General features: G+C 37.2%; 2 protein-coding genes, 1 non-coding gene and 2 pseudogenes across 4 annotated transcripts; all 5 read right to left on the bottom strand.

Moving 5' to 3' along the window:
- Positions 1-2,827: 2,827 nt before the first annotated feature.
- Positions 2,828-4,857, bottom strand: Tceal1 (transcription elongation factor A like 1). 2 transcript variants are annotated; one of them, XM_026402882.2, is made up of 2 exons: positions 4,747-4,857; positions 2,828-3,914 (listed from the first exon to the last, which is right to left on the bottom strand). In XM_026402882.2, the coding sequence occupies exon 2, from the start codon at positions 3,880-3,882 to the stop codon at positions 3,400-3,402; it is 483 nt and encodes a 160-aa protein (XP_026258667.1). In that variant the 5' UTR covers positions 3,883-3,914; positions 4,747-4,857; the 3' UTR covers positions 2,828-3,399. The 2 variants fall into 2 exon arrangements, with proteins under 2 accessions (XP_026258667.1, XP_026258668.1); XM_026402883.2 differs by having other exon boundaries at positions 4,653-4,857.
- A 6,144-nt stretch (positions 4,858-11,001) lies between these two features.
- Positions 11,002-25,731, bottom strand: LOC113192686 (syncoilin-like; annotated as a pseudogene).
- Positions 25,732-26,930: 1,199 nt separating this feature from the next.
- LOC113192706 (U6 spliceosomal RNA) lies at positions 26,931-27,037 on the bottom strand. Its single transcript, XR_003302051.1, has one exon. It is a non-coding gene; the product is annotated as a U6 spliceosomal RNA (small nuclear RNA).
- Positions 27,038-40,265: 13,228 nt separating this feature from the next.
- LOC113192705 (uncharacterized) lies at positions 40,266-40,821 on the bottom strand. The gene is given in 2 exon segments (XM_026402892.2): positions 40,266-40,298; positions 40,300-40,821. Coding segments are annotated over 2 exon segments (555 nt in total).
- Positions 40,822-51,183: 10,362 nt separating this feature from the next.
- On the bottom strand, positions 51,184-53,092 carry LOC113192687 (small ubiquitin-related modifier 1 pseudogene; annotated as a pseudogene).
- Positions 53,093-67,842: the final 14,750 nt, after the last annotated feature.

Raw genomic sequence — 67,842 nt, forward strand, 5'->3', positions numbered from 1 at the left:
GTGGGGACATATTCATACCACAGCAGGAGCCCAGAGAACTGGGCTCTGGACACTGCTGACCCTCCACCATCAATGCCTTCAGAAGTATCCTTACTCCAGCTCACAGTCTGACTGCCTTCATCCCCAAGTCAAGGAATGGGTACACAGTGCATGTGTGTTTTCAGACAGGACGTGACACCCCTCTTCTCCCAAGTTGCAGGACCACGAGCCTTTGTGAGCTCCCTTTACCTGGGGTCTCCTGTACTCCTGGGTCTGGGCTGACTCAGACATCAGATGCTCTGTGCCAAGCAGACACAGAGCTAAGTCATCACAGAACCAACAAAACAGGCCAGGGCATATCCTAGGCCCTCCTGGGAGTCTGGGCAAGGTGGGTGGGAGAGAGATGGGTGAGGTCTTGTCTGCTGGCTAACCTCATTTTGCCCAATTGTTTTGGAGGCGACTTCACTGGACACTGAGGGAGGGGTCAGCCCCCTCTGCTTCAACCCCAATTTACCTGCTCTTACCTGGTGCAGACACCTGCCTGCTCAAAGACTATCCTAAGCATGTTTCTAACTAGGAAGCTTTGGGGCCTCCTCCCTTACAAAAAGATCCCCCAAGGAGAAAGGGCAAAGGAGGGAAAGGCAGCATGCTCTGACCTGCAGTGTGGACCATCATCGTCCTCCAGGTAAGTCTGTTCCTCTCAGCCCAGCCATTGGCTCCAGAGAGCCTGATTCCTGCTGCAGTCTGGAGCAGAGAACAAAGGCAGACCCAACCTGGTGAGGAGTGTGGCTTGGGGGAGCCCTTCGGCGCCTGCCTGCACCTTGCCTCCCCATAAGTGCCAGGGGTTGGATGTCTTCTGCCTTATAAAACTGGCATGGTGAGCCCCTGGAATCTTACATCATTCTGGCCAGAATTCCAGCCCTTCCAGCATCCATCAGGCTGCCATGACCTTGAAGAATGGTCTGGAGAGATGAAGAGCTCTCAAAATGGCATCATACAGGGGAAAAAAATAAAAGTCAAATTAGAGCCAAAGGATCAGGGTTTACTCAAGCATTTTGTAACTTTTGAGTACCAGAGGAAAACTTTGAATTTATTTATGATGCATTTTACTCACATAAGAAAGGAGCAGAAGACATTACATAAAGTTCATCATGAAAATACATCTAGCTATTAAGTCATGTCTTTGCTTTTTATTTTGTGTATATCTTGCTTTGCTGCAAGAAATCTAAATTTTATGTTGTAAAATTGGTAATGTTGTCTTTAGTTTGTCACTGAAAATATGAACAAGCCTTTCACCTTTTAATTCTGATGCAATTACCTATACTTTTATGTCATAATTTCTTGTTACTAAAATTAGCAGTATATTGTATATGCCAGTGGCTTTCCAATTTTAGTGTGCTAATTTGCAAAAGAGCAGGTCTAGTGGGACTAGAATAAAGCCCAGGTATCTGCATTTTAAAGAGAAACATTGATATATAAAAAATGTAAATAACATTAATGCTGAATTTGAGGAAACAATCTCTCCCCACTATGTTCTTTTTGGAATTGCAAATCATAATTCTAGAAAAGTGCACATACTTACTGATGCCAACATAGTCAAACAAAAACTCTGAGTTCATGACAGGTCATAGTGTTTAAAAAAGTTATTAAGTACTATCTATATTTCTAACATTAACAGGATCAACAAAATAAAAATCTTAAGACTTACCAAGGTAGTTTAATGAAGAATTCATAATATATATACAAATACAGTATTTAATATTTTTCAAAGTATTTTTCATGTTTCTTATGGATATGGAGTAGTATAGATGAATGTCCGAGTTTGAGTCTAAGCTTTGTTTTCCTCTTTTATTCATACAAGTTAGATAAATTAGTAAGGTTAATTTCCCTGAAGCCCCTGATAGAACTTAACAAAAGGCAAGGTAGGCAACTGAAATCATAATTATTTTTGTATTTGGGAGGGGGGTTTAATTCTGAATTCATATAATAGTGTCTTTCTCACAAATTTGTCCTAACCTAGGCCCCAAGGGGACTCTTGTTTGAGTCCAGGGAAGAAAATGGAGTCTTTAAGAGGAAAAAATGGACAGGATTATTTTGTTAAGAATTCCTCCCCCTGGGCACATACTGGGCATTGAACCCAGGGTGCTTTACCACTCAGCTACATCCCCAATCCTTTTTTTTTTTTAATTAGAGATCTTGCTAAATTACTGAGAGTCTCACAAAGTTGGTGAGGTTGCAATTGAACTTGCATCCTCCTGTCTCAGCCTCCTGAGATGCTGGGATTAGAGGCATGCACCAACCTTGCTAAGCATTCTTTTAAAACATCAAGGTCTAAGCAGCATTTGGATGATATACATTGGGTAAGTGTAATATCCCAGCTGGAAGAGGGGAATTCTGCATATACCTATAGGAGTCAAAGTGCAGCTTTGGCTCACCAGGGACTGCAAAGCAATCACTAAGGCGGTGCACTTTAAGGACATTAGCAGCATGGGGGCTGGTGGCAGGAGCAGGACCTACAAGAAGGAGCAGCTTTACCTGGTAAGTATGGCAGTGTCTGAGAGTACAGTAGGATAGGAACAGAATGTGCCACTCACCTGGAATATCACAGGAATTTGTGAGCATGAATTAAACCTCCTTTTAATACTATCCTGTGTTTGAAGAGAATTTATAGTAGTTGGGATCCTGCAGTGTAGGTGATGAAAGAAAAGAACACAGTTCACACAATCTTTATCTCATTTTGTCCCACAGCAGCACTGTTAGGCAGGTCCTATTCTTATTCATATGTGAAAATAAGACTCTTAGCTATAGTAAATACCTGATTTATAATCCTGCCTAAGAGATTCAGAAGAAACATGAATCACTTTTCTTTAAGTTCTGACAAATATTTATTAAGGGTCACATTGTCTTTATAAGCTGATTAACAGGGTTTTGTTTTATTTTTTACAAAATTGCTTTGCATTTTTTCATTACATTGTTTTTTTTGCAACAGTAGAATTTTTACTGGGAAAATGGGAATTTCAGATAAAGCAAAAATTAAAAAGATAAAAATCACCTACTATACTGCTTAGATAGCCATTGTTAAGCCTTTTAAGTATATACTTTTAGTTTTTTCTTTGCATATTAATATATAAATATACGCGTTTTTTTTTTACAAAAACGGGATACTATATATACCTTTTGAAAATTGCTTTTTTTTCCACTTCACAATATATAATGTACATCTTTCCATGCAAATGGGTGGGAGTCAGATTTTAGGAGGCAAAAGAGCCAATTTTATCCCAGTTACAAGCCAGACATGCAAAATAAACTGCACACAAAGATAAAATGAAGACGAGAAAAAAAAAGCCATAAGAGAACGCAAACAGAAAGTCCAGGTGGCAATACTGTTATGAGACAAAACTGCACTAAAGGCCAAACACATTAAATAGGATAAGGACGGCTCCTTTTTGCCTTCCAATGCATTATCATGAGTTTATTTCTTACTCTTTTCATCTCTTCCATTTCATCTGCTGCCTGTATCATCTCCTCATTACTTAAATTTCTGCCATGGATGTCCCCTCTAAACTGCGGGCGAGAACGGGCCAGCCTTTCTTTGAAACTTCCCTCTTCCAGCTTATGTTTGCCCACTCCACAAGGAGGCTGCTCCATGGGAGGGCGCTCCGCCAGCAGGTCCTTCCGGGAGAGGCGCTCCCGCGGAGGGCGCTCCTCACACAGCAGCATCTCAGGCAGGAGCTCAGGCAGGAGTTCCTCGGGAAAGAACTCCTCCTCAGAGGAGCAATCCTCAGAGGACTGCTCGTCCTCGGAACACTGGTTGTCAGGAAGCTGCTCCTCCGGAGGCCGCTCCTCATCGACCTTTGGCGAGTTCTGTGGCTGTTCTTCGTTTTCTCTGCATGATTTTTCCATGTTGAGATTTTTCTTCTTCAAGCACAGTTATTCTTAAGACACAAGAAAAGGCAGTGGAGTCACAATACTTGGCAGCTGGACCAACACCCCGGCCATGGGTACTAATACCTGCTTTGCCCTGATACGTGGCCCAAATCCTTAAACCTGCGTTTATTTAGAGGCTCTTGGGCTCTGGTCACCAAATCGCTTTCTTGGTTGCCCCCTCCTTTCTGAAAGCCCACCATTTTCCCAGCAGGCCTTGCCACAGGCTTCTCCCACTGTGACAGGGGCGGGGCAGTGGGGCCCTGCAGACTCCGTTCCTTTCGGCATCCTCCCTTGCACCCCTATCCTGGGTCGCTGCCCACCCCTTCCCCCACCTGGACCTCTCACATCCGTGTACCCCTAAGTCGTCCCCTCCTCAAGGTGCCCCGCTGAGACTGCAGACAGACGCCGGACAGGGTAGGGGGCGGGGAGAGAGAAGGAGGGCTAATTGACTGACGCACACCCCCAGTTTCAGCTGCCGGCCCCATGCCAAACCCCTTGGGGTTCGCTTCCCTACTCAGACCCTACATCAAGCTTTGTCCTATATGTCCCCACTTCTCCACCCAGCAAAGCTGGTCATTTCTTTTCAGGCGGGAAGTGGAAGCGAGGGTTACTTAGAAATTGTTTCCAAGTGTTTTCACCTCCCTCCCGGGAGGAGGGCTTCACCCACCTCTTCCCCGAAACCCCAAGACCACCATTTTCTGTAACAAAATTGTGGGCGCGGGGTGGAGGGCGGGGCTGGAGCCTACCGAAAGGCCTGGACTCAGCCATCTGGATCTGTTCCCAGGGATTACAAGGCAGCACCAACACTCACACCGATTTCAGAGGATCGAGGGAACTTACTTCCTTCTGCTTTCCCTCTCGACCAAAGGGTAATAGGGAGATGGTGTCTGGACAGGCAAAAAGGACCAGGACGAGAGGGACTTGGGCAGACATAGGCTCCTGGTCACGTGAGGGCCGCGCGTCACTGCCGAGCTCAGATCCCCAGTTACCACTTTGACCGGCGACTGCTCGCAGCAACCTGCCAGAATCTCCTGACCCCAGACACACCAGGCATTGTCACTCACCTTTCTTTGTTTATATTTGTCTGTTCCCTGGTTACCAGAGACGATTAGCATCAGGTCTCGGTGGTTATTGTCTCTTCCTGCCTGCTGCTTACCTCTCTCCCATCACCGTCCCTTCCTCAGCCACTAAAGCCTCTGATTTCCCCTTCTCTTCAGATCCTGCAATGCAATTTGACTTTCACGAATCACTGCAACACTCTCAAGTTTAATCCACATCTATAACGGTGTCATGCCCATTTAGGCTCCATCAGCATGTTTTCATTTCTTCTCACTTTCATGGAAGGCAAACTTTCATATTTCTTTGACATCACTATTTTTTTGTGTGTGTTTTGAGGCCCCAGACCTATATCACAAAGAAAAGCTCCAATATAAATTGATAATCATTCAGTTCTACACTTCTAGAAAGAGTTGTTTGTAAAGTATGCAAATCTAAAAAGATTCAGTACTTTGGTTTTCATAAATCAAAATATACATTTGTCCACCTAAGTACAAATAATCCAGAAAATGTATTTATTAATTATTTGAAATGGGAGGGTTCTTGATAGATAGCATGGCATTTTTCTCTTCTCCCCTCTCTATATACACACATATATACATACACACATGCATATCTATCTAGATACATGTATGTACACATAGGCACAATAAATAGTTTATATGTATATCTAAATTATTACTATTCATAACAGAAAAAATAGATTTTACTGGGACTCTTAAATCCTTAGTCAGCCAGTTATTGGTGCTTCTGGTTGAGAAAGTTTATATTAATTCATTAAATCAACAAATACTTTGATTCCTGGAATTGTTGGACCCCAAAATTTAGATGCAACAGAGAAGACAGTCAATAATAAACCATGCTAGGGCTGGGGTTGTGGCTCAGTGGCAGAGCACTTGCCTAGCATGTGTGAGGCACTGGGTTCAATTCTCAACACTGCATATAAATAAATAAAATGAAAAGGTCCATTGATAGCTAAAAATATTTTTAAAAATAACAAATCATGCAATAATTCAATTTACCACATACTGAGAAGTAGGATTAAAATCACACTAACATACTCAATTGTCATTACAAGTACTATATATTTTTGGATCCGTTTTATGATCTCCAACCTCATGCCTACAACTCACCTATTCAAAAAGCATAGATGGTACTTTCTCATGCAGATGCCCTTTCATCCAGAGAGTAGACTACCTCTCCTCTCCCTGTTTTATACTTTCAGGGTATGCGGTCATCAGATCTGTGAGGATTCTGGAACTGTTTTTTTTTTTTTTCTTTTAAACCAAGGTTGTTTAGTAAGTTTCTGAACAGAAATTCATATGTGAAATTTCCCATTTTGTGAAATTGTTGATTTTCTCCAGCACCTAATTTACTGTGTTGATATAGCAACTAGCAAATATTAGTTTAACTTTTGCTTTATTGTTTTAATTTTCAGCTTTTCTGTAATGTGTGTCTTTAAAGCCAAGTTTTACTATGACTTCATTATTCTTTCACCAAAGATTGGTTTCTTATTTGTTGGTTTCTTTCTTAGAGGAGTCCAACTTCATCCATTCCTTCATTTCTTTTCTTATTTTCCTTTCATCTTGTGATGGACAACTCACTACTTTATATGATTTCTCAATGAAATTTTAGATAGTTCTAATCATTTGGAGTTCATAGGTTAACTAATTTATTTATGCATTTGTTGAGTTGAAATCTGCCTCCCAGTTTTCACACATTGATTGGTCCTGGCTCTGCCCTCTGAACTGGTACAAAACAAGTATAAAATAATTAAACTGCCTTTTACCCTTGATAACTTGAAATGCCAGGGGTTTTGTTCTGGTCCTTTCCCTTTCCCATCAGAGAGACACACTGGACAAACTACTTAACCTTTCTATGACTCATCTTCCTCATCTAAAAAAATTAGAAATGAACTGGGCTTTGTGGCACATGCCTGTAATTCCAGCGGCTTGGGAGGCTGAGGCAGGGGAATCATGAATTTAAAGCTAGGCTCTGCAATTTAGCAAGGTCCTAAGCAGCACAGTGAGACCCTGCCTCAAAATGAAATATATATAAGAAAGGGCTAGGGACAAAAATTGGAAATGATAACAGTTTACCTTTATATCTTTTCCATAATTGTTTTAATTTTCTGTTTTTCTGTGATGTGTGTCTTTAAAACAAAGTTTCACTCTACTTCTTTTTTAAAAAAAGTTTCAGTGCCATAGATTGAACCCAGGGGTACTTAACCACTGAACCACATCCCCAGACCATTTTTAAATATTTTATTTAGAGACAGGGTCTCACTGTGTTGCTAAGGCCTTGCTAAGATTCTGAGGCTGGCTTTGAACTTGTGATTATCCTGTTTCAGACTCCAGAGCCACTGGGATTACACACATGTGCCACTGCATCCAGTTTGTCTTTATTCTTTTGCCAAGGATTGGTTTCTCAATAGTAGTACCTATCCCATTGGATTGGTAAGTAGAGTACGTGAGTCAGTGAGTCAGTATATGTGCAGGATCTGGAATATTGCCTAGCATATAGAAAGTGCTGTATATGGATTAAGTATAATAATGGGAAGAGTAATAATACTGTGAAAAAGCACTAACAATACTATTAATTATTATTCTTTTATTATAAATATTGTAGCCAAAGAAAAACCTCAATAAACCCTCTAGCTTCACTTGTTTCTAGTTGATTTTAAAAATGATTAATTTTTGGAGGTCATGAAGATGAGCAATATATTATTAGCCTCCTACTAGCTTTGCTGTAGATAACACCTCTGACATGTGGGTGATGATGATAATAGTTGCCTAGGTTACTCTTCAGGGACTTAAAGGTCACTTTTGCTGAAAGCACTGACTCTTCACTTGGACCTGCAGGTGTCCAGTGGGTGACTAAAATAGGATGAAAAAGATTGGCATCTTTGCCTTCATATTGCATCTGTCTCCTTTGCTACCCTAACCTTTGAGTCAGATTTCTGCCTAATTCCGCACATAGACATATTAGTCCAGAACTGGCAGTGCAAATTGGTGCCCATGAGGCATTATGACCACCAGTTTTCAGACCACCTGAGTGATGCCACAAAAGACTCCAGTCATCAGTCCTCTCTCCACATAAGCCCTCCTTCCTTTCCCGCTGTCTAGTAGAAGGAGCTTGAAACCTAGACTGAGTTAAGGTTTGTGTTTTGTTTTGTTTTAATAGTACTGTGGGTTGAACCCAGGGGAGTTCTACCACTGAGCTACATCCCCAGCCCTTTTCATTTTTTTTTTTTTCATTTTGAGACAGGGTCTCTTTAACTTGCTGAGGCTGGCCTTGAATTTGTGATCCTCCTGCCTCCCAAGTAGCTGGGAATACATGTGTGCTCCACCATACCCAGCAAGATTTACTTGGGTTTGGTAACAATAGTAATAAAGCTTTTTTTTTTTTTTAAGTACTGGAGATTGAACCCATGACTTCATGCATTCTAGGCATGCAATATACCACTGAGCTATATCCCCAGCCCTAGAGCTATTTTCCATATGCTACCTCATGTAACTCCTTTTTAAAAAGTGGATACAATACCTTTATTTTATTTATTTTTATGTGGTGCTGAGGGTCAAACCCAGTGCTAGGCAAGTGTTCTACCACTGAGCTACAGCTCCAGCCCCTCAAGTAATTCTTAATATATATGCTCCTACCAAGACATTTTTCTCCAGTTACTTAGGCTATTTCAGATATGACAATTTTCAAGCTCACTCACCATTCTACATGTTCCTGAACCTGTAAATTTCTTGAAAAATACCACATATTCTGCCTAAACTGGGCATGGTGGCGCATCATAGGACTATCCTAGCGACTTGGAAGGCTGAGGCAGGAGGATTGCAAGTTCAAAGCCAGCCTCAGCAACTTAGCAAGGCTCTAAGCAAAATAGCAAGACCCTGTCTCGAAATAAAAAATAAAAAGGGGTGGGGATGTGGCTCAGTGGTTAAGCCATCCTGGGTTCAATCCCTGGTACCAAAACAACAAAACATATTCTGCCTAATGTAGAATTCAGTGATTTTTATCACCCATATCATTCTAGAATAGGTACCATACATATATAGATGAATCCTAAATTTGTAGGAGATTTTGTGAATGCCATATCACAAAGTTGAATCTAGTTTAAGTTGCAGTCAATTGATAACCCCTCAATGTGTTTCATGCATCCAGCTACTAATGCTTTTTTGTAAACCATTTTAATCTTAATCCAAGTACAGAAGCTTCTGTTTTTTGGGCTAAATGTTATCTTGTTAGATTCACTACCTCATTGTTTGAATCCAGACTCATTCAGTATATTAGCTACAAAGTAGTAATTTAAGGTATGCCATTAGTACTAAACAGAATGATAAAGTCAGCAAGCTCAGGAAATATCTAGGGAAAATCTCAACAGAATTCTGACTCCAAATTAAAAAAAAAAACCTTTTTCATAATGTGTGTGGCAGCCCTGAATTTGTCCTTTCTGGCTTGTTCACCTCCTATCATCTCAGTGAGACTTCTCAAGGTGGGATCACTTTTTTTCTGGTGCTCCTGATAGAAGACAAAATTGTCCATGAAAACCTTCAAACCATCTTAAATTAACCCTTGATGATGATTTGGTAAATATGGGGATGAGGTATATAAGAAAATTGTGAGAAAGTAGAAGGAAGAAAAGAGGAAAGAAGATAGACTCTCCATATAGGCTCTAAGTCTCTGCACAGCAGTAGCTGATTTGAGGTCCCCTTGAGAGAAAGGGCTCTCAAAAAAGGAATAAGGTGAAGGTGGTTCTGCTGAAGTGACAATCATTTGTAACAAAGGAAAACTCCACCACTTGTTTGTGTAGAGTTTGGGTGCAAGCAGAGGGCTGCAAAACAATTCTTCTGATGAATTTGATTTGATACTGATGACTTGGGGTACTAGGAGGGTATATTGCTTGGTTCACTATCATTAGCAAAGGTTTAAGCTTAAGGAACCCATTTAAAATGTAAGGGAGAATCACAGCCTTTGGGACGGGAGTCCCCTCTGTTTCTCCTTTGCTAACAAAGCAATAAAACTTCTATTTATTTTTCTCAAAAAAACAACAAAACAAAACAAAACAAAACAAAAAAAAAACCAGGAAACTCTAGGAGGTTACAAATTGTTCCCATGGAAATGTAGTAGCAGAGATGGGATTTAAAACCCAAGGCAGGTTGCCTGGCCTGGTGGCACATGCCTGTAATCCCAGCAAATCCACAAGCTGAGGTAGGTGAATCACAATTTCAAGCCCAGTCTGGACAATTTAGCAAGACCCTGTCTCAAAATAAAATTTGAAAGGGGCTGGGGATTTAGTTCAGTGAGTGAATACCCATGGATTCAATCCCCAGTACCAATAGAAAATAAATGAATAAATAAATAAAACCTAGGCAGCAATAGGGGAGTACTGAGTAATAAAATCTTCCAAATTATGCTATGTGTATGTACAAATATACTACAATGAACTCCACATTAATGCAGCAATTAGAATAATAATAATAGAAGGGAAATCAATAGAGTAGAGCAAGTGGATCAGGAGGAGGAAGAGAGAAAGAAAAGGGAAGGTACTTGGGAATGAGAATGATTAAATTGTGTTATGTACATGTATGAATATGGCATAATGGATCCCACTTTTGTTAAGTATAGTGCACCAATGATTTTTTAAAAAAACGACCTGGGCAGGAGCCAATGCAATGGTGCATTCCTGTAATTCCAGGAAGACTGAAAAGTTTGACTCCAGCCTGCACAACTTATTGAGACCCTGTCTCAAAACAAAATTTTCAAAAGGACTGGGGGCGTAGCTCAGTGATAGAGTACTTGCCTAGCCATATGCAGAGGCCCTGGGTTCAATCCTCAGTGTGGAAGAATAAAAAATAAAAATAAAACCTAAGCAGGGCCTGGGAACATAGCCCAAGTGGTAGAGCATTTGCCTAGCATGCATGAAGCCCTGGGTTCCATCCCCAGAACTACTACAACAACAACACAGCACTGTGACATGAGAGGTTGTGCTTTTAACCACTCTGTAAAACTGAGCATTGGTTCCAGCCACATTTATGTACAGCCAGGATGGGCAGCACAGACATTTTCAGGAAGCAGGAGCTGGAAGTATCTGAAGGCAGACAGAGCAGCCATGCAGAAAGGAGGAAGGCAGTCAGCCTGGCCAGCTGCTACCATGACAACAGTCTCCAGGGCTGTGCCCTCCTCTGGGGAATCTGAGGAAGCCCAGGGCGGGTTTCTGGTTCATGAGTTTCTGGCCCAGGGATTCCCATTCCTGGTGGGGCTGCACTTCTGTGGCAGGAACAGAGACTCCCTCCCTCTGAGTCCCTATCATTTCACTTGGCAGGGCCTGTAAGAAGCTCTGCCCTCCCCAGCTCAGGGTGCCCCCTGCTGCTGCCTCCTCTGCATTCTTTCCTAATGGCACTAATGGCAGTCCTTGCTCTCAGACTTGCAGCTGTTGACTGCAGCAGGCCCTATCCAGCCTGTGGCTCTCCTGCTTTCCTCCCCCAGTTCTGCCCCAGGGGAAATCTCCAGGTGGGAAAATGCAATGACAAGAGCCTTCTCTTTTCTGCTTCTGGCCTCATCCTAACAGGGGCCTAGAGACACCAGTGCACTCACAAGCACCCCCTGAGCCCACACATGTACATGCTCAGAGAAGCAAGGAAGGGGCCCTGAGAAAAGGTGGGCTAGCAACTGAGTCTGCTAGAAACACACAGGGACAGAGAAGGCAGGTCCAGACCTGGGCTGAAGACAGACAGTAGCAGCTGGGTGCTGGGTGGGACTCCTGCTGTCTTTCATCCATTGTGGCTCTGGACACTTGGGAATCTTCTAATCTTCTTCTTGCCTCATTTTATGACTTTTTCACCCCCAAAAGATAGGTAGGACTGTACTAGAATCATGAGTGAGGTCCCTTCCAGCTCTAGGGTTCTATGGACTCCACCCTGTCCACAATGCTGAGGAGAGGCTTCTCTTAGTTAGAAACATTATTTGGCCTGTGTGGGGACCTCCTCCAGACTGTAGCTGCTGCTTCTGCCTGTCCTGGAATCCAGACAAGTTCAGAGCACAGAACTTACCCTATGCTGGCCTGCCTGGCTGGGCTCCAATTGACAGTTTACTCATCACCTCAGGTACTCTCACAAACACCCAGAACTACCCCAGCCTGAGACCTGAGAAGAAAACACTGGGACGGAGGCAGGACTGGCTACCTAATTTGTGGGGGCCAATTTAAAATGACAATGAAAGTCCCCTTGTTCGAAAAATATGGGGGAAACTCATTAAAGGTACTTTTTTCCTCTGGTCTGTTTTTTGATATGCATTTATATTTCCTTTTAAAAGAGCCTTCTTGGGCTGGGGATGTGGCTCAAGTGGTAGCGCGCTCGCCTGGCATGCGTGCAGCCGGGGTTCGATCCTCAGCACCACATACAAACAGAGATGTTGTGTCCGCCGAAAACTAAAAAAAAAATAAATATTAAAAAAATAATTCTCTCTCTCTCTCTCTTTAAAAATAAATAAATAAAAATTCATTAAATTCTTTAAAAATATAAAAAAATAAAAGAGCCTTCTTTTTTTTAGAATTATTGTAAATTTATAAATTTTATAATTTATAAATTTTAATTTATAGCCCATTTGGCCTATTATTAGCATCTTACAATATTATGGTGCATTTTTCTATAATTCATGGACCAATATTGATACATTAACACCAACTAAACTCCATACTTTATTTAAATTTTCTGTGCTTTACAAATGTACTTTTTCCTTCCCGAATCCAATCTAGAGTACCATAATTCTTTTTGTTTTAATTTTTTTAATATTTATTTTTTAGTTTTCAACAGACACAACATCTTTGTTTGTATGTGGTGCTGAGGATCGAACCTGGGCCGCACGCATGCCAGGCGAGCGCGCTACCGCTTGAGCCACATCCCCAACCCCACCATAATTCTTTTATTTGCTGTCTCCACAGGCTTCTTTTGGCTGTGACAGTTTCTCAGATTTTGTTTGGGGTGACCTTGAATATTTGAAGTACTACTCAGATATTTTGTAGACTGTCCTTGTATTGGAATTTTTCTGGTATTTATTTTATCATGGTTAGACTGGAGTTATGGATTTTAAGAAATAGATTAATGAGGTAAAACGCTGTTTCATCACAATATATCAAGGCTACCTGCCCTCATTGTAATTGATGACTATTGATTTCTTTTTTTTGGTACCAGTGATTGAACTCAGGGGCACTCAACCACTGAGCCACATCCCCAGTCCTATTTTGTATTTTATTTAGAGACAGGGTCTCACTGAGTTGCTTAGGGCCTTGCCATTGCTGAGGCTGGCTTTGAACTCACGATCCTCCTGTCTCAGCTTCCCAAGACATTGGGATTACAGATGTGTACCACTGTGCCCGGCATGACTATTGATCTCGACCTTAACATTATGTTTTTAACCTATCATATAATGACATTGTAAATAAAGTCAAAAAAGTTTAACTTATCAGCATGAATTATACAGCCCAATATTCTATTGTACAAAAGACAGTTTTGCATATATAGGGGCTGAGGGTGTAGCCCAGTAGTAGAGCACTTGCCTAGCATGTGTGAGACTATAGGTTCATTTGATCTCCAGAAACACATACACACACACTGTTATGGTTTGAATGTGAGGTGTCTCCAAAAAGCTCCCGTGTGAGACAATGCAAGAAGGATCAGAGGAGAAATGATTGGGTTGTAAGAGTCTTAACCCAATCAGTGAGTAAATTCCCTCTCCTGATAGGAGTTAACTTAGTGATAACTAAATTGGTAGGGTGTAGCTGCAGGAGGTGAAAATTGAGGGCATGGCTTTGGGGTATATATTTTGTATCTGGAGAGTGGAGTTTTTCTATCTCTCTGCTTCCTGATTATCATGTGCATTGCTTCTCTCCACCACAGTCTTCTGCCATGATGTTCAGCCTCACTTTGAGCCCCAAGGAATGGAGCAGGCCTTCTATGATCTAAGACCTCTGAAACCATGAGCCCTCAAATAAACTCTTCCTCCTCTACAATTGTGCTGGTCAGGCCTTTTAGTCATAGTGGCAAAAAAAAAAAAAAAAAAAAAGCTGACTAAAACTCACACATACACACTCATACACATAGATAAGAGCCTTTGACTTGCATGCAGAATCACCAGAATAACACATGTCATATTTTGTAGATTGCATATATATTTCTTTTCTTTCTTTTTTTTTTTTTTTGGTGGTACTGGTGATCAAATCCAGGATTTAGCACATGCTAGGCAAGTACTCTACTACTTAACTACACACCTAGTCCATTTTTAGATTTTATTTGGAGACAGGGTCTTACTGAGGTGCTCAGGCTGGCCTTGAACTTGCAAACCTCCTACCTCAGCCTGCAAGAGTAGCTGGAATTATAGTTGAGTATCACCACACTGGCTGTATTTACTTCTTATCAGAACAGTGGAATCACTGCCCAAACCAACTAGCAGTTTTTATTTCACTTCTTGATGTGTGCACATGAACACATTCTGCAAACACTCTCCACTTTCCTCTTGCTCATGAGGAAGGAAGGAATGAAAGGAAAAGACTTATGGATTTCTCCATATTTCCTTTATTTGTCATCATTTTCAATATAGGTGTTTAGTGAATAGAGAGGAAAAACATGTGAAGAAAAGACATCATTGGGTATCATGGTTGTTCCTGTTTCTTAGAATGTAATTTTGTTTGATTTAAGTTCTAAATGGGTACAAAAGGATGGTGTATCTTGGCTTTCAGCACCCAAACCCTGATCCTTTGTCATAGATGTAGCCTGCTTACCTTTTATTTGATTTGATTCTTGCTGAACTCTCATGCATCACAGGATCACTGGAATTCTATGCTCAAGGGGCATCAGAAATACCATAAGCAAATTGGGCAGCAGGAATAGCGGACACACAATATGTGCATGCCTTTATAAATTTTATAACCAGATTGTAGATTTACACATGTTCACACACACATATACACACACAAGCCTGCTGGGATCTTAATTGGAATTACTCTAATATATACAGATCAGTCTGGGGGAAATTGCCAATTTGGCAATATTGAGTATTCTGATACACGAACATGGTATACTTCTTCATTTATTTTGGCCTTCCATAATTACTTTCAATTATGTATTATATATTTCAGCATACACATTTTCACTTATTTCATAAAATTTAATCCTAATTATTTCATGCTTTGGGTGCCTTTGCTTAAGCATTTCAAGTTTTTCATCTTCAAATTTATTTATAGTATGTAAAAGATAGAGTTGGTTTTTGTATATTGCCCCTTTAGCCTGAGCTAATGCTAAATTCACTTAGTAGTTCTAATAAGTTTTTAATAGATCTGTAGGGAATTCTATGTACATGCTCAGGATTCTCTTGCAAATAGTATTACATCTTCCATTCCCATCTACATGACTTTTTATCTTTGTCTTATTACACTCACTAGAATTTCCAGTATGTTTTTCTTTTCTCTTTTTTTTGTGTGTGGGGTGGGGTGATATGGATTGAATATAGGGGCTCATGCATGCTAGGGAAGTGGTCTAACTCTGAACTACATCCCCACCCCTTTTTAAATTTTATTCTGGTACAGGGTCTCACTAAGTTGCCAAGGCTGGCCTCGAACTTACAATCCTCCTGCCTCAACCTCCTGAGTAGCTGGAATTATAGGTGTGTGCCACCACACTGAGCTTCATTTTTGAATAGCAGTAGTGAGAGTAGACATTCTTGCATGACCCTCAGTCATAAAAAGAAAATATTCTTTCACTATTAAATATGATATCAGCTTCAGTTTTTCATAGATGCCCTTTTTCAGATTAAGGAAATTCCTTTCTATTCATAATTTCCTGAGAGTTTTTTTTTTCAATGCTGTGTATAAAACCTTTTATAACCCAGCCTCCTGAAAGATTGATAATAAATGAGTATTGACTTTTATCAAGTTTTTTAATGTATCTGTTGTGATACTTACATTTTTCTCCTTTATTATGTTAATATGTTGAATTATATTGACTTTCAAATACTCAACCAATTTTGCATTCCTGGAGTAATTCTTTACTAGGTCATAATAAATTTATATACTTTTAATATATTGCTGGATTACATTTCCCAAAATTTTGTTAAGGATTTTTGCCTCTGAGAGACTGGGGATATAGCTCATTGGTAGAGCACATACATGAGGCTCTGAGTTCAATCCCTAGTACAACACACATGATGAATAATAAAAATAATAATTATTGAATCTGTATTCATGAAGTCTGTAGTTTTCTTGTTATGTTTTTGTATTAATATCAGAATAATTCAGCCTTACTATATATAGAGAAGATCTCTTCCTCCACTTTCTCAAAGAATTTGTTTAAAACTTGTATTATTTAAACCTTAAGTATTAGATAAAATTCACTGGTGAAGATATTTATTTAAGCCTGAAGTTTTCATAGAAGTTTTGTTTTTTTTTATAACTCGTTTTCTTTTATAGATATGGTGAGTGGTTGCTGGAGCTGGCATGGATCAGCCAATGAGATCTGATTGTTACCATCTCTTACTAAATCCACATTCAGTGATGACACATTTACAATTTGGAATTGGCTGTGGTTTATATGATGGAAATTAGATAGTTTATGAATGAGGGTTTTAATTTTCTAAATACCATTTTTAAAATTCTTTTTATGGACACAATATCTTTATTTTATTTATTTATTTTTATGTGGTGTTGAGGATTGAATCCAGTGCCTCACACGTGCTAGGCAGGCACTCTACCACTGAGCTACAGCCCCAGCCCTAAACACCACTGTTATGTTTAGGTTTTCCATTTATATTTTGAGTGAGATTGGTAATTTGTGTCTTTCAGGGAATTTGACCATTTTTATCTATGTAATCAAGTTTGTTGGCTTGAAGTTGTTCCTCATATTCCCACTCTATCCTTTATTTTTAATTAAATTTTTTTGTGTGTGTGTGGTGCTGGTGATTCAACCCAGGGCCTTATACATGCTAGGCAAGAGTTCTGCCACTGGGTTGAATTCATAGCCCTCCCATACTATCCTTTAAATGTTAAATGTTGGGGGATCTATAAAAATAATAGCCCTCTTTCTTTCTTCCTTCCTTCTTCCCTCCCTTCCTTCCTTCCTTTCTTCCTTTTTTTTTTTTTTTTTTTTTTTTTGGTGGAAGGGTGGTTCTGGGGATCAAACCCAGGATCATATGCATGCTGGGAAATATATTGATTAATGAATAAAATGTGGTGCATCCAGATAATAAAATATTATTTGGCCATAAAAACTAGATATTTATATATGCTACAACATGGGTGGACCTTGCTAAATTTAAGTGAAAGAAGCTAACCATAAAAGACCATATGTCACATGATTCCATTTATATGAAATGTAGAGAATAACCAATTCCATGGAGGAAGGAAGTAGATTGGTGGCTGGCTAGGGTTTCCATTTCTTATCATCACCAACACATTATATTGTTCATTGAAAAATATAAGAATCACAACAGATACATTAAAAAACTTGATAAAATTCAATATTCATTTATGATCAAATCTACCACTGAGCTTAGTCCTTAGCTCCATTCTTATTTTTTTTAAACAGCTTCTTTTTTTTTCTTTTTTTGCACTGGAGATTGAACTCAGGGGCACTTAACCACTGAACTATATCTCTAGACCTTTTTTTTTTTTTTAAGTTTTTGTTTTGAGACAGGGTCTCGCTAAACATCTGAGGCTGGATTTTAACTTGATATCCTCCTACTGCAGCCTCCTGAGTCACTAGAATTACAGATATGCACCATTACACCCAGCTTAAAAACAGCTTTATTACAATATTGTTCATATAATATTCAGTTCATTCATTGGAGTGCAATTCAGTGGCTTTAATATCTTCACAGATACATGTAATGATATCAAAGTCAATTTTAGAACTTTTTCATCACCCCCAATATATCATACCCTTTATTTATGATTCTCTTTCCCTAATCCTCCTCAATCCTAGCCAGCCACCAATCTACTTCCTGCCTCCATGGAATTGGTTATTCTCTACATTTCATATAAATGGAATCATGTGACATATGGTCTTTTATGATTAGCTTATTTTACTTAGCATAAGTTTAGCAAGGTCCACCCATGTTGTAGCATATATAAGTATCTAGTTTTTATGGCCAAATAATATTCTATTATCTGGATATACCACATTTTATCCATTAATCAATTATTGGACATTTTTTGGGTTGTTTTCACATTTTGGCTTTTATGAATGATGTTGCTATAAACAGTCATGTACACATATTTATGTAGATTTTTTTTTCTCTTGGATATTCAACTAAGGGTAGAATTGCTGGGTCATTTGGTAACTCTGTTGAATATTTTGAGGAACTACCATTTTACATTCCCACCAGTGATGTATAAGGATTTCCATTTCTTATCATTACCAACACATTATTATTTAGCTTGTTCATTGGAAATATAGAGAAATATAATTGATTTTATGTTGTTATGTACCCTAACACCTTCCTGACCACATTTATTAATTTTAATATTTTTTTCATGAATTCCTTAGAATTTTCTATATAAAATTATGTCACCTGAATAGACATTGCTATGGTATGAATGTTTGTGTCACCTCAAAACTTGTAGTTTTAACTTAATCTCCAATCTCATAGAATTAAAAGGTGGGACATTTGGGAACTGACTAGGTCATGAGGGCAGAGCACTATAAAAACTTGGCCTCTTGGGCTAGGGTTGTGGTTCAGTGGTAGTGCACTTGCCTAACATGCATGAGGCACTGGGTTCAATTCTTAGCACCACATAAAAATGAAAATAAATAAAATAATGTTTAATCAACAATTAAAAAAAAGAATTAGGCCTCTTGTAAAGTCTGAGGAAGCTGTTTGCCCTTTCTGCCGTAAGGACAAAAGATGCTGTTTATAAACCAGAGATTGAAACACCAAATCTGTCAGCATATTTATCTTGAATTTCCCATCCTCAAGAACTTGGCATGGTGGCACATGCCTGAAATCCCAAGTGCTTGGGAGACTGAAGCTGAAGGATCACAAGTAAAAGGCTAGCCTGGGCAACTTAGTAAGATCCTGTCTCAAAATAAAATTATAAAAAGGGCTATAGGGGGATGTATCTTAGTGATAAGAGGGCATGAGGCCCTGAGTTCAATCCCTGGTATGACCAAAAACAAACAAACACACACACACACACACACACACACACACACACACAGGAAAAGCAACAATAAAAAAAAAAAGAAAAGAAAATCTGTCAGAGCCAGACGTGGTTGTGCATGCCTGTAATCCCAGTGACTCAGAAGATGGAGGCAGGGGGATCGCAAGTTCAAAGCCAGCCTCAGCAATTTAGCAAGGCCCTAAGCAACTTACTGAGATCCTGTCTCAAAGTAAAAAATAAAAAGTGTTGGGGATGTGGCTCAGGGGTAGATCACCCCTGGGTTTCATCCCCAGAACCAAAACAAAACAAAACAAATAAGAAATAAATTTCTGTAGCTAACAAGCTACCCAGTTTACGATATTTTGGTGTAGCAGCCTGAAATATGACAGAGTTAGTTTTACTTTTTTCTTTCTGACCTGGGTGCCTTTTTTCTTGCCTAACTTTCCATGGCAGAACCTCTAGTGCAATGTTAAATAGAAGTGTAGGGGTTATTTTCTATGTTCATATATAAATACATGACAAGTGAAACTCCACAGCATGTGCGCTCACAAGATTGGATCCTAATTAGAATAAGTTATGCTCCATATATGTACAATATGTCAAAATACACTCTACTGTCATGTATATATAAAAAGAATTAAAAAAACTGATGAAAGTTAAAAAAAATAAAAAAGAAAAACTAGAGAGATTAGACATACTTGTCTTGTTCCTGATCTTGAAATCTTGAAAGTACACAGAAGAATATGTTCTTAGGTGTTTTTTTTTTGTTGTTGTTGTTTTTGGTGTTGTTGTTTTACTGTGAGATGTCATTTTCATTCAGGAATTAGGGGAGATTCAAGTCAAATAGAGTCCTACTCTAAAATCTTCACACCTGCCTTTCTAGGATGTACATTGTCCTGTACAGTCTCTTCTTGGTTTCTTCAGTTAAGTCAAAACTGCATGTTCCTCCTTTCCCCCATGTATTTTTGCTTCCTAGATTATTTCATATATTAATTTCCTTGCTGTGAAATACTATTTTTTTTGTTTTTAAATTTGGAATTACCAAGTTGTAAAGATATATATTTCTACCTGACAGGTATACTACTGGTGGACTTTCAAGTTGAGAAGAGTAAATTGATAATTTATATTTATTTTTAAAATTAAATTAATCCTTTATAAGTGTTTGTTTAAGGAGTTAGTCCTTGACCACTAGTTTGATACCATCTGCATTTTAGGTGACCTGCTTCACCAGCATGCTTGTCACTCTCTATGACTAACTGTTTAAATGCTTATAATGGAAGAAATTGCTTTTCTACATAACTTCATGTTGGTGGGGTTATTTAGTATATAATGTCCATCAAACTCCTGTCTCTGGCTTTTTGAAGAGTTTCTCGGATGACAGTTATTTTCTATCATCTTTGACTGTCAAGAGTAGAATTAAATATAATAGACTCAGATCTATAGAAAAGAGCTTTACTCCTTCACATGGAAAGTGCAAGACATAAAACAACATTGAACCAGAGATGTACATACAAGTCTGTGATAAAATGACATCTTTTTGAAGTCTATCCCTAGAGAACTCTACAGGCTTTCAAGTGTCCAAGTTGGTGTGGGGAAAAGAATTTAAGGCATAATTTAAAATATAAAAGGTGCCTGAGCCTCTTCTCAAAAAGAAGTTGAATCTCTATGTTTTTCATTGAGGCCTGCACTTAGAGGTTAGAAACATTAGGTTCTGAAAGCTTTTATTACCACATGCCATAACCAGATAACATGCCCAGTTATTTCCAGCCATTCAGTTTTTGTTTTGATTGAGTAGATCACTCTAAACCCAAAATACTTAAGATCTTTGGGAAAATCTGAATAATCTTAAACCATTATGTTCAAACCTGTACTGGTTCCTTTTCTCCAAAACTAATTGTTTTAGAGTATAGTGAAATTTATCTTGACACTCTTTTTTTATGGTAAATAGGGGTTGAACCAGGGACACTTTACCACTGAGCTACTCCCCAGTACTTTTTGTTTATTTATTTATTTATTGAGACATGGTCTCATTAAGTTGCCCAGGCTGGACTTGAACATGTAATCCTCCTTCCTCAGCCTCCCGAGTTGCTGGGATTACAGGCCTGTGCCTGGCCTCAACACATTTTTAAGCATGTACTACATTAATTTGCATAGCCTTTAAGAAAAAAAAGAACTCTATGAGGATTCATTTAAAATCTAACAGTTGGTGCAGTGATTCTAATCCCAGCTATTCAGGAGGCCAAGGCAGGAGGATCATGAATTTAAGGCCAGCCTCAGCAACTTAGTGAACACCTGTCTTAAAATAACAAGAGCTGGGGATGTAGCTCTGTGGTAGAGCTCTCAGGGTTCAATTCTCGGTATTGGAAATAATAACAACAATATTTATGGGACAAAAGAATTCATACTTTAAAGGTGTGTAAGGAAAATCAACTGCTATTTTGACCCCAGTTATGTCCCCCAAAATGCTTTTGATTTGAATCATAAGGCAAAATACATTCTTCATAATAATGCAAGATGAGTCCATACATTCATCATTTTCTAAATGTGCAAATGACGATTGCTGCTGGAAGATAAGAGGCATTTTTCCATTCTTCAGTACATTGACATTAGTACCAGCAGCCTAAGAAATAGAATCCAGATGAGAGTTGACTGTTCTGCTTCCAGCCAATCCTACAGTCTTTTAAAACAGGTCAGTCAGTATTTGCAATTTTCACAGGGTGAATTGCTTGCCAAGTTCTGGCATTCACTTGTCTTTTTGAGAAAAAGTATGCCTAAAGGGTACTTAATGATCTTTTGCCAAGAAGTGATTTTTTGTTGTTTCTGGATTACAGACTTGACGATATTTTTTTTCCTCCTTCATACCTTCCTTACTCTCTTTATTTCCCTTTTCTTTTCCCTTCCCTTTCCCTTCCTTTCTTTCCTTCCCCCACCCTCTCTCTGTCTTTCTTTTCTTCATCCTGGGGATCTAACCCAGGTACTCACGCACACTAGGCAAGCACTCAATCACTGATCTACTAACCCAGCCTTTTAATTTTTATTTGTGAGAGAGGGTCTTGCCAAGTTGCCAGGCTGTCAGACATACATTCTAAACAACGCTTATAAGTTGAGAGCTCTTCAGCAAGACTGATCCTTAGCTGCCCCATCTCTTTGTTTTGTTTCTGGGATTGAAGCCCACTTCTTAACTGCCTCTGTCATTCTTCCATTTACTCTAGCTGTTCCCTGTCCTGCCTATGCCCCCAGCCCCTCATCAGGAGTTACACCCAGGGGCACTTAACCACTGAGCTGCATCCTTAGCCCTATTTATTTATTTACTTATTTATTTATTTTAATTTTGAGACAAGATCTCAACTAAATTGCTTAGGGCAAATCTCAAACTTGTGAGCCTCCCACCTCAGCCTCCCAAGTAGCTAGGATTACAGGTAAGTGCCATGCACCCAGTTCTTCATCTCATTTTTGTCTCACAAGTGTGATCTAGTCCTGAAGGTTCCTGTTTTGCAGGTGGAGCTGCCTGGCCTCCGCTTGCAGGAATCTCAGAGCATTCATCTCCTGGATCTTGGCCTGGTTTTTCATGGAACTTTTTTTTCTTTCTTTTCCAGAAGCCACAGCAGCTGAGGCCCATATACTTCTTCCAGGGCCTGGAAGATTTTCAAACCAGTCTCTTTTGGAGAAATTACCTGTCCCTCTGACTTGCAGCTGCTTCTAGTTGTTGCAGCTTCTCCATCTGCTTCTGATAAGCATCCCGGAGCTGGTCCGGGTCCCCCAAGTACTGGACTGCACATGCAGTCAGTGCTTCCCGGAAGTTCACAAACTTCTGATGGCACTACTGCTGGTAGTATTATTAGGACACACATTCCTTGGTAACTTTTAATAGCCCCTGCTTGGGAAATGGATGGCATTAGAGCAGATTATGCTAAGTGAAGCTAGTCAATCCCTAAAAAACAAATGCCAAATGTCTTCTTTGATATAAGGAGAGCAACTAAGAACTGAGCAGGGAGGAAGAGCATGAGAAGAAGATTAACATTTAACAGGGATGAGAGGTGGGAGGGAAAGGGAGAGAGAAGGGAAATTGCATGGAAATGGAAGGAGACCCTCATTGTTATACAAAATTACATATAAGAGGATGTGAGGGGAAAGGGGAAAAAAAACAAGGGAGAGAAATGAATTACAGTAGATGGGGTAGAGAGAGAAGATGGGAGGGGAGGAGAGGGGGTATACTAGAGGATAGGAAAGGTAGCAGAATACAACAGTCACTAGTATGGCAATATGTAAAAACGTGGATGTGTAACCGATGTGATTCTGTAATCTGTATACGGGGTAAAAATGGGAGTTCATAACCCACTTGAATCAAATGTATGAAATATGATATGTCAAGAGCTTTGTAATGTTTTGAACAACCAATAAATAATCAATACTGCTGCAGTCCGGCTGCAGCAAAATAAGGGGGGGGAGGAACAACTTGTGTAGATTGATACAGCAGGAGTGGGAGCCGTTTATTGTAGGACAGGAGGGGTATATATACATTCCACACAGCTTATCTTAATTAGCATAAACTAGATACATCAGTCAACCAATAAGGAATCTCCACACTTAATGGCTCGCTGGCGTTACTTCACAAACCACTCCCTCTGGCAATATGCCAGGCGCCATCCTGACTTGTTTACAGACTCTAACACAATACTAAAAAAAAAAAAAAAAAAAAAAAAAAAAAAAAAAATTAATAGCCCCTGCTTGACCTGCAGGATCTTCTCTTAGCTGACAAAACTGTCCAGTTCTCTCTGGATAGGGCCCATTTGTAGGGGCCAAAATGTCCTGATGTACTTGCTGCACCTCCTGCAGAGCTGGTTCTTGGAACAGCATAAGCTTATGGATGGGCTGATTTCTCTCCTCTTCCAGCTGTATCATACTTGCACATACTGCTGGAAATGGCCCTCTGCCAGTTCCAGGTCCTCCATGCTCAGGTTCTCCTCTGTGCTGGGGCTCAGTACTGCTCTGTGGCTCTCCTTAGGATAAGATTTCTACTCCCTTGCAACAGTCTCCCCCTCAAAAACAATCTGCCCTGGGCTCAGGCTTTTTGCTGGCTCCACAGACTGCTCCACAAATGGTACCTCATCTGGTTTCATGGTCTTCTTCCATACCGCATCTCCCCTGGACTACAGGCCCTTTCATGTACAGTACCTCCTTTGGCTGCCTGGTCTCTTCAATGTACAGTGCCTCCTCTGGCTTCTCAGTCTTTTCCACATAATGTCTCTTCAAAGTCACCAGTGGAACAAGGCAGAGAATGTCTTCTAGATTCATGGTCCCCTCCAAAGATTGAGTAGTTTCAGGTTCAAGGTCTTGGCCTCATTAAGAGATTCAAAGTTCTCCTGGAGAATTGTCCTCTGATCTTGTTTCCTAGGCCTGGGCAACACTGTCCTCACTGTGCTAAGAATCTGGATGGCCATGGTTGCACAATCCCATGCTCAGCAGGTGTGTTATCAATAGCTGGCTTGTCCACTGCTATTCCAGTGCCTACCCTGCCACCCTACTAACTGCATTGAATACCAGGTCCTTCTGTACTATATGTGATTCATGATCCCTTTACTTATTTATTTACTCTGGTTTCAGGTTACCATTGGTAGTCATTTCTTTCATCAAATATTGTTCTTAATATTGTCCCAAATTTCTCCAAGTTTCTGTACATTTTTCTTTAGCTTTTTGTTCTTGGATGTTCAGATTGCATGATCTCTATCAGTCTAGCTTTCAAGTCACTAATTCTTTTGGCAGTTCAAATCTACTATTGAATTTCTCATTTTAGTCATTGTACTGTTCAATTCCATAATTTCTGTTTTTATGATTTTCTGCTTTTACTAATATTCTGTATTTGAACATCCTCCTCCTCTACTTCTTTATCAAGGTTTCCTTTTGTTCTGTGAACATATTATGAAGCTGAAGTTCCCTGAAGAAACCATATGTATATTAAGGTACTTACAGAAAATGTTTGACCCTGGCTGGGTAGAACATCATGTTTCTGGAGAGATGGAACATTGTAGACTGAGAGTCAAAGTTATCTTGGGCTATCCTAAGCCATTTAGAAAAATAGCCATTTACTTTTAACCTTTGTATCTGACCTAATATTCCCATGAGTATAAGTAATCCTCTCAGATTAAGTTTAGCAGACCTCAAACTTCCATCAACCTCAAAGCTAAGAATGCTATAATATCTGAAACCTTTAGCAAAGATTTCCCTGCTTTGCTGTAGCCCTGACATAGGACAGAAGAAAAATAGGTAGAAAGAAGACATGAACTCTCTTCACTCCTCAGGCCTGTTTTCTTCCAAGCCTGAATTCTTAACAGTTCTAATAAGTTTTAGAGCACTGTAAATCCAGATAATTGGTGCCTATATGCCTTGTTAGCTTACAGAATGTATTTTAGACTGATTAAAAGGAAGAGAGAGAGAGAGAGAGAGAGAGAGAGAGAGAGAGAGAGATATCTCATGATATGTTACAGTCTAAGTGCTATTAACTAAATATTGTCAACCTAAAGATTCTGAGAAAAACCAGGTCACTGTGACCCACTCTGCTCCATGATCAAAAGAATGGAACTCATTATGCTGATGTCACCCCACATACCTCTCATGCTCACCATTTACAAAGTATCCTTTAAAAGAACTCTGAGACCCCAAAAGCATGTCTCACTCTCTAGCACCCTCACCCTCTCCCTTTGAGTACATGTCCTGCTCTATTGATTGCTTTCCTGAATAAATATTTATTTGTGCTTCTTTTGACTCATCCTGAAATTCCTTTCTGCCACATCAGTCAAGAACCTGCAAGCACTGAGTTAAGGTTCCTTTTTCCCTTTGGGAAATTCTTCAGACCCCATCCAGTGACACCCCCACCAAGTATTTGATTAATGCATTGACTTATGACTTTCTTTGTTCTTTGGCTATAAAAATTCATGTAACCTCTTTTCATTTAGGAACACATCATTCAGGGAACTTGAATCTACATTCCCAGGCAATGGCCACTCATATTTAGCTCAGAACAAACTGCTTGTTTCAATTAAAACAGAATTGCTATTTTATGTCTTGACATGTATAATATGTACTTTAAAGTTTTTGTTAAATCCATCATCTGGTCACTTTGTCAGGCAATATCTATTGTTTGCTTTTCCTGGTATATGGGTCATAGTTCCCTATTTCTTTGCAAATATCACTGATTTTTTTTTTGGTTGGAAACTGAACATTTTAAATAATATGGAAGTTTTGGGTACTGGTTCTGCCTTACCCATCTGGGTCTTGTTATTGTTACTTCCATGTTTATATGTTTAGTGACTAACTGGATTATTTTAGTAAAATCTATGTCCGCACATAGTGTGAAGTTCTTTGTTACTCTTCAGGATGCACAGCTTTGGCTATGCCCACAGTCACCCTAGGATTAGGGTAGTTTTTGCAGGGCTTTCTTTGATAGTCTCTTTTCCCTGACCACACCCAACTGTTAAACTCCACTAATTGCCTGCTAATTGTTCTGTTGTTTTCAACTATGCCTTGAGGCATACATTGTTCTACCGAATGAGTTTTTTTTTTTTTCCTGATCCCAGGAGGAGTCTTCCCAGCTTTCCCTTTCTGGATTATCACTGGCAGTTAGCAGGTCTATAGTTTAGTCTATATCTCTAATGATATAGGTCCTCTCAACTGTCTTTCACAATGTGTGATATTTTCAGGCACTTCTTTTTTTTTCTTGGTGTCTGAACAACATTTATTAAAATAGACAAATGAATTGCTAAGTCAGTAGTCAAAATGAGAGAACTTGGAAACTTTCTCAGGAGAGGACCTGATTAAAAATATGGGACGCTTCATGAATTTGCATGTCATCCTTGCACAGGGGCCATGCTAATCTTCTCTGTATTGTTCCAATTTTAGTATATGTGCTGCCAAAGTGAGCATTGGGCACTACTTCTGACACTAAATGTGTAGTTGTTTTTCAACACCAACCAATTGTCTAATTCTCTGATAACAATTTTATGTCCTATAATTCTTTCTAATTATGAAACTAAAATCAGCAAAGGTCTGTACACACTGGACATAAATTCCTTAAATAACAAAGTTTTAAGTGGTCTTTCAGAAAAATCCTCCAGACTCCACTCACAGATGGTTTGGAATTGACTTTTCAAGAAGGGACATGTGCAGAAGAAGCCAGTGACCTTTTAACATCACAAGCTCAAAATCCCCTGTGCAGAACTCCCTGAAATGAAACATACAATCTGTGAAGAGTCATGACCACCATCTATGCTTGTGTAAAAGAACCCTAAACCTGCTGTCTTCTTACATCCAGTCAACAAGTGGCTTCTCCCCTCTCCCTTTTTATAAATTCTCCCACTAACAACTGATCAAGGAGATAGATTCAAGCTCATTTTTAGCTCCTGGCCCTCCTACCCATTGATCGTGTGTGTGTGTGTGTGTGTGTGTGTGTGTGTGTATGTGTGTGTGTGTGTACAATATATACATAATAGTTTCTTTATCCATTCATCTATTGAAGGGCATCTAGGTTGGTTCCACAGTTTGGCTATTGTGAATTGTGCTGCTATAAGCATTGATGTGGCTGTGTCCCTGTAGTATGCTGTTTTTAAGTCCTTTGGGTATAGACCGAGGAGTGGGATATCTGGGTCAAATGGTGGTTCCATTTCAAGTTTTCTAAGGAATCTCCATACTGCTTTTCTAAGTGATTGCATCAATTTGCAATCTTACCAGCAATGTATGAGCAAAACTTTTCCCCCACATCCTCACCAACATTTATTGTTGTCTGTATTCTTTTTTAAAACTATTTTGCTTTATTTGTAGCTGGGCACAATACCTTTATTTTATTTTTATGTGGTGCTGAGGATCGAACCCAGCGCCCCGCACATGCTAGGTGAGTGCTCTACCACTGAGCCACAACCCCAGCCCTATTGTGTGTGTTCTTGATAACTGCCATTCTGACAGGCATGAGATGAAATCTTAGAGTAGTCTTGATTTGCATTTGTCTAATTACTAGAGATGTTCATTTTTTTCATTTATTTGTTGATTGATTGTATATCTTCTGAGAAGTGTCTGTTCAGCTCCTTTGCCCATTTATTGATTGGGTTGTTTGTTTGTTTGGTGTTAATATTTTTGAGTTCTTTATATATTCTGGAGGTTAGTGCTCTATCTGACATGCATTTGGAAAAAATTTGTTCCCAAAATGTAGATAGACCCTTTTATTTTTTGAAAAAAAAAAGAGTGATGCCATAGTATTAGCTTCAATATGCATAGGGCAGCAAGCCTATGTCAACATTAATGCCTCAGAATTAGTAAAGACCTGTTATGGTTTAAGTATTAGGTGTCCCCCAAAAGCTCATGTGTGAGATTTTGGGGTGAAACATTTGGGTTATGAGGGCCTTAACCTAATCAGTGTGATAGGTATTAACTGAGTGGTAATTATAGTCAGATAGGCTGTAGCCAGAAGTCAGTCCCTCAGGGCCTGACTTTGGGGTTGATATTTTGTCCTTGCTGAGCAGAATGTTCTCTGCTTCCTGGCATCCTTTCCCCTGCCTCACACTTCTTCCATGATGTTCTTCCTCACCTCAAGCCCTGAGGAGACCTCTGAAACCATGAGTCCCCAGACAAACTTTTCCTCCTCTAATTGTTCTTGTCAGGTCTTTTTGGTCACAGATGTGTAAAAGCTAACTAAAACAAGACTATACAGGTTAAGGGTTAAGTTTCATAAGACTTGCCCCACTTCATATACCAGAAGCAAATGGGGTGCCCAGGCTACCCACACTTCTGCCTGGCCAATTACAAATTTGAGGGTTCCTCTCACCCCCTCTTTAAGCTTAGTAATTTGCTAGAATGACTCAGAATTCAGGAAAGTACTTTACTTACTATAACCAGCTTATCATAAAAGATATGTTAGCAAGGTAGTTAGCTACAAATGAGCAGGAATGGAAGGAGGGGGGAATGAGAAAAGAGAGCAGTTGTAAACATCCCATGATCAGAAATGGATCTAAAGGTACCAGTCTTCTGCCACATTCCAGAAAGAGGCCCAACACTATCTCCTATAGATTTATAGGCACACATCCTGTTTCCAAGGTGACACATGCACCCACAAGCTGCTCCAAGGATCAGTTCCACAATTATATTTCCTTCTGCTTGTGGCACTAGGCCAAAAAGAGCAAAACAAACTAAGTACTCAGGTACATGCTCACAATTTTAACACAACATAGACACATGAATTTTCCTAAACAGACAACAACTATGCAAAACACCAGGCCCAAAGAGACATGGCCAAGGTTTCATGCCAATACACATTCCCACCCCATATCCTAACAAAAGGGAAAAGCTTCATCATTTCCATGCATTTTGGTCCCCAGTGGATCTGCCTGCCCCTCCCACTGGGTTCTATCTCACTTTCTCTTGCCTTGTAATAAGCCTTCCCTAAACACTATCTACCTCTGCCTCATTGTATAATTCTGTATCTGTGCTGGCATAATTGCCTAATCTTAGACAATTACACTCAAGAAAAGAGAAATAAATCACATGCTCCACAGATGACTCTCAACCTCCAGTAACAGATACAACTCAGGAACAGCTAAATGAGACACTCACAGGGTAAGGTATGGGATATATTTGGCACAGCACTTCCATGCCATTTATGAGTACCCTGTCTGTCCATCATTTAAATGTGTTTACTAACACAGAAACTCCTGAGTGAATTCATTTTGTGGTTTTAATGGAGGAATGATTGACTACATCATTGGCCACTAGTGATTAAACTACATATCCAACTCTTGTTCCTTCTTTAGTGGGGAGCAGGGTTAAAGTTCCAACTCCCTAATCATCTGTTTAGTCTTTCTGGTGACCAGTCCCTGTTCTGAAGTTATCTAGGGGCTCCACATTGAGTCACCTCATTAGTGGAAATTCAGGTATTGTCAAATTTGTCTCATATGAATAACAAAAGGCAACATATTTCAGGAAATTCCAAGGGTTTTAGGTGTTCCGTGCCAGGAACTGGGGACACAGAACAAATATATATTTTCATTATACCACATATAAAAATCTTTACTATTTTTGAGAGCTCTCTTATGTTTGATCTCCATATTGTGTTGTAAGTGAAGTGATTTTCATTGGAAAGAGGTTTCCAGCTCTCTGTTTTACACCTGCTCCCCACCCATCAAAATCTCTGACCCATGAATCTGGAGTTTGTCATATATATCCTAGGTTATCACATTCTACCATCAAATAATATATGACTTCATGGGTAAAGGAAGAACCTTATAATTGTGCATTCTCCCTTCCATCTTTTTTCTATCATTGTATATTTTACTTCTATGTATGTTATGAATCTGTTGTTATTATTTTTAATGTATGCAATTAATTATATATGCTTAACCTTGGGTTAAGCATATATAATTATATATATGACCTTGGGTTAAGCATTTTTTCTTCATTTTGAAGACAAATGCATATATGAAAAAAGACAAGATACATTTGACCTCATCAAGAGGAAACACACACACACACACACACACACACACACACACACACACACACACCCCTATGTTTTCTTCTGAGTTTTAAAGATTTAGCTATCACTTTTTTGATTTAAGGGATTTTTTTTCTGTTTTAGTGGTACTGGGGATTGAACCCAGGAGCTCTCTACCATTAAGTTACCTTCCCAGTCCTTTTTATTTTTATCTTTGAAGCAGAATCTTGCTAAATTGCCCAGGCTAGTCTTAAACTTGAGATCCTTCTTATCTTCCCAAGTAGTTGGGATTATAGTTATGTACCACTACACCTAGCAAGATTATTATTTAAAAATAGAAACACTTTTAATTTTTTTCCTTTCCTATCTGGATGCTTTATTTACTTAATTATATTTTTTTAGCCTAATTGCCCTGGCTAGAATAATCCAATACAGAGTTGAATAGAAACAGTAAGAGACTTCTTTGTCATGTTCTGTTCTTAGGGAGGAGTTTTTCTTTATTACACTGTGAAGTATGATGTAACTTGCTTATTTTTCATAGATGTCCTTCATCAAGTTGTGGAGGCTCTTTTGTTTATTAGTCCACTTTCCATCACTGTGACCAAAATACCTGACAAGAGCAACATAGAGGTGGAAAAGTTTATTTTGGCTCATGGTTTCAGAGGTCTCAGTCCATGTTCCAATGACTCCATTGCTCTGGACTTGAGGTGAGACAGAACACCAGGGTGAAAGGGCATGGTGCAGGAAACCTGTCAGTTCATGGCATCCAGGAAGCAGAGAGAGAGAGAGAGAGAGAGAGAACACAAGGAGCCAGGGACAAAATATAATACCCAAAGGCACACTTCCAATGACCTACTTCTTTCAGCCATTTCCACTTGCCTACAGTTACCACCCAGTAATCCACTCAAATTATTAATCCATACAATGTATTAATCCACCAATTAGATTATAGCTTTTATAATCCATTCATTTCACTTCTGAAAATTCCTGCATTGCCAAATGAGCTTTTCAGGAGATATCTCATATCCAAACCATGACACCTTATATTCCTGTTGGGTTGTAAGGGGTTTTTTTGTGTGTGTGTGTGTTTTTTTTTATCATGCAAGGGTGCTAGATTTAGTCAGAATATTTTCCTGCATCTATTGAAATAGTTTTGGCCTTTATTCTACTAATATGGTTTTATATTGACTGATTTTTATGTGCTATACCAAGCTTGCTTTCCTGAGATAAATTCCATTTGGTCACTGAATATTCTTTTTACATGCTGGTAAATCATTTTGCTAGTAATTTCTTGAGGAGTTTTTGTATCTATATTCATAAATGATATCAAGCTATAGTTTTTTGTTATGTCTAGTCCTGTTTTGATATAAGAGTGCTCCTAGTCTCATATTCATTGGGGAGTATTCCTTCCTCTGGGCCTGGGATTTTCTTTGTAGGATTTAAAAAATTACTAATTCAATCTCTTTACTTGTTACTGGTCTATCCAAAAGTTCTATTTCTTCTTGTGTCACTTTTGGTAGTTTGTCTTCCTAGGAATTTGTCCAATTCATCTAGGCTATCTGATTCATTGTTATATAATTGTTAGTAGTATGCTTCCATAATCCTTTCTTTCTCTGTAAGTGTGGTAGTAATGTCTCCTCTTTCAGTCCTGATTTTTCTAACTTGAATCTTCTCATGTTTTCCTATTTTTTTATTCATCAATACAGTTAATGACTCATTGTTTTGTTCACCTTTTCAAAGAACAAAATTTTGGCTTCATTTTTTTTCTACTGTTTTTGTATTCTTTATTTCATTAATTTCCACTCTCATCTATTTTATTTCCTTTCTTCTACTTGCTTTGTTTTTAGTTCTCTATTCTTTTCATAGTTTTTTTTAAAGGTGGAATATTAGGTTATTAAACAAATTCTTTCTTCTTTTTATTTTATTTTATTTATTTATTTTTTATTGGTTGTTCAAAACCTTACAAAGCTCTTGACATATCATATTTCAAACATTAGTTTCAAGTGAGTTATGAACTCCCATTTTTACCCCAAATACAGATTGCAGAATCACATCGGTTACACATTCACATTTTTACATAATGCCATACTAGTGACTGTTGTATTCTGCTACCTTTCCTATCCTCTACTATCACCCTCCCCCCCATCTTCTCTTTCTTTCTTCTTTTTAAAATATAGGTGTCTTCAGCTATGAATTTTCCTCTAAATTCTGTTTTAGTTACATCCAGTAAACTTTGGTATGTTTTCATTTTCTTTGAACTCAAATTATTATGTAATAGTATGTAATTTCTCCTCTGTTTATTCTTTGACCGATTAGTTATTTAGAAGTGTTTTTATTGTCCACATATTCTCAAATTTCCCAATTTTCCTTATGTTATTGATTTCTAATTTCATGCCATTTTAGTCTTAGAACATATTTTATATTAATTTGATCCTTCTAAATATTTTGAGACTTGTTTCATGATTTAACATAATTACTGGGAAAAACAGAACACCCTAAACCCAAAGGAAGTCTCAAAGATTAGAGCAGAAATAAACGAGAATAGAAAAACAACACAGAAAATGAAACTAAATTTCCTTTTCAAAAACCAACAAAATTGATCAACTGCTAGCTTACATTCATCAAGAAAAAGCAGAAGCCTGGGGATATAGCTTAGTGGTAGAGCATTTACCTTGTGGGTGTGAGGCCCTGGGTTTGACCTCCAGCACCTTAAAAAATGAAAAAGAATAAAGAAAGTAAGAGAAAGAAAGAAAGAGATAAAGAACAAGAAGACCCACATTATCAAAATCAAGAATGAAATTGGGGCATAACTACTGACTTTACAGAGAAGAAGAGTACTATAATAGAATACTGTGAACAACCATATGGCAATAAATTAGATAACCTAGATGAAATAGGCATTTTCTAAAAAAGATTCAGTGTATTGAAACCAACTCAGGAACAATTAGAAAATTTGAATAGATCTCTGTTTTGGTTGGCATCTGGAATGCCCATAAAAGCTCATGTGTTGGAGGCATGGTCCCCAATACAGCATTTTTCAGAGGTGGGGCTTTTAGGCAATGATTAGGGCTCTGACTTCATCAGAGGATTAATCCTTTTGCTGAATTAATCTATTAATAGCTGAATGGACTACTGGGAGTTAGGACCTAGTTGGAGGAAGTAGGTCACTGAGGACTTGCACTGTAAGGGTTTATCTAGTCCCCAAGCCCTTCACCTCTCTCTCCTTCTTATCTGCTGTGAACTGAACAGCTTTCCCCTTCCACTGTCATGTTTTTTTCTGCCTTACAGCCAAATGACCATGAACAAACAGAGACTGCTGAAACTGTAAGCCAAAATAAAACTTCTATTCCTATACATTGTTCTTATCAGATATTTTGATCAAAGTAATGAAAAACTGATTAACACAACCTATAACAATTGAAGAGATTGAAATAGTAATAAAAATTCCCACAAAGAAATTTCCATGCCCAGATAACTTCATTTATTCTAGAAAACTCTAAAAAATAACTACCCTTCAAAATCTCTTACAAAAATAGTTGGAGAAAATACTTGCTAATTCATTTTATGACATGTACATTATCTTAATACTTAACCAGATAAAACCATCTTAAGAAAAATAAACTGTAGATCAATAACCCTTATGGATATAGAAACAAAAATCCTCAACAAAATACTAACAAAATACTAAATATGGTGATTAATCCAGCATAATATATAAAGAACCAAATGAAATTAATCCTAAGAATGATGAAATGAAATTCATCCTAGGAATATAAATCTAATTCAACATCTGAAAATCAATTAATATAAAATGTCATTTTAATAAAACAAAGGGAAAATCACATGATCATACCAGACCCAGAAATCACACTTGACAAAATGAAACTTCCTTGATCTGATAAGAACATATACAAGTGTAAGCTATAGATTACAATACACCTCATGGTTAAAGACTCATTACTGTATTTTACCTAAGATCAGGAACAATACAAGAATATTTAATCTTAATACTTTTAGTCAGTATTATACTGGAGATTTTATCTTGTGCAATTAGGCAAGAGAAACAAGTAAAAGTAATCTAGATTGAAATGAAGAAGTAAATTTATCTCCATTCATAGATAAAACTATCTTTATTTTTTTAAAAATGGTGCTAGGGGAAAAAACCTGGGGCCTCACACACACTACACGAGAACTCTACCACGGGGCTACATCTCCAGCCCAATAAAATAATCTTGTAAATAGTATTCCTAAGGTATCCACACCTCCAAATAAATGTGTTCAGTAAGGTTGCAGAGTATAATATCAATATATAAAATGAATTGTATTTCTTTTTTTTTTTTTTTCAGTACTAGGGATTGAACCCGGGAGTGTTCTACTACTGAACTACATCCCAACATTTTTTACTTTTTTTAAAAAATTTTGAGATAGGGACTCACTCAGTTGCCAAGGCTGGCCTTGAACTTGCAATCCTCCTGTCTCACTTTCCCAAGTAGCTGGGATTATAGGCATGCAAAACTGTACTTGGCTATATGAATATCATATTCCTATACACTAGCAATAAATCAACTGAAAATGAAATAAAGAAGTTATTTCATTTACATAGCATTAAAAAGAATAAAATGGACTTAGGTGTAGCTCAATGGTAGAGTGCTTGCCTAGCATGTGCAAGGCCTCAAGTTTAATTCCCAGTACTATAAAACAAAATAAAACAAAAAGAAAAAAATGTTTAGGAATAAAGTTAACTGAATAAGTTCATGAATTATACACTGAAAACTAAAAAAATTGAAATTAAATTCCTAAATATATGTAAAGACACGCTATATTTGTGTATTAGAAGACAATATTGTTAAAGTAGCAGTAATCCTCAAATTGACCTACAGATTCACAGCAAGCCCTTTCAAAATTTCAGCAGACTTCTTTGCAGAAATTGACAAGGTTATCCCAAAATTCATGTGGATGTGCAAGGTGCCCAAAACAGGCAAAACGATCCTGAAAAAGGAGAAGAAATTCGGAGGCCTCACATTTCTCTTTTTCTAAACTTCCTGCAAAGCAATAGTAATCAAGGCAGTATGCTATTGGCAGAAGACAGACATATATATAAGTAAAACAATTGAATGTATAGAACTAAACCCTCACATTTATGGTCAGTGGACTTTTGAGAAATGTTCCAAAAATCATTCAATACCCAAATAACTGTTTTTTAAGAAAAGGTACAACCGGATATCTTCATGCAAAAGAATGAGCATAAACCCTTATCCTACAAAATGCATTCTGTTGTCATGTATAACTAATTAGAACATTTTTTTAAAGTAAAAAAAATTATTGAAAAATAAATAAATAAAAATCCTGCTCCCTAAAAAAAGAAAAAGAAAAACCAAAAAAAAAAAAAAAACCCCTATCTTACATCATATGAAAACTCAAAATGAATCAAATATCTAAGTGTAAGGAGTGAAACTCTAAAGATCAGAAGAAGGGGCTGGGGTTGTGGCTCAGAGGTAGAGCACTAGCCTAGTATGTGTGAGGAACTGGGTTCGATCCTCAGCACCACATAAAAATAAAATAAAGATATGTGTTCACCTATAACTAAAAAATAAATATTTTTTAAAAGTCAGAAGAAAACATAGGAGTTGGGGCTGAGGTTGTGCTTCATCAGGAGAGCATTCACCTAGCACGTGCAAGACCCTGGGTTCAATCCTCAGCACCAAATAAATAAATAAGTAAATGGTATTGTGTCCAACTACAACTAAAAAATAAATGTCAAAAAATCATAGGAGTAAATATTCACAACCATGGGTTAGACAATGTTTCCTTAAATAAGCCATCAAAAGCATAGAAGGGGCTGGGATTGTACCTCAATGGCAGAGCCCTTGCCTAGCACGTGTGAGGTACTGGGTTCAATCCTCAGCATAACATAAATATAAATAAATAAAAAAGGTATTGTGTCCATCTACAACTAAAAATATTTGTTTTAAAAAGAAGAAAGATGAAACAGATAAATTGGACTTAGTTAAAAAAAAATTTGTACTTCAAAGCACATCATACAAAGATTTAAAAGACAATCCACATAATGGGAGAAAACATTTGCAAATCATTTACATGATAAGGGAATTGACCCTAGAATATATAAAGTTCTTTTACAAGTGAACAACAAAAGAAAAAATAAACCCAACTTAAACAAGGGCAAATGGTTTATTTAGACAATTCCCTGAAGAAGAAGATATACAAATGGTCCCCATGCCAATAAAGATATTTAAATTGTTAGCAATTATGGGAATGCAAATCAGATGACAGGAAGATCCACACCCATTAGAATGAATAAAATAAAGGCAGAAAATAGCGAATTGGGGGAGAATATGGGGAAATTGTAACCCTCATGTGCTGTAGGTGTAAGTGCAAAATGATAAATTTCCCTTGGAAAATAGTTGGGCAGTTTTTCAAAATATTAAGCATATAATTACCATATGACCCAGCAATTTTACTCCTAAGAATATCCTCCAAAGAATTGAAAACAGTGTTCAAACACAAAATTTTACATAAATATCCATAGCAACGTTATCTATAGTAGCCAAAGGTGAAAAGAACTTAAATGTTGTGACCAATTAAATGAATTTTAAAAATGTGGTTTACCATTTAATTGAATATTATTAGATAGTAAGATAGTAATGGAGTACTAATGCATCCTACAACATGGATGAACTTTCAAAATACAAGCTATGTGAAATAAACTAGTCACAAAGCCCACATATTGAGCTAGAGGAAGTGGCACACTCCTGTAATCCCAGTCACTTGAGAAGCTGAGGCAGGAGGATCACAAATTCAAGGATAGACTCAGCAATTTAGCAAGACCCTGTTTCAACATAAAAAGCAAAAAGGGCTAGAGATGTGTCTCAGTGGTAGAATGCCCCAGCTTCAAGCTCCAGTACCCTCACCAAACCCATATAGTATATGATAACATTTATATTAAATGTCAACAATATTCAACCATGGAGACAAATTAGTGGTTGCCAGAAAGTTGGGTTGAGGGATGGAGAAAAAAGGGGAATGTATAATGTTTGCTAATGTATAAAGGGTTTCTTTTTTTGGATGATGAGGATGTTATAAAATTAGATAGTGGCTATGGATACACAACTCTGGATATACTAAATGCCATTAAATTGTATGCTTTAAAAGCACACAAATTTATGGTATGTGAATTATACCTCAATAAAACTGTAAAAAGTACAATTATTTCCATTTAAAGATCAGGTATTGCCTCTTCCTGGTGGAAGAAGCCCACTGTTATCAACCTTCCTTCTGGAAATGCTACAATATCTGAGACTCATCACTGGTTTCTGCTTTTGACAGATTCCAAACTCGGCTGTAACAATAGTTAGATTAGGTTGGTGAGGGAAGCCGATATTATTGACTTCTTTCATAGCACTATTCTTACTTCCTATGGTCACTTCATACATGGGCCCATGGAACAAACCCTGGCCTAGTGGGATGTGAGAAGAGGCTGACAGACACTACAGAGATGGTCATTTATTTTCTTCTCATTTATTGAGAGTTTGTTCTGCAGTGGATGCCTTCAGTGGACACACTCAGTATCTGAATAAGCAGATATGGCTAGTTAGAGGGGAATGATGTGGCCTGCTAGCATTTAGATCTCAAGACTCTTCCAATGAGTAAAAACAAATAGAATCTTGGTCAGGACATTAAACCATGAGGGAGTTGCCCTGGGCCCCTGTTTCTTGACCACCATTCAGGTAGCTTCTGAATGGGAAAATGAAGTGCACTGGTGCCTGAACAATGCAGGGAGGATGAGCCTGATCTCTTTCACACTGCTTCTGCAGAGCAGACTCCACTGACAATTCTTTCCAAAGAGTCTGGGAAAACACATTAGCAGGGGTGTCTCTCCCTCCTGGACCCTGGACTCTAAACCTTTGTTACTCCAGGATTTGATGGGCAAGTCTTGTCCTTGAAAAATTAATTGAAACAAACTTTTAAAAATTAGAGCACAAGGCTGGCTTAACTATTTTGCAGGCTGAGCCCAGAGATATAACTTTGAATTCTATTTTTTAAAATAGTTTTGTAGTTGTAGATGGACATGATACCTTTATTTTATTTATTTATTTTTATGTGGTGCTGAGGATTGAACCCAGGTCCCACATGTGCTAGACAAGTGCTCTACCACTGAGCTACAACCCCAGCTCCTGAATTTTATTTTTTGATAAATTTTAGTAACATTTGATTGAAAAATTTCATGGCATAACAGGGTGTTCCACTAAGGAAAACACATGTTACCAAAGGTTGAGTATCCCTTAACAGAAAGGCTTGGGGCCAGAAATATTTCAGATTTCAAAGTTTTTTTTTGGATTTTGGAATATTTACATAGGATTTACCTGTTGAGCACCCCTAATCCAAAAGTCTGACATGCAGAATGCACCAAAATATGCATTAGGAGAGGGCCTTTATGCATATTCCTTTGGGGGTCAAATAGGGGTTTTAGCTCTTTGGGGATTGTAGAGAATCAGTTGGGCCTTGTCACCATGAGGACTCCATTATAGAAGAGGTTGTCAGGAGGGAGTACAGTTATAGGTCATAGCATGATGGGACTGCCCAAACAGATATGGTTGTATCCAGAGAAGAATGACACCCCTTCTCAGCTCTTGGAGTTCTTCCTGGGCATGGGTAAGAACTACCTTCAACTCCCGCTTCAGTGTATAATAAGGTCCAGGGTCCTGCTACTGCAAGGGAGCTAGCTCAAAACATATCACATATTTATCATGCCATCTGATGCACTGTGCAATCCTGTGAAGCAAGTAATTATCCCCATTTCACAGATGATAAGACTAACTCTTATAGTAAGAATAACCCTGTTATAAGTGCCAGGCTGATTTTAGTTCTGAGTCCCAGAGGTATTGTTAACTTTATTTGTTTTACATTCTGATAGCAAGAATTTTAAATATCTTTATTGCCCTCATAATATTCTTCAATAATTCAGTCACTTATCACATATTGCTTTCTGATTTGGGTTTTAAAAAATATTATGTGGAAAATATAATCCATATAAGTTAGGGAAAAGTAAATATGAGTGAGCAAAAAGAAAGGAAAGATAAAAGGAAAAGCACCACACACTAGGGAGCAATAAGATGGTAGAGGACCCAGGAGAAGGAGCAACAGTGACTACTGACCTGGTACCACCTAGGGAAGACCCACTTTGGGCACACCAGCAAAGGAATGGCATGAAGGTACCTAATCCTCAGGTGGTAAGACTAACAGGTAATATCTATTCTTGGTCACCTTGGAGGTCACTATTGCCTACTTTTTAGTGTACACACTTGCAGAGTTTTGTCTGAGCACAAATGCATTATGCAAACATATTTACATTTTTATAAAAATGGACTGACACTGTATATGTGGTTTTGCAAACTTTTTATTGTTATTATACAATGGACATGCACATGGGTGAAAATCCTGTACTAAAAGAGCGCTGTAGTTGGGTCAAAAGGCTGCTGGTAACAAGAGTGACACCTAAAGCAAAATATCAGCTTAAGGTTAAAGCACAGGACCTGGCAAGTATCTACCAGGGAAAGCAGGGCCGGCAATATCTCATCAGAGAAGTCTGAATCCATGACCAAAGGCATTAAAGGTAGGGAATGTCGTGTAAGCCCCTTTGGCCCCTACCTCCGCCCCTCACTCCCCTGACACCCCGTTGGCCCCTTGGGTTGAACGCATCCTGAGCATCTCTTTGCATCCAGTGAAAACTACCCATTTTCTGTTGTTTTTTCCTTAGCTCTTCCTGAGCCCTTGACACATCTGCACATTCTCTCATCATCTCCTCACTGCTCAAATGCCTGTCCTGTAAGTCCTCCTGAGAGTCCTTGGGGGAATCGTCGGTGCCCCTGTCCGTTTTTCTTTTGGCTTTCCGGGGCACATAATCTTCAGCGGGGCGCTTTTCGGCGGCCCTAGGCTCGCTGGCTGGCTTTGCCTGGGATTCTGGCTTGCCCTCCCCTGGTGGCTTGCTCTGACCTTCCGACTTGCCCTGCTTTTCTGCCTTGCCCCCATCTTTCGATTGTCCCTTCTCTTCTGGCTCTCCCTCATCTTCTAGCTTTCCCTCCCTTGCTGGCTTCCCCTCCTCGTCTGGCTTTTCTTCTTCATCTGACTTTCTTTCATCTTCAGGCTCTACTTCGTCTTCTGGCTTTTCCTCGTTTTCCAGTTTTCCTTCATTTTCGCTGTAGGGTTTTTCCATGTCGAGATTTCCCCTCCTTCTGTCGTGGGGGGTAGGGATGCAGAGAAGAGGAGACAAAAAGGAGACATGGGAAACTGAAGGTCTAGGGGTTTAACGCAGGCCCACAGAGTATTGCATCTCGCCCTTGAGAGGGTTCCCCTAAGCTGGTCTGGCCCTCTGCAGGTCCCTTACCCCACACTCCTCCCTGACAGAGAGCCAACCATTCCTGTCACCTTCTCCATGCCGCTTCAGCGTGGCGAGGTGCGTGTAATCCATGCGGTGGGGGTGGGCAGTGGGGCACCACAGTCTGCCCGGGGCCCGTGTCCTCTGCACTCTCACCCCTCTGGGTCCCTGTCCATGCTCCCTCCTCCTACCCCTCCCCCCACTGACCTGCAGGGATCCTGGGCGGGTTGCTCCTCTCTTCAGGCCCTGCAGAGCACTGGGAACAACAGAAGCACAGACCTGCAGACAGACAGGATGCGGAGGCGGGAGAGGCGCTCTCAGGACTGACCCGGACTCAAGACTCTTTCCTGAATCCAGGCCCACCTTACTCAACCTTTTCCTCTGCTACCCTCTCCCGCACCCCAGCCGCCATTTCTTTTCAGGCCTTGGGCACCAAACCAGGATGCTTTCCAAACTACGTTTGGGTCTGCATGTCCCCCTTCCCAGAGGCGACCTGTCCAACCCACTCCCCTTTCGCTCAAGTCATTCAATTTGTGTTAGCAGGCGCAGAGCGTGAGAGGGGGTTATCCTCAGAATGCGTCTACGTTTCACTGCCGCACTGCGGGGACGCCCCCCCACCATGGTTTGCTCTAAAATGGATGGAGGGATGGGGGTCCAGAAAGCAGCCAGGCCACTGCAAGGGCCCACCCTCCCCAACTGCTCTGCACCCCTCTTCTCACCGACATCGCTGATCCCTTCCCCAGCCCCCTGCCCGCTGCTGCGGGATCCTGCCACCCACCTCCACCCCTGCCCCGGGTCCGCTGGCAGTGCCCGCCTGTTTACTGACCTGCGAGGACCCGGGACAGGCCTGCGCCTCCTCGGGCTCGCAGAAGCCCGCTCGCTGCTCGCCCGCCGCCCAGCGCAGCTCAGGGAGCTGGTTCCGCGCGGGCGCCGGGACCGGACCGCAGGGCGGGCGGGCGGGCAGGCGGGCGCGGGGGCTGGTGCCCACGTCGGCGCCCCGCCGGTCACGTGAACGTCGCGTCACCCGAGCTCGCCCCCCCCCTCCTGCCTGACCCACCTCACCACCCCCCATCCCCAAGGGGCTGAGAAGATGCGGACAGTGGGGAATGTAGGTGGCAAATGGGGTGGGGGGAGGGAAGACTTCTTAACTCCAGGTGCTTTACCTGGTGCATCTCACCACATCGTCGTACAGCATACCTCTCAGATGCCCATTAAAGTAGTGACAGCTAATCAGAGAGCATATCCGATTTTGTTGAGAGCGCTCAGCTCCTGAACCCCAACAACTGTTTTTCAAAACCAGCTCTGCCTGATTCTAGAGCCCGGTGGTTTCTCCGGGAAGCTGAGCTGCCACCCTGACCGGCAGCATTCCCTAGGGTTCTGTCCTGGGCCTCCTTTCTCCTCAAGTTCTCTCTAGCTGTGTGTTCTCATTCGTTTGCCTCTAAAAACTGAACTCCCAAATTTGCATCTCCATATTTTCTCCCCAAACCTCAGATTTATTTTTCCTTTCTCACCAAAAATAATAGTGTTTACTGATGCCCTTACAACATACCATATGAAATACGTTTAAGTATTCACTAATATCATAGTTGAGAAGTAGTATCTCAATGGCTTTTCCTTTTGCCTTTCTCTATGTTCAAGGGCAATTTAAATATCTTTCTGTGTGCATTGTCTATTCATGGCTTTTCCATATTTTTCTAGTGGGAATTTATACATTAACTTTATTAAACCTGTTGTATATGTTGCAAATATTACCTTCTAGTTTGTCACCTGTGTTTTGGCTTTGCTTATGGCATTTTCTGCCGTGCATTGAAAAATGTAGTCAAACATATCAAGCGTTTCTCACCTCTACGCTTTCATTCATAATTAAGAAATCTTTTCCTACTTATGGTCAGAGAAGTATTAACCTGTGTTTTCTTCTCATATGCATATTGTTTTGTTTATGTTTAGAGTTTATACTTGTGTATGGTATGAGGTATGGATCTCCACTCCACAAGGCCAATGTTCTTTTTCTAATTAGTTTCTCAGTTGTTTAAAAGTCCATCTTTGCCCCTGTGATTTGAGATGCTACCTTTATTACATGCTAAATTTTCATATGTATTTGGGAAGCTTTCTGGGCTTTTTATTCTATTGCATTGGTGTGTTTGATATTCATACTACCAGTTTGAATTATAGATGATTATATTAAGTTCACATATCTGGAAGAGTTACTACCCCCAATAATTTTTCTTTTTCAGATTTTCCCTACATGTTCTTGCATATTTACTTTTCCGTCTGAACTTTAGAGTCAACTTGATTCAGATACATTTTAAATAACTATTAGACATATCCACTCAGATATCCCTGGAATACCTCAAATTCAATGTCCCCAAGTGATTTCATCATCTTTCATTTCCTTCCTTCCCACACAATCTCCCTCTCTTCTTTCCTTTATCTTAGTTGATGGTCGCAGAAACCACACAGTTGCCCATGCAAAAGTCTGGGAATCATCCCTGATTCCCTTTTTCTCCCTGTGACCAAGTACAGTCACATGTTACTTGATAATGGGCATACATTCTGAGAGTTGTATCAATTGGCAATTTTGGCATTGTGCAAACATCATATAAGGTATTTATATAAAATAGGATAACTACAGTGTCATTAGGTGACATAATCTTATGGAATCACTATTATATATGAAGTCCATCATCTATCAAAATATCATTATGTGGCACATAATTATACTCTTACCAATCCTTTTAGTTCTCCCCCATTTCTACTCTTACTGTGCATGTTCAGATAACCAACTCCTCTTTCTTGGCCCATAGTGTCAGGTCCCTTTCTGGTTTTAGTATCTCAAGTCTTACTATCCTCTAATATATTCATTTTTCTAAAATATTTTATATCATATTGTCTCCATACCTTTTCCTGTTCCATCTTTATTACAGCTCTTGTAGCAACTATTGGTAATACATTATCTCTCATTCAGAAGCTATTCTATACGTCAGGTTAAAAAGGGTCCCTGTCCTTAGTTTGATTATATTCAAATCAATTTTTAGTCATTATTGAAGATCTAAAGTAAATTTTGAATTTTGTTGAGATAATTGATAAGAAATGTGTCTTTTGGATGTTTAGACAATTAGGAGGCCAGATTTCCAGATGGGATGACTCAGTCTTACAAAGCTGTGAATTCTGTCTACCCATCTTAACACATGAGAGCTTCTAATAATAAATAATTAAAACAGAGTGGTACTGGTTTATCTTCTAGTAGAAGATAAGAATGCTCTTCTACACTCCTAGGTTTTAATGCACTTTTAATATGTGGATAAGGTAGCATTTCAATATAGTGCCAAAAAACTGGCCTATTCAGTACATTGACATTTTGCTCTAACTTCATAGCCCAGGACCCTAAACCTAAGGAGATATTTCATCTTTGTTATCATCATCATCAAGAGGTTTTGTTGTTATTTTATGTGCATCACATCATATGGTTACCATATTACATACACTTTGACAGCCAGTCTCATTATTTACTGTGGAGGTCAAGAACTAAAATACCAGCTTTGCAACTTATTGGTTGTGTGAACTTGGAAAAGTTCCTAAAACTCCATGAGCCTTAGTTTTCTTATCTGGAAAGTTGGAATAACATTATCAGCATCAGAGGATTATTGTGAATTCTAAACAAAAATGCTTATAAAAGTGTTCAACATATACTAATTAGGTCTTTAAAAAATGTTGTTTCAAACCTCATCTTGAACTCCCACTAAAGATATAATTTTGTAGTAAGAGGAACTAATATATATAATATGAGCTTCAGTGACATCAGATCAACAGATGATTGGATAGGAGAAAAACACACTGCACTATCAATGACTCTTCTGCCCCATTATGTTACCTTCTAGATGAACATCTGGGAAGCACAGGTATATGAGAAACATAAATACAAGTTACTGTGGATGCTGCTTCTGTTTGGACCAAATACTGGAATCAGGAGATCCCTTTGAGTTTCCAGGGGGAAAAAAAATCACTACTTTGTGTCCTTGAGTAAGTCACTTCCATTGTGTTGCCTCCACATCTGAAACACATGGAAATAATAATACATCTTGGGCCCTCAATAAAATGCAGTCATAAGTATTTCTTATACATCCACAAGAGTATGTGAGGATGGGGGAGACACAAAGACCAATCACAAAGAAACAGTACTTTTCCTCTGGAGACCTCTGGGACATTCACCATTACTGAGTACTTGCTAAGTGTCTTGAATGGAGATAGCTGCTTTATATAGGTCAGTGGGGTAATAAGGTACCCTCTCACCAATCTGTGAAATAAGGATTCATTGCCTCATTGAATCAATTAGGAACCTGGGGCTCAGTGTTTATTCACAGTTAAGAATTTTTTAAATTATTATTTTATTGGCAGTTCTGGGGATGGAACCCCTGGCCTTGAGCACACTAAGCTATCTCCCTATCCTGTTTAAGAGTTTAAGTTTACACAAGCTGGATAGTGCCAGGTCATAGAATGAGGCTGTCTCTATGTTCCTCTGTTATCTCCCATTTTCTCAATTTCTTTCTCTGTTGGGTGATGAGTTAATATTTATTTCTTCAGGAGCCTAAGGATGCCTAGCACTTCCTTGCATCCCTAAATGGAAAGGGCTACGTCTCAGAGCAGGGCACTACCTTGTTGGAAGATATGCTCTCTCAGTAGGCAGAAAACTTCTTTACATGAGGCTATCTGTGGAAAGGGCTAAAGGGAAGGATGGAATCTTGGGTCAACAGGGGCTCAAAGAAGACATTGGTGATATTGGTCTGAAATATACAGAGAAAGCTTTCAAAAGGAAATGGGGGCTGGGGATGTGGCTCAAGCAGTAGTGTGCTTGCCTGGCATGCGTGGGCGCTGGATTTGATCCTCAGCACCACATAAAAATAAAATAAAGATGTTGTGTCCACTCAAAACTAAAAAATAAATATTAAAAATTTCTCTCTCTATATCTCTTTTTTAAAAAAAAAAAAAAAGGAAATGGACCTTGACCTAAGCCCCAGAAGATGGTCAGGATATAGAAAGAGGGAGGGAGCAACTAGCCTGTTTTGACTACAAATCCCAACCTGACATTAATTAACTTTGCCTATCTTTACAAAAGGATCAGGTAATGTCAACTTGAAATCAAAGTATCATTTGATTTTTCTCTCCCAGTCAACAAGTCCCCTTCTTGCTTCAGGGTATCTCCTTAATCTATAACTACCTTAAAACCTCATAATCTCATATCTGAACTCTATGATAGTTCCTTCTCTAGTTTTCCTGCTTCCTTACCTACCCACTTCCATTCCAATAAATTTTGTATATTACCATCAAGTTAAACTTAACTCTCCCCCAGTTTCAACATGGTATTATCCTTTTCGAAGGCCCTGAATGGCAAGCCCATCACTTACAGAGCAAAATTTATTCTCTTAATCCTAACATCATCAGAATTGTGCCCCAGGACACACATTCATGTACTAGTCATGTACTTCTCTGCTTTCACTACTTGTGACCCAAGCACACTATATTTGTTTCTTATTGTCTTTACATGCCATTTTCTTCCTGCTACCTGCTCTCTTATTCCTCCCAGATCCTGTTCCTTCTCATTATTAGAGGTCTGGTATTCATCCTCTTTCATTCATCCTTTGAAACCCCCCAGCTGGAAGTGATCTTTCCCTTCTCTGTGCCTACTGCACATAGGGTCTACACCCCTCATGTGGCCTTTAACAAAGGCTACCTTGTACCCATCTCTCCTCCTCCTCTTCCTTCTTGTTGTCCCTCCCCACTCTCTTTGTAGAAAGAGCTCACCAGAAAGGTGGTCAGATGTAGCAGATCAAATGTGATCTTATCCTGCATTACAGATCTGTATGCTGGTACATGGTGATTTACTCAGAAATCTGTCTCAGAAGTAGCTATGCACAAAAATTGGAGCAGATGGGGGTTTTTGTTTGTTTGTTTTGCTTTTTTTTTTTTTTTGTACTGGGGATTGAATCCAGGAGCACTTAACAACCAAGCTACATCCCCAGCCCTTTTTATTTTTTTTTATTTTGAGACAGGGTCTCACTATGCTGTGCAGGCTAGCTTCAAATTGTCAGGCTCAAGTGATCATTCTGGCTCAACCTCCCAAGTAATTGGGACTACATACATATGACACCAACCTGGACATGTATCTTGGGTTTACATCATCTAGAATGACTAGTAAACTTTAAGATACGAATATAGATTATTATAGTGATTCCAGACAGTAAGCACACTTACGGCCCTGACCAATGCAAACAAAATATTCCATAATCCTAGGCCTAAAGTTAATCCAGTAAGCAATTGCTCAAGTATAATATCCAGAAATCAGAAATAACCAGAGGTACAAGAAAAGAGACATTATGAGTAATAAGTAGTAGAGACAACAGGCAGCACAAACAGATCCATGAGATTTGAATTACTTGATTATGACTATTAAACCACAAAGCTTAGAGTATTTGGTTATACAAAATCTAATCTTGAAGATTTCAACAGGGAACTCAAAATCAGAAAATTTGAAAAATAAGCAAAGGGAAGTTATTTTAGTAAACAACTTACAAAACTTAGCTGAAATTAGTAACTAAATAGATGGTTTAACAGGAGTTATGCAGCTTGAAATTAAAGAACTAGAAATGGTGTTCAGAAGAAACTTACCCATAAAGCTGCACAGAAAGTAAAGAAGATGAGAACTAATAGAAGGGAAGTTATGAGATGTAGAAGAAAAAAAAAACATAAGATTGAACATGTTCAACTGAACTTTCATAAGAAAAAGATAAATGGAATTGTTCAGAAACAATCTCCAAAAATATTATGGCTGAAAAATTTTCAAAACAAATGAAAGATGCTGATATATAGATTCAAGAGTCCCAACATATCCCAAAGAGAAACTCACACCAAATGCACAGTAAAGCAATCTTCCCTTACCTGTGGTTTTGTTTTCAGTTACCTCCAGTCAATCATAATTCAAAAACATTAAATGGAATATTCCAGAAATAATAAGTATTAGATTGCCTGCTGTTCTGAGTAGCACAATGAAATCTCAGGCTATCCCACTCCATCCCTTTCTCCAGCACATCCATGCTATATATTATATCCATCTGAGTCACTTAGTCTCAGTTATCAAATCTACTGTTATTGTATCACAGTGCTGTGTTCAAGTAATCCTTACTTTACTTAATAGTGAACCCAAGGCACAAAAGTAGTGATGACTGCAATTCAGACATGCCAAAAGAGAAGACATAAAGTATTTCCCTGAAGTGAAAAGGTAGGAGTTCTCAACTTAATAAGTAAAAATATCATGTGCTGGGCTGGGGTTGTGGCTCAGAGGTAGAGCGCTTGCCTAGCACATGAGAGGCCCTGGGTTTGATCCTCAGCACCACCACATAAAAATAAATAAATAAAGGTATTGTGTCCAACTTCAACTAAAAAATAAATATTTAAAAAATATCATATACTGAGGTTGCTAAGATCTATGGTAAGAATTAATCTTCTATCTATGAAATTTTGAAGAAAAAGAAATTCATGCTAGTTTTACTGTTGCACCTCAACAGCAAACATTATGGCCACTATACATGGTAAGGTGCTTAGTTAAATTATAGAAAAAACATTAAATTATGAGGTTTGGTACTACCTACTGTGTTAGATCTGGGTTTTGGAACATGTCCTCTGAAGATGGGGGTGGAGGTACTAATGTAGTGCATTTGTAGAGAATCAAAGACAAATAGAAAATTTTAAAGTAGCCAGAAAAAATAGATTATGCCTTGAAAGAAACAAGTTAGACTGATTGCTGATTTCTCAACAGTAACAACGACAACATGAAGAAAGTCAAATACAGGTTGTGTTTTCCAAAAAAAGTGCCAACCTAGATATTGATAACCATCACTAATACACTTCAGAAATTAAGGTGAAATAAAGACTTTTACAAATAAACAAAAAGTGAGAATGCTTGACACCAGCAGGTATGAAGTAAAGGAAATCCTAGAGAACACTTTTCAGATAAAAGGAAAATGATCTCAGATGGAAGATTGGAGAGGGAAGGGATATGAAGCAATTAAAAAAAATCTACATAAATTTAAATCAATACTTATAAAACAGTAATATTATCATATTGCTAATCCATTTTGACAGAAATATGAGTTAAGAGGGTGAGATTAAAAGTATTTAAAATGTAATATTTGGGGAGTGTGTAAAATTATAATAAATCAAAGAAGTCTCTATTCCTATTTGATAATAGTTTGTTATGAAAATATTCTGAACATAATAAATTATATCTATTCATGTTTTGAGATAATCATATAGTTAGACTTTATTCTCTTAATATAATGAATTATATCAATTGATTTTCAAATGTTATATCTATCTTTCAACTCTTGAATACTTTAACTTGTTTTCAGTATATTATTCTTTTCATAATGGTAGAATTTTTTCTCCTATAGGATTTTTTTTATCAGCTATGTTAACAAGAAAGATTGGCCTGGATTTTTCCTTTCCCATAATGGCCTTGTTAAAGTATAAGTATTAGCATTTGATAGGCCAAGAATACATGCTTTAAAATGATCCTAAAGAGAAAACTATCTGGGAGTGGTGATGGATGCCTGTAATCCTAGCGACTCTGGAGACTGAGGCAGGGGGATTGAAATTTCCAGGCCAGCCTCAGCAACATAGCAAGACACTGTCTCAAAAAGGACTGAACTTGGGCTGGGGTTGTGGCTCAGTGGTAGAGTGCTCACCTAGCATGCACGAGGCACTGGATTTGATCCGTAGGACCACATAAATGTAAAATAAAGATATTTTGTCTACCTAAAAAACTAAAAAATAAATAAAATTTTAAAAAAAGAAAAAAAAAGGACTGAACTTAGATTTGGGGTTGAAGTGCATGTGTGCGCACACCACACACATACTCACACACACACACACACACACTCATGCACACATAATATGCTACTTGAGATTTGACATCATGCAAGTTTCTTTCTTTGTCTAAGCATCATTTTCTTCATATTATTTTAAAAATTATATTAATTATAACTTACCTTTTTCCATAGAGTTTTGAGATGATCAAGTGAATTTCATGGATAGAAAATTGTTGTAATTAATGTGGATGTTATTATTATAATAATTATGCAGCAAAACTGGATATGATTTACATCATGTTATGAAAAAGTGCTTCATATTGGTGTTCCAAAAACACTACTTTGGCAGGACATTTTCCAAACTACTTTCCCCAATAATCTGACCTGACCATTGAACTTAACATATTTCAAGTTATTCTTTAATTCAACAAATCTTGGCTGAATGAATAAATGATGCTACCAAAAAAGGACTTGAGATGTAACTCAGTGGTAAACTACCCCTGGGTTCAGTTTCCAGCACCTATATATGAAAGAAAACTAATATGGATCATATGAGATAAACAGAAGGAACTTGATACAATGATCAATTTATACCTATTACTATCAATAATTACAGTAATGCAAATGGTCTACGTGTAACAAATTAAAAACAAAGATTTTTAGACTGGAAAAAAGCCCAACTATATGCTCCGTACAAAAGACAAACCTGAGGAACTAGTGAGGTAGCTCACTGGCAGAGAATGTACATGCTAAGGCCCTAGGTTCAATTCTCAATACCAAAAAAGAAAATAAAAAAAAGACAAACCTGAAAGATGAAGATTCATGAAGATTGAAAGTAAATATATAGAAAAATCATAACATGGAAAGACTAATCAAAATAAAGTCATTGGAATTAATAATAAAATAAACTTTAAAGCAAACAGAATTAGAAGAGTTAAGGAGTGTCACTTCATTATAATATTTAAATATTTTATGCATCTATTAACTTGATCTCAAAACAAAATTTTTTAAATTTCCAGAATTACAAGGATAAATAAACAATTTTTCTATATTTTTGTTAACACCCTTTTCTCTGTAACTGATAAAAGACAAAAATCAGTAGGGATACAAATTAAATGAACAAAATCATGAGTAAATTTGACCTACAGTGACATTTAAAACACTGCACAATGACAGCACTCTGCATATTTGTTTAAAATGAATACAAATCATTTACTAAAATTGAATAGAATCTAGGTTATACAATAAATCTTAACAAATTTCAAAAAAAAAAAAACTGAAATAAGGGGATTGAGAATTTAGCTCAGTGGCAAAGAACTTGCCTAGCACATGCAAGGTCCTAAGTTTGGTCCTTGGCCCTGAAAAAAAAAAAAAACAATAACCCTGAAATAATATAGAGTAACTTCTTTGTCATAGTGTAATTAAGCAAAAATCAATAGTAAAAATAATTACAAAATTTTTGGAATTTAAATAACAAATTTGTCCAATGAAAAATTTTAAAATGTTTGGAGTGAAGGGTAATTAAAACTACATATCAAACATTATTTGGAAGAAAAAAGCTTGAGGACTATAACTGAATCATACCTAGAGAGATATTTATAACATGAAGTACACATATTAGAATAGAAGAAACACTGAAAATCAATGACCCAGGCAACTAGCTTCAGAATATGGAAACAGAACACAAACTATACCAAATGAGTTAGAGGCAAGGAGACATAAATCTACAAGCAGAATTTAATGAAATAGAAAACAGACATATAATAAAATACATCAACAAAACTAAAGTTGATTATTTAGTAAATGATAATAAAAGTAATAAATACATAGTCTGGCCTGTTATAAAATGAAAATGAACAAAAATTGAAGTATTTCCTCAAAACCTACAGATTTAAAAATATATTTAAAATAATTTTATGTCAATAATTTCAAATTTTAAATAAAATATATGAATTTCTAATGATATGCATCTTATAAATATTGAAACGCAAATAATTAAAAATTCTTATTTATTCTGTAAATATAAAATAAAAAAATCCAAAATTTAAAATCTTTTAAGATGTTTTACACCAAGAAAATTTCAGACCCAGATAACTTCTGTAGTGAATACTTCCACACATACATCTTTTTAAAAGGTTTTTACAAATATTGTTTATTTTAATGAAGCTGGTACAGACAATGTCCATTTAAAACCCATATCCCAGGCCAAAAGTACAAATAAAATAAAAGGAGCAGTGTTCTGTTGTATACAGTTCTGCATGAATAACTTTAATGAAAATTAGAACTTTTCCAGGATCTTCTGACAAGATTTTTTAAAAAAATCTTAAAACGTTTTCTCTTCAGTGAAGCCATCTTTGGAGTTAGTTGTTACTCTCCCCATGTCTGTTTGTCTTGACTCCAAACCTGATAGTCCTCCTCTTTTGGTCCAGACCCTCAGATTTTAAAAGTAGCATCAGGTTAAGGAAAGGTCATTTTCCCACAGTTCAGTTCTCTGAAAAACTTCCATCTCTCACTGAAAGTCACAGTCCAGGAGTGAAGCAGTCACATGCTAGAACTTCAGGGCCAATTGGAAAGTCATTATAGACAGTCACATTGGTCAATCTTATTTACCACCAAAAGTCTGAAAATGTACAGTCCTGAAAAAGGTGGCCTCTCTGTAAACACGTGTAATTTTTTAAAAGGAGAGGGCAATATGAAGGGAGCTGAGGTTTGATCACCAAAAACTCAGCACAATGAAAACAAACAATAATGAATAATGAGCATTAGAATTCAAATTACCAGATGTTTTAAAGAGATGGGTGCCAGTTTTCAATTCCATTTGAACACCATATTACAAAAGAACTATTTTTTAAAATAAAAAAGGATTAAGGGAAAATAAAAAAAAATAAAAGAATATCTAAACCGTTGAATGGTTTGTTCCTGATAAACTTCAATCACATCTTCTTCCTCCATTTCCAGTTCTTTTGGAGTATGATTATCAGCAATTCTCTGACCTTCAAATAGAAACCAGAGTGAATTCATTGGAACTCCCTGTCTTTGACAGTATGATTCTTTGAGTTTCTTGAGATGTGTTGTCATTTTCACTTTGAAGTGAATCTCACTGCTATCCTGTCCAATTACTTTGTATTTAATGCATTCTCCTTCATTCTTATCTCCCAAATACTCAGTTGAAGGTTTTGCCTCCTGATCAGACATGGTGACTGTGGCTTCACCTGGGGGTCTCCGCACAGCAGCGGCCTTGGGTAGGTAGAACCTGGCTCCGGGGTTTACAATCCTTCCACATATACATCTAAGGAAGAAAATAGTATCCATCTTAAAGAGTCTTTCAGAGAATTATAGAAGAGGAAATACTCTGAATGCCATTTAAGAGTACAGTATAACCTTAATATCAAAACCTAACAAGGCTATTGTGGGAAAGGAAAAACCCAGGCCAATCTTTCTTGTTAATATAGCTGAAAAAAAATCCTATATGAGAAAAAATTCTACCATATATGAAAAGAATAACATATTGCAAACAAGTTAAAGTATTCAAGAGTTGAAAGATAGATATAAAATTTGAAAATTGATATAATTCATTATATTAAGAGAATAAAGTCTATATGGTTATCTCAAAACATGAATAGATATAATTTACTAATATTCAGCATGAATTCATAATATAAACCATTATCAAATAGGAATAGAGACTTCCTTGATTTATTAAAATAAATTTGTAAAACACACATAGAAAACATCAAATTCAATGGTGAGAATTGAAATCTTTCTCTTTGAAATTAAGAATAAGACAAGGAAGCCCTAGATCTTTTCAAAATATCACTGCAAGTCATAGAAAGTAAAAGAAAAGAAATCAAAACAGAGGGAAGGAAGTATTGGAAAGGAAGAAACCAAACAGTCCCACACAGACAAGATGATTTTGTAATTTAGGGAATCTAAAAGAATCTATATGTATATTTTACAATGAATGAGTTTAAGTGTTCAGGATACAACAATATACAAAATTTCAATTTCATTTAAAAAAATAGCTTGAGATATAATTCACAACTCACGAAGTCCACCCTTTTAAGGTGTGCAATTCCATGGTTTTTAGTATATCCATAAGATTGTGCAATCAACACCACTATCTAATTTTAGAACATTTTTTTTTCTCTCCAGGAAAAGAAGTTCTGTAGCGCTTAACAGTGAAATCCCATTTTCTCCACATCAGGCTCTAGCAACTACTAATGTACTTTCTATCTCTTGGATTTGCCTTGCTGGACATTTGGTATAAATGGAGCATATAACAATTTTTTAAAAAAAGCAAATATTAGTTTTATCAGCACCAATCTCCAAATGACAGTATTCAAATATTTGCTTATAGAACACAGGTGCTGAAGGGAAAATATAATTCGTGACACAGAAACCATATTCTACAGTTAATTTAGAAAAAATGTAAGCATTATGTATTCATTATTATGGTCACTGGAACAATCTGAATGAGATCCTGGCTCTGCCATGTATGATTTGATCTTGAACAAGGTGCCTAAAGTCTTTCTGCACCTCAGTTCCCTCAATTTATAATGAAAACAATAACATAATCTATCTCATAAGATTATTACAAAAATGACACATTTAGGTCATTAGAGAGTGCCAACAGGAAATATTAGCTATTTTTCAATGCTCCATAACCTATACATTGCATGGCCAATGCCAATATATAATAATTAAGTATAACACAATCCAATCAGGGGATAAAAAAGAATTAGTTTGTTTTCAAATGATTGGAAAAAGTAAAAAGGATACTACAAAACTAATTTCAACAGAATCTATTCTTTCTTCTTTAAGAGTCATTGAATACTTAAATACTATTGCTGTCTTTTAAATTTTAATTGTCATATTATTATTGTACAAATTTGTAGGACAGAAAGAGATGCTTTGAAAATATGTATACACTATTTGATCAGTGTATTTAGCATATTCATCACCTCAAATGGGACAAACAAAGAGAAAGAAATCAAATCTTATCACTCAAGAAAACCACCAAAACACAAAGATGGGGAAGAAAAGAATAAAGGATATACAAAATAATCAGAAAATAATTAACAAAATTACAGGAGTAAATTCTTTTTTAAAATTTGTGCTTATTAGTTATACATGACAGTAGAATGTTTTTTGACATATTATATATATATGGAGTATAACTTCCCATTCTTCTGGTTGTACATGATGTGGAATTACATGGGTCACATATTCATATATGCATATAGGAAAGTAATATCCAATTCATTCTACTATCTTTCCTATTCCCATTCCCCTTCCTTCCCTTAATTCTCCTTTGTCTAATCCAAAGTACTTCTATTCTTTCCTACTCCCCTTATTGTGAGTTAGCATCCATGTATGAGAGAGAACATTCAGCCTTTGTGTTTTGGGGACCGGCTTATTTCACTTAGCATGATAGTCTCCAGTTGATCCCTTTACTGGCAAATGCCATAATTTTGTTCTTTTTAAAATATTTTTAGTTGTAGTTGGACACAATACCTTTATTTCACTTATTTATTTTTATGTGGTGCTGAGGATCCTACCCAGGGTCTTGCATGTGAGAGGCGAGTCCTCTACCATTGAGCCGCAACCCCAGCCCAATTTTATTTTTCTCTATGGCTGAGTAAATTTCATTGTGTATATATACCACACTTTCTTTATCCATTCATCTGTTGAAGGGCACCTAGGCTGGTTCAATAATTTAGCTATTGTGAATTGAGCTGCTATAAACATTGATGTGGCTATGTCACTGTGTTATGCTGATTTTATGTCATGGGATAACTGGGTCAAATGGTGTTTCCATTCCAAGTTTTCTGAGGAAACTCCATACTGCTTTCCATAGTGGTTGCACCAATTTGCAGTCCCACCAGCAATATATGAATGTTGCTTTTCCCACACATCCTTGCCAACATTTATTGTTACTTGTATTCTTGATAATTGCCATTCTGACTGGAGTAAGATGAAATCTCAGTGTAGTTTTAATTTGCATTTCTCTAATTGACTAGAGATGTTGAACATTTTTTCATATATGTGTTGGCCAATCATATTTTTACTTCTGTAAAGTGCCTGTTCAGTTCCTTTCCTCATTTATTGATTGGGTTATTTGTGGGGTTTTTTTTGGTGTTAATGTTTTGAGTTTTTTTTATATATCCTAGAGATTAATGCTCTATCTGAGGAGTGGGCGACAAAAATTTTCTCCCATTCTCTAGGCTCTCTCTTCACAAGAGTAAGTTCTTACACGAAAATAATAGCCTTGAATGTAAAAAGGAATTAAATCCCCTAATTAAAAGATAGATGAGTGGATTTAAAAAAAAAAAGAAGAAGAAAACAAGGACCCAATTATTTGCTGCCTATAAGAAACTCATTTCACTGGTACAGACACAAATAGACTGAAAGCAAATAGATGGAAATAGATATTCTATGCCAACAGAAACCAAATGTGAGCAGGAGTGGCTATACTTACATCAGATGAAATAGACTTTAGGTCAAAAATTGTAAAAGAGACAAAAGAGAAATGAAAAAGAGAGAAATTCATCCAGACAATATAGCCATTGTTAAATATATATGCACCCAATACTGGAGCACCCAAATACACAAAGCAATATTATTAGATCTACAAGGAGAGTTAGATTCTAATACAATAAAATTTAGGGACTTTAACACCCCAGTTTCAACAATGAACAGATCATCCAGGCAGAAAATCAACCAAAAAAATTTAAATTAAATCATATCTAGCAGACATTTACAGAACACTTCATTCCACGCTACAGAATATGTATTCTTTTCATTAGTACAAGGAAAATTCTCCAGGATAGATCAATTGCAGTTCTTTTTTTATTTATAACAATTGCAGTTCTTAATCAGCAAAATAATTGCAAAATCGAATTTTTAAATCCAGTACATGATATTCAAAACTTATATGGTAAAAAACATTACTGAGAAAAATGGAATGCATAACTAAATGGAAGATATACCATAGTCATGGACTGGATAACTCAATATTAAGAAAATGGCATTTTCTATTAACTAACTAATCATATGTTTAATACAATCCTAAATAAAACTCTTCCTTCCTACTCTCCTTTAATCCTTTCTGCCTTTCATGGACCTTAATAAGCTGTTTCTAAAGAATATATAAAATTGCAAAAAGTTAAGAATAGATTAAACATTATTGAGAAAACTAATTTGGAAAGACTTTGTTCATCAAATATGAATATTAATATAAAGTCTAAATATCAATACATATTATTAAGTCCTAGTAATTTAGTATGATGTTAATTCAAGGATAGCCAAAGAGACCAATGAAATCAAATAGATACCAGAAACATATTCATGCATTATGGATCTTTGATTTATAATAAAATTGGGGAAGAGGATAACTATTTAACAAATAATGCTGAGTAAACTATATGCTCATGTGGAAAATATAAATCTTGACTCCTGCCTCACGTCACAGTGTAGTTAATATTATGTGTTAACTTGACTGGGCTACAGGGTGCTCAGACGTTTATGCAAACATTATTTTGAGGTGTTCTGGATAAGATTTAGTATTTGAATAATTAAAATAGATTGCCTTCTTTAATGTGGGTGAGTCTCAGCCAATCAATTAAAGATCTGAACAGAATACAAAACCTGAGTTAGAGAGGTCTTCTCTTGATTAATTGCTTGAGCTGAGAATTTACACCATGGCTTTCCTGTATCTCTAGCTTTCTGAATGTAAATCTTTAGAGAGAGAACACCAGTACAATACACAGAAACCCACTTCTGGTCAATTGTACATGAATCTCTAGAAAAAAAATATAAAAATCTTCATAATTATGAAGTAGGAAGAGACTTTTTAAATTGGACACAAATGTGTTGATTATAACAGAAAAAAATGAGAACTCTGATTTGGCTGAGGTAAGATTTTCCATTAGTCAAATGACACCATTGAGAGAGTAAAAAAATATGCTACAGAGTGGGTGAACTATTTGCAATATATTTCACTGACAAAGAGCTCAGATATAAAATATATACATTAAAAACTGCTATAAGCAATGTAGAAACATATATAAGCCAATAGTGGGACAAAAACCATATGAGAATAATATAATCACTAAGGATATCCAGCCAGACATGGTGGTGCACACCAGAATCCCAGTTACTCTGTAGGCTGAGGCAGGAGGATCACAAGTTCAAGGCCAGCCTGGGCAACCTAGTGAGATCCGGACGCCGTGGCACATGCCTGTAATCCCAGCAGCTCAAGAGGCTGAGATAGGAGGATCACAAATTCAAAGCCAGCCTCAGCAATGGCAAGACCTTAAGCAACTCAATGAGACCCTGTCTCTAAATAAAATACAAAATAGGGCTGGGGATGTGGGTTCAGTGGTTGAGTGCTCCTGGGTTCAATTCCTGGTACTGGGGGATGTAGCTCAGTAGTAGAGCACCCCACTATCCCCCCACCCCCACAAATGAAGGTACTGGGCTGGGTCAGTGGTAGAGCGCTTGCCTAGCACATGTGAAACACGGGGTTTGATCCTCAGCACCACATAAAATAAATAAATAAAGTAAAGGTATTGTGTCCATCTGCAACTAAAAAATTGAAAAATGAAGATAATCAAATCACCAAAAATATATGAAAATGTGCTCAACTTCATTAGTTATCAATGAAATTAAAAAAACAAGTGATGATAATATAGAAAAGTGAGAATTTGTTACTGCTGATAAGAGTGTAAATTGATACAAGCACTTTGGAAAAGTTTGATGTCATCTATTAAAGTTGAATATGTAACTCCACTCATAAATAGCTTCCTAACAGAAATATGTACAAACATAAACCAAGATACGTAAATGACAATGTACATGTCAGCATTATTTATAAAATTTAAAACTGGAAATAACCCAAATGTCCATAAAGAGTAAAATAATAGTATAAACTGTGTTATTTTTACTAACAGTACACTACACATCAATGAAAATAACATAATATCTTAACATAAACATGGATTAATATCATGAGCGTAGTGTTTTAGCTTGGGCTACTATAATAAAATAACTGGACTGAGTGGCTTATAAACAAAATTAATTTCTCATAGTTTTTGAAGCTGGGAAATGCAAGATCAGAGGCTAACAGGTTTGATACCTGGTGAGAACATACTTCCTTATAAATGACACTCTTTTTACTGTAACCTTATGTGTCAGAAGGTTAAGGGATCTCTCTGGGGTCCTGTTTTTAATATAAGGGCACTAATCTCATTCATGGAGGCTATGTTCTCATGACCTAATCACCCTCTAAAGGCCTCTGTCTCCCAACACTATCACCTTGGAAATTAGGAGTTCAGCCTATGAATTTGGAGAGGGCATAAAGATTTGGTCCAATTCACATGCTATTTAATAAAATATGCCAGCCATAAAAATATGTGCTATATAATTCCAATTATATGAAGTTAAACAATTGATAAAACTAAACTATACTGCCTAAGTCATAAAATATAAAGAAAATTAAGGAAATGATTAACACAAAATTTAATATCATTTTTATCTCTAGTGGGAAGGGAAGTTGGAATGATTGAGAGAGGATATCAGGAGGATATCAGTAGTATCTCTGGGGTGTTAATGTTATTTTATTTCTTGATATGAGTGGTTGTAATCCAGGGTTTCATTATGTAATAAATAATTTAGCTCTATATTTTATGTATATGTGTGACTTTGAATGTGTGCCTTCATGATAAAATGTTAAAATTGCAGAACTATGAGGAGAAATAAATCCACAACCATCATGAGATATTAACATATGTCTATCAATAATTGATAGAATAAAGCTGGGTGTAATAGTTCACATCTATAATCCCAGCTACTAGGGAAGCTGAGGCAGGAAGGTTGCATGTTCATAGTTAGTCTGAGCAAATTAGCAGGACGTTGTCTCAAAAATAATATTAAAAATGGATGGGGGTGTTGGGATTGTGGTTCAGTAGTAGAGCACTTGCCTAGCATGTGTGAGGCACTGGGTTTGATTCTCAGCACCACATATAAATAAATGAATGAAAATAAAGGTCCATCAATATGTAAAAAAAAAATTCAAAAAAATTGATGGGGATGTAGCTCAGTAGCAATGCACTTGCCTAGAATGTGCAAGGCCCTGGCCTCAATCCCCAATACCACCCAAAACAAAACAAAACAAGCAGATAGAAAAAACTGAAATGATAAAGATTAAAGCAATTCAAGTAATAAGCTCTCCTAAGGACATACATAGAACAATGTAGAAATAGTATTGGAACTTGGTTTGACTCAATAATCCATGATATTAGACAGCTTGATTGCTATTCTTTCTATGTGCATTACTATCTTTCTTATATCTGCATTACCAGTTTATGAGTTGTGTGTGTGGTGGTGGGGAAGAGTCAGCTACTTTGGGCTCCATTTTAAAGGGAAAAAAGACACAGTTGGTACTGAAACCCATATCTGTGGCCTCCAAGGTATTCCTGGTACCCTTGAAGATAAGCCTGTATAATTCAAGAGGGCATTGTCCCTGTACCTCAAAGCTTTCTTTATAACAAATGTGTACCCTCTAAGGGAATGATTTTTATGAGAACCTTTTCTTGGAGTTGTGGTGGACTGTTAGTTACCCCAATCCATTGCCCTCTGACTTTCTGTATCATCTAAAGTGAGATTAGGATATGTTTTTTAAAAAAGCCTTGTGAAGGTATTTAACTTATGTTAAAGAAATAAGTCCATTAAGATCGAAGTTTAATTGGAAGTATATAGAATACCCCCCTTATCTCTTATCTTACCACCATATTATCAAGGGTCTAGTGTAATAATATTAATTACAATAGAAAAAGCTGCAAATGACTCAGACTCTCTCTAAAGACCACTTAGGAAAGTCCAAAGTCAAGAAGGGAAACAAGAACACTGAAAAATCTAACACCTATAACAACAGCAAAAAGGAATCAAAACCCAACTCCCAGCCAGATTAATATAAATCCTTCCACTAGAGGCCTATTTACCTCAGTTCCTATTATCTGATATGACACATCTGATTTTAATGACAAAATAACAAGACACGAGACAAAAGATAAGACAAAAAGATCTGAAGGGATAAAGCAACATGAGAACCAGACTCACATATGATACAGTGTTTGAAATTATAAGTCAAAGAATTTAAAATAATTTGTGCACTAATGAAAAAAGCAGACAACGTAAAAGAATAGATAGGCAATGTAGCCAGAGAGATGAAAACTCCAATAAAGACTCCAAAGAAAAATCTAGATATAGAAATCATGGACTGAGTTTGTGGCTCAGTGGTAGAGCACTTGCCTAACATGTGTGAGGTACTGGGTTCAATTCTCAGCACCACATATAAACAAATAAATAAAATAAAGGTATTTATTTTATTTGTTTGTTTATATAATAAACAACTAAAATATTTTTAAAAAGGAAAAATCTAGAAATCAAAAAGCTCTAACAGAAATGATAAATGCATTTGAAACATTCATGAATAGATTGGGCACAGTTAAGGAGAAAAAATCATTAAGTTTAAAGATTTGTCAATAGAAACTTTTCAAATGCAAATACAAAAAAAAAGGAATGAAAAAAACCTAGACTAGAACATCCAAGAATTGTGGAACAATTTAAAAATAAATAGCATGTTTAATTGAAATACCAGAAAAAGGAAGAGAGAACAAGGCAGAAGAAATATTTGAAATAACAATGGCTGAGAGCTTCTAAAATAAGACACTAAACCATATATGGGGACAAGCAGAATCAATGTGAAAAAAATAAAGAAAGGAAGGAAGAAAGAGAAGGAAAATCCAATAGGTAGGCATATAATATCCTAACTGTTAAAACCAAAGATGAAGAGAAAATCATATAAAAAAAAAAAAACAGGAAAAAAACCCACCTTACCTGGCAAGGAACAAGGATAAGAACTGCAGCAGTATTCTCACCATAAACCATGCACACAAGAAAAGAGTAAAGTGAAATATTTAAAGAGTTGAAAGAAAATAAACCAACCTAAAATTCTATATCTGGCAAAATATCCTTCAAAAATGAAGAGGAAATAAAGACTTCCCCAGCCAAACAAAAACTGATAAAATTCAACACCAACAAAGTTGCCCTTCAAGAAATGTTTAAAAATTTTTTCTTTGGGCAGAAGAAAAAGAATATTGGTCAATGATTAGATGAACTTAAAGAATGGAAGAATACTGGAAATGGAGTAAATGAAAGCAAAGTAACATTTTGTTATTCTTATTCTTAATTGATATAAAAGATAACTGTCTAAAGAAATAATAGCAACAATGAATTGAATGATTATAGAGTATGAAAAGAATGACATGACAATTACTCTATATTAAGTCAACTGAACTACAAGCAGATTAAACAGAAGAGTATTATTAGAGAAATCACTAAAACATTTTTTAAAGGAATAAAATTGAGATATCAAGAGAGGAGACAAAACAGAATCATGACAAATACTCAATTAAGCTGGACACAATGGCACAATCCTGTAACCCCAGTGGCTTGGGAGGCTGAGGAAGGAGAATCATGAGTTTAAAGCTAGCCCCAGCAAAAAGCAAGGTGCTAAGCAACTCAGTGAGATTCTGTCTCTAAATAAAATATAAAATTGGGCTGGATGGGAATCAACTTAATGAAAGAGGTGAAATATCTATACAATGAAAACTACAGAACCCTAAAGAAAGAAATCAAAGAAGACCTTAGAAGATGGAAAGATCTACCTTACTCTTGGATAGGCAGAATTAATATTATCAAAATGAACATAGTACCAAAAGCACTGTACAGATTTAATGCAATTCCCATCAAAATCCCAATGGCATTTCTCATAGAAATAGAAAAAGTAATCATGAAATTTATCTGGAAAAATAAGAGACCCAGAATAGCTAGAACAATCCTTAGCAGGAAGAGTGAAGCAGGTGGCATCAGTATACCCAGGCCTTAAACTATACTACAGAGCAATAGTAACAAAACCAGCATAGTATTGGCACCAAAACAGACTGGTAGACCAATGGTACAGAATAGAGGATACAGAATTACAATTATCTTATATTAGACAAAGGTGCCAAAAACATACATTGGAGAAAAGATAGCCTCTTCAACAAATGGTGCTGGGAAAACTGGAAATCCATATGCAACAAAATGAAATTGAACTCATATCTCTTACCATGCACAAAACTCAACTCAAAGTAGACAAAGGACCTAGGAATTAAACAAGAGACCCTTCATCTAATAGAAGAAAAAGTAGGCCCTAATCTCCATCATGTGGGATTAGGCCGCAACTGCCTTAACAAGACTCTTGTGGAGCAAGAATTAAAATCAAGAATCAATAAATGGTATGGACTCAAACTAAAAAGTTTCTTCTCAGCAAAAGAAACAATATGTGAGGTGAATAGAGAGCCTACATCTTGGGAGCAAATCTTTACCCCTCACACATCAGATAGAGCACTAATCTCTAGGGTATATAAAGAACTCAAAAAGCTAAACACCAAAAACAAAAAAACAAAAATAAACCACATAACCTAAGCAATAAATGGGCCAAAGACCTGAACAGCTACACAGACACTTCTCAGAAGAGGATATACAATCAATCAGCAAATAGATGAAAAAAATGTTCATCATCTTGGGGCTGGAGCTGTGGCTCAGCGGTAGAATGCTTGCCTAGCACATGGGAGGCGCTGGATTTGATCCTCAGCACCACATAAAAAAAATAAATGAGTAAATAAAATAAAGGTATCATGTCCAACTACAAATAAAAATATTTTAAAAATGCTTATCATCTCTAACAATTAAAGAAATGCAAATCAAAACTACTCTAAGATTTCATCTCACTCCTGTCAGAATGGCAGCTATTAAGAACACAAACAACAATAAGTGTTGGCAAGGATGTGGGAAAAAAGATACATTCATACATTGCTGGTGGGACTGCAAATTTGTGTAGCCAATTGTGAAAGCAGTATGGAGATACCTTGGAAAACTGGGAATGGAACCACCCCTTTGACCCAGCTATCCCTATCCCCGGTCTATACCCATAGGACTTAAAAACAGCATACTACAGGGACACAGCCACATCAATCTTTATAGCAGCACAATTCACAATAGCTAAACTGTGGAACAAACCTAGACGCCCTTCAGTAGATGAATGGATAAAAAAAAATGTGGCATACATACACAATGTAATATTACTCAGCAATAAAAGAGAATAAAATCATGGCATTTGCAGGTAAATGGATGGCATTGGAGAAGATAATACTAAGTGAAGTTAGTCAATCCCAAAAAAAACAAATGCTGAATGTTTTCTCTGATGTAAGGAGGCTGATTCATAGTGGGGTACGGACGGGAGGCATAGGAGGAATAGACGAACTCTAGATAGGGCAGAGGGGTGGGAGGGGAAGAGAGGGGGTATGGGGTTATGGTAGAATGTGATGGACATCACTATCCAAAATACATGTATGAAGACACATATTGGTGTGAATATACTTTATATACAACCAGAGATATGAAAAATGTACTCTATATGTGCAATATGAATTATAATGCATTCCACTGTCATATATTAAAAAACAATAAAAAATAAATTAATTAACAAATAAAATATTTTTAAAAATTGGACTGGGGATGTGGCTGAATGGTCAAGTGCCCCTGAGTTCAATCCCAGGTACTCCAAAAAATAAATTAAAACCAGAGAAGATAGATGAAGAAATGTCTGGTAACAGAAAACATTTATAAACATGGTTGATATTAATCCAGATATATTAAGAATAACTTTCAATGAGAATGTCTAGATATACAAATTAAAACCAGAAATAGTCAATGTAGATAAAAAATAAACAAGACCCAAGGACTGGTGTGGTGTGTAGCTCACTGGTAATAAAGCACATTCCTAATATGTTCAAGGCTCTGGATTTGATCACAGTACTAAAAACAAATAGCAACAAGTTGTCTATAAGAAGCCCACTTTAAATATAATACCTTGGGGCTGGGGATGTGGCTCAAGCGGTAGCACGCTCGCCTGGCATGCGTGCGGCCCGGGTTCGATCCTCAGCACCACATACCAACAAAGATGTTGTGTCCGCCAATAACTAAAAAAAAATAAATATTAAAAAAAAATAAAAAAATAAATATAATACCTTGGGAGGTTAAACATAAAGTAATGGAGAAAGATATATCATACTATACCATTCAAAAGAAAACTGGAGTACCTATATAATATTTGAATGAGAAGATATCAGAACAAAAAGTATTAGGGTTAAAAAGGGACACTACATAATAATGAGATTAATTCTCCAACAACACATCATAATCCCAAACATGTATACACCTAACAGAGTATCAAAATATGTGAGGCAAAACCTGGTACAACTGAAAAGATATACACAAATCCATTATTAGAGTAGACAACTTCAACACCCCCCTGTCAGTAGCTGATAGATTAAGTAGGCAGAAAATCAATAAGGACATAGTTGATCTGAACAACACTATCAATCAACTTGATCTAATTGACCCTTGGCCTAATTTATAGGATATTCCATCCAACAGAAGAACACTATTCCCCCCACCAAGCTTACATAGAACATTTGCCACCAAGAGAGACCATGTTCTAGGCCCTAAAATACACCATAAGAAATTAAAAAGAAAGGAAATCAAGAAAGTATGCTCTCAATGTTACTAAAAATCAGTAATATTTAATATCTGAAAATGAAACAAACTTCTTCATAGTATGAGTGAAAGAAGAATTCCCAAGAGAAATGTAAAAGCATTCTGAACTAAATTAAAACATATCAAATTTGTGGGATATAACAAAAGCAGTGCTTACAGGATAATTTCTAGCTTAAATGGATATACAAGAAAAGAAGAAGGATCTAAAATCAATAACCAAAGCTTTCACCTCAGGAAAGTAAAGTTCGAAGAGTAATATAAGATATAATGACAATTAGAGAAATCAATGAAATTGCAAATAGAAAAACAATAGAGGAAAGCAATGAAACAAAAAACTCGTTCTTTAAAAAGATTAGTAAAATCGATATATCCCTTCCCAGGCAATCCAAGAAAAAAGAAGACAATCTAAATAACTATATCAGAAAGAAAAATTGGGGGTTATCACTACTGATTCCATGGACATTAAGAGGATAATGAAGGAATACTATGAACAATTCTATGCTTATACATTTTTTAACACATATTAAGTTCACCAATTCCTTGAAAGACACAGATTACCAAAACTCACAAAAGGATAAGTAAACCACCTGAATAGACTATTATCTATCAAATAAATTTAATCAATAATTAATAACCTTCCAAAATAGAAATTGCTGGGACCATAAGTTTCAACAATGAAACCTACCAAACATTTAAGAATTAAATAATGCCAATTCTCCACAATTTCTTACATAAAATAGAAGCAGAAAGAGCCATTCTTTGAGGCAAGCATTTCTTTAATTCCCAAGCCAGATAAGACATTACAAAAAAGGAAAACTACAGATGAATCTGTCTCATGAAAACAGATGTAAAATCCTCAACAAAATACTGACAACTCAAATGTATAAGAATTATGCTAGGCATTAGGAAATCAAACAATATGATCATAGAATAAAAGATGAAAAAGATATGACCACATTACTTGATGAAGACAAAGCATTTGACAAAATTCAATACAAAATTCATGATAATAACACTCAACAAAATAGAATTAGAAAGGAGGTTCCTCAATGTGATAAAAACATCTCCAAAAAACTATGGCTAACATCAAAATTAATGGTGAGAAAGTGATGCTCTTCAACTTAAAATTAGGTATAAGGGAAACATTGGTGTCCTTTTTCATTGCTCCAGTTAAACATAATACTATAATTCCTAGCTAGTGTAATAAGAAAATTGGAAATAAAACATATATAAATAGATCAGAAGGAAATAGAACTGTTTCTATGAAGATGATGGGAAATGCCAAAGAACTGACAAACTCCTGGCTTCAAGTTTCCAGGATAAAGGTTAATATACAAGTCAATTGCTTTCCTATATACAACCAAAAAAAAAAAAAAACAGTTGGAATTTGAAATTTTAAAATACCATTTATGAGTGTGGGGCTCACATCTGTAATCACAGCTACTTAGGAACCTGAGGTGGGAAGATCCCAAATTTGAGGTCAGACTGGGCAACTTGAAAAAATCCTGCCTCAAAATAATAAAAAATAAAAGGGCTGGGATGTATATTTCAGTAGAGATTTCCTAGCATGTCTGAGGCCCTGGGTTCAATCCACAATACCGCAATGAACAAATAAAGATCATTTATAATAGGAACCCCCAAATGTAGAATGTGACAAAAGAATCTAAACATCTTACAAATGTATGCAACAATCTCACTGAAAGGAACTGGGGAATAATGTACTGACATGTAAATTTGGAAATGAGTAGCATCTGTAAGACTAAAGGCAAAAGAAACAACACATAACATTTTATTCTAGGTGGTAAAGTTGTTTCCACAAGGGAAACAATTTGGAAACTGTTATGCATGAATACTGAAATTGAATAATTAACAAAAAACATGATGGAGAGTAGGAGACAGGTTTCTTTAACTGGAAGGTTAAAGATAAAGGAGCTCAGTACGATCCATGTAGTAATGGATTGCTGTAGAAATACTATTATAAACTTATATTTCGATTTATATAAACACAGATGGTTATATAGAGAAATATTTAAAATTTTCTGTATGTTTTCTGTGTAAACATAAAGGTATACACACACACACACATATGGGTTACTATATACATACATATTTGCTTTTTCTGTTAACATAAACAGCCTAGAAGCAATGATATCCCTACAGCAATGGTTATGCCAAGTACTCATACCTTGCTTTTATTTTTCTTCTGCAATGGGGATTGAACCCAGGGGTACTTTATCACTGAATTACATCCCCAGTTCTTGCTATTCTTTATTTTGAGATGGGGGAGTCTCCTTAAGTTGTCCAGGCTGGCCTTGAACTTGTGATTCTCCTGCCT

This window comes from Urocitellus parryii, chromosome X (genome assembly GCF_045843805.1).
Source record: "Urocitellus parryii isolate mUroPar1 chromosome X, mUroPar1.hap1, whole genome shotgun sequence".
In the NCBI taxonomy this organism is placed as follows: Eukaryota; Metazoa; Chordata; class Mammalia; order Rodentia; family Sciuridae; genus Urocitellus; species Urocitellus parryii.

Bases quoted from the DNA above. Each gene is read 5' to 3' on its own strand.
- Tceal1 (XM_026402882.2), bottom strand. From the start codon at position 3,882: ATGGAAAAATCATGCAGAGAAAACGAAGAACAGCCACAGAACTCGCCA.